Consider the following 72,089-nt stretch of genomic DNA (forward strand, 5'->3'; position numbering starts at 1 on the left):
GGCCGCAAGGTAAAAGAAACCTCACAGAAAGTCAGTGGGTACATCAACTCAACAAAAAGCCCCCTCCGGCAGTGAGTCTCAGAGCCTGGGTCAACTGACTTGAGCGTGTAGGGTTTGCACTGTGAGGCTGAAAATGGCCATGTAGATGTTCTAGCTTGGGCTTCCAGACCCTCCTTGGTCTTACCGGGTTTCAAAGCCCACGCTCCAGCCTGAGCCCCAATGTTTATACTGCTATATTTAACCCCACTGTGTTAGCCCTGGAGCTGGGTCAGTTGACTCGGGCTGTGAGACTCAATGCTGTGTAGCTGATCCTGTGACAGAGTGCACCTACACTCTGATCACTCTGGTGTTAATTAGTATCTCTTGAGAAAGCTGATGTGGTAAGTAGTTGACCAGGCTGGATAGGATAAAGGAGCCAATTAGGCCATCAGCCCAAGCTTGATAAAAAAGCAAGAAGGAAATGCCAAGGGGAGAGTGGGGACTACGGCTGGTTGAGCTCAGTTACATGGAAGCCTTGGGGGTGGGGAAGAGAGACATCAGGTTCTGGGCAGAGGGCCAAAAGACATGGTGGTACTGTAACTAGAGTAGTGTATGGGGAGAGTGATGGCAATGGTAAAGGAACTGAAGGGTTTGGTGAAGTACGATCACTGGTGCCTGTGCAGTTTCAACAGGAACAGGCCCACCAATTGGGGGTGAGGAAAGGGAGCAGTTGATTCAAAGGGACCTGGGGCTGCTGGCTGCCAACACTGCTATTGCAGCAGCCAGAGCCCAGGGACCTATACATGGCCACTAGAGCGCCGCACAATGCACTCTAGGCAGCTCTGAAGGCTGAGGGGTCAGCCCCACCACTTCTGCCTGATGCCCCCCGCCCCTTCTGGGAGGGTGGAGCTAGCCACCCCATCTTGCCCAGGGGCCCGCAGAGGCTGTCTGTGCCCATGTCCAGGAAAGAAGATGCTCCTGGCCCTAAGTTTTGCTCTCAGAGACTGTTACTTACTCTTGTTTAAAAAATAAATAAAAATTGAGAAATCTTCCAGCACAAATATGCACTAGGTAAAGAGCTTCCCTGCTGTTTGCAAGCCAGAAAAGTTTAACATGAGGTTTTAACTGTTTTTACTGCTTTCTAACCTATGTTTGCTACACAAATACTCAATACGGTGAGAGTCTAATGTCATTGCCAGATGTGCAGCTGCATAGTAAGTTACCAGGACAAGTCACACTAATGCAGAGTATTTACATTTGGGGCTTACACTGTGGTAACTATGTTGGTTTAGCTACACTGTGACAAACCTACCCAATCTAGACAAACTCTTGGCTATCTTCATACCTTACCCACAGTGGTTCTTAACCCTTCCAGACTATCGTACCACTTCCAGGATTTGTCTTGAGTATCCCCAAGATTAAAAACAGCTTGCTTACAAAAATCAGACGTAGAAATAGAGGGTCACAGTGCACTGTTATTGAAAAATTGCTTATTTTCTCATTTTTACCACAGAAATTAGAAATCGATTGGAATATAAACACTGTACTTCTCAGAGTTTTTTGCTTGTGAGCCTTGTCTGAAACCAGAACCCTTCTGCCCCTGGACTGAAGCATATAACTTAGCTTCCTGGGGGCCCCTTGTGGCATGAGGCCCCAGGGAATTGCCATGTTTGCTCTTCACTTGTGACCTCTCTATGCTGATCCTATGGCTCTCCTGGGACTCATGACTGCCAGGTAGAGAAATGCTGAGCTGGGTGAATTGATTTACCCCCTGGAATGCCTCTGCACATCCCCAGGTGAACGCATACCCCGGTCTAAGAACCTTGTAATTGGGGGAGCAGTGAAAAAGCAGAGAAGGAGGCTATAACCATTTGCTTATTTGCTGCCCAAGCGATCAGATAAGACTGCCAGATACTTTACAGCTAAGAATTCCTCACCACTGAAGTATATAGCAGCTTCCAGCATTTCAAAATGAGAGGTGCTGGTGGGGAAACAGTTTCTCATCAGGGGTAGTGATAGAAATGTAGCCATGTTAGTCTGGTGTAGCTGAAACAAAATCTTGTCTGGCTCACGAAAGCTCATCATCTAATAAGCCATCTTTTTAGTCTTTAAAGTGCTGCATAGTCCTGTATTTTGTTTCATCAGGGGTATTGTGTTTTCAATCTGACATACACTATCAACAGATTAAAATAAATCCCTCTGCATGTTAATTCGGACCAGCTTGGAGCCATTTGCTTTTTGTCTGATCATGGGGCGGGGCTGCCTAACAAGTGTCTAGCACCAGCTGTGGCAGTGACCAGCTGCAGGGTTATAAGTAATTTAATACAGAAAAAACAAGCAGAAATGTTGTTACAGGAACAGAAAGAGAGATGGGTGTGAGTCAGAACACTTCCTCCCTCTCTCTTTGCACATGGCATCCAAACCCATCTCAGCAAGAGGCACCCAGAGCACCACACCTCATTTAATAGCCCTCACCCTAATAACAGAGGGGCCTTTCAGTCTAAACCTAGATAAGAATTACACATTTTCTGTCCCTTTCTGTCTCACTGCAACTCCTAGGATCTTTATGAACAATCCTTCATCCTTTAAAAGATATCGGATCCGCTCAGCTTCATCCGTCTTTCTGTCCACAGATACAAATGATTCACTTATTAAAAGGCATCAGATCAAACTCACTGCTAGTAGAAATGGACACAGCTCCACAGGAGTGAATGGAGTTGAGCCTGTTTATACATGTGGGCTGTGTCTAGACTGGCCAGTTTTTCCAGAAAATCAACTGCTTTTCCGGAAAAACTTGCCAGCTGTCTACACTGGCCACTTGAATTTCCGCAAAAGCACTGACTTTATACTATAAGAAATCAGTGCTTTTTGTGGTAATACTATGTTGCTCCCGTTCGGGCAAAAGTCCCTTTTGCACAAAACTTTTGTGCAAAAGGGCCAGTGTAGACAGCTGAGATTTGTTTTCCGCAAAAAAGCCCCAATCATGAAAATGGCGATCAGGGCTTTTTTGCGCAAAAGCGCGTTTAGATTGGCCACAGATGCTTTTCCGCAAAAAGTGCTTTTGCGGAAAAGCTTCCGTGCCAATCTAGACCCGCTTTTCCGAAAATGCTTTTAATGGAAAACTTTTTCGTTAAAAGCATTTCCGGAAAATCATGCCAGTCTAGACATAGCCATGGTGAATTGGGCTTATTATGTTTAAAATAGTCTGTGCCAGAGAGCAGGTTTATGGACAACTGCCCCTCTTACACTGAGATTAGCAGCTGCACTTGTGGGACTAGCGCCAGAAGTCCAGCACTACTTGAAATAGGAACCCTTTGGTGTCTATTGACATAATCCCCTTAAAGTAGGGTTGGACTGAATAGCTGAAGTGACCGAAATAGCTCCCTAGAATGCCAAAAGCAAGGCACCACTGCCAATGGAAGTTGAGATAAGTACTGGTCCTTACGTCTGGACACTACTGGAATTGTAGCTGAGTATTTATCCCTGAATTTTAGGAGACATCCTGGCAATTCTGGCTCAACCAGGCCAGATTTTGACCAACTTCCAGGCCCTAAGGGTGCATCTACACAGCAAGACTTAACTCAAAATAAGCTATGTAAATTGAGCTTCGTCAGTTGCATAGCTTATTTTGAAATTGGGAGCATCTACACAGCACTTATTTTGAAACAGAGCACTCTTCCTCCGACTTCTCTCTAGACAACGGTTTCACTTTCAAAGTAGCATTTTTCGAAAAAACACCCGTGACGCGATTATACAAATGAAGCATGGGAAATTCAAATCCCGGCTTCATTTGCACTTTCAATATGTCTAATTTACATCCCTCTTTCGAAAGAGGGATGTAGTCTAGACATAGCAGGAAGAGCTTGAAACATTAGCAAGCAACTGGCCTGCTGCTGAATGTGTTGAATGCTTTTATAATGTACCAGCTGCTGTGTTCAAGGGCAAACACAGGCATACTTGCAAAAAGCAATGTGCCTGTGTGTGCCTGAAGAACTAGTTAATCTACTCACACAATAGGGTGTTTTAAATGACACGCACATGGGTTTGTTGGTCTGTGAGTAAATTCTTGTGTAAATCCTGTAAAGTTCTTCCTAGAGCAAATTTGGACAGAATGGGTCTGCTAGGCACCCTCTGTGATAATAAACCTGTTCTGTTCAAGATTTTTCCTAGTCCAAAATTAGTGTAAGTCATCCCTCTCAGCACACCAGATTTTAGTGGCAATAGAAGCACTTTCTAATTTGTAATACTCACTACACATTTTTTAAGTCACCATCACTGTCTGATTTCTTACTAGATAATTAAAAGCAGTCATTTGGTGGCATGTGCTATTAGGCTTTCCTGAAGCAAAGATTTTGGATCAGATTCTGGACAGTCCACTGATGGATATTCAGAGGGACAAAGAGAAAAACATAATTGGTGAGAATGTAATTAGAGGGCACTGGTTCTGCTCCCTACTAGAATCCCTGTAAGTAAACAGGGAGATGAAAGGTGAAGGTGGTGGGACCATGGTCTAGATCTTTCCACACCACCTACACACAGAGGCTACGTCTACACTGGCATGATTTTCCGAAAATGCTTTTAACGGAAAAGTTTTCCGTTAAAAGCATTTTCGGAAAAGCGCGTCTAGATTGGCAGGATGCTTTTCCGCAGAAGCACTTTTTGCGGAAAAGCGTCCGTGGCCAATCTAGACGCGTCTGTGGCCAATCTTCCTACTGTCTGAAATCAGTGCTTATTGTGGAAATACTATGCTGCTCCCGTTCGGGCAAAAGTCCTTTTGTGAAAAGCTTTTGCGCAAAAGGGCCAGTGTAGACAGCTCAGATTTCTTTTTGTGCAAAAAAGCCCCGATCGCGAAAATGGCAATTGGGGCTTTTTTGCAGAAAAGCACATCTAGATTGGCATGGACGCTTTTCCGCAAAAAGTGCTTTTGTGGAAAAGTGTCTGTGCCAATCTAGACGTTCTTTTCCGCAAATGCTTTTAACGGAAAAAACTTTTCCATTAAAAGCATTTCCAGAAAATCATGCCAGTCTAGACATAGCCCTGATGTTTATAATTCTGTCTTGAATTTCATTTTAACTAGAAAGAAGAGTGAATCCAGTTGCATCTTGCTGAGACATATCAGGTGGCCTGCCTAAAAACAAATACACGTGATTAGCTTACAAGGTAATTCAAATGTGCCCCACCTTTGTTTGAATTAATGACAGTCGCAGAACAATAGTCAAAAATCCATCCTTAGAAACAGGCTTTTTTTTTTCCTCTTTAGTTAAAAATCCAAAGTTAGTCAAAATCTGTAACTGGTATCAGTCACATGTCCAAGTCAGCAGGAGGTGCAGGGTCTGCTTTGGTTTATTTCACCGTATTTTGAGAGGGCAGTTCTGTTTCTCCTAGGGTTGCCAGATGGTTTCAACAAAAATGCCGGACATGCTTGACATTCCATCACAATCTACTTTACATCTTATTTAGAAAATACCGGACATTTATATTTTCTCATTTATATTTTCTCAATTTGTTTCCCGAACAGAACACTCAAATAATGGACGCTCTGGTTCAAAACAGGACATCTGGCAACCCTAGTTCCTCCTTGCAGACCTTTCATTTCAGTTTAGAAAGAGGCCAGGTGTCACAGTAATGGAGAAACAACACGACAATCAGATGTGCAAAGACCCTGCTCCTGCTCCCAATGAAGTCAATGGGCAGCAGGATTAACCTCCAGATCCAAGAGCCGAAGCCGCCCTCACATTTCCCCTGGCCCTCCATGAGGTTCAGAGTAATAACTGCGTCTTCTGAAGTAACCACAAACAGCTGATGAACTGTTTTGCTTGGAACAAATGTGCAAAGACTGTCAGAAAGAAAAGGACAAATAAAGGAAGCAAAGTTAGAAAAAAATGAAAGAGAAACAAGACAGCAGTTAATTAGCTGGCCTACTCAGGTCCATTGTGCAGAGTACACCTTTATTCAGGGCTTAACATATTCTGAAAAAAATGAGGGGGAGAGTCTTTTAGAATCTGCGAGCAGCAGCTGTGGTAAGACATGGCTTAAATTTTTGGTGAAGAGAGGTGGGGTCTGAGGGTGTGACCCATGCTGTAGACCCTATCCCATACTCCCTTTAAGTCAGAGTCAGGCAAAATACAGCCCAATGCAGCCTGCCAAACATTCAGATCTTGCTCATCATGATACTCAGGGACACCAATATCTTGTGGCCCAGGCCCCCTGCCTGCTGCAGCCCCTCACACTACTCAAATTGCCCTGCTGCTGGGGCCAGTGTGTGTCTCTCTGCACACCCTGGGGTGGGAGGGGGGAGGGGACGGGAGTCTCCATGCCTTGTCCCCAGACCCAGCACAATCTTCGCAGCCTCCCATAGGCTAGGAGCTGCTTGGGCTGTGCTTGAGGCCACATGCAGCATGTTGAGGAGACTCCCCACAAGGGTCGTGTTGCACAGAGATGCACACATTGGCCCCAGCAGGCAGTCGCTTTGAGCGTGTGCGGCTGCAGCAGGCAGGAAGCCCGACTCAGGGTACCACTGGGCTGCTGGCTAAAAGTCACCTACTACAAGCGCTTCCTGGTCAGAACCTGCACCTGGCATCCTAGTCCCTCCTCCATCCCAATTCTCTGTCCCAGCTTACAAACCAAACCCTCCACTCCCACTTGTGCATGCCTGCCCCTGGTCACAACTTCCTCCCAGATCCTGCATCCCCCCACATCCCTGCCCTAGGTCAGAATCCTCTCCTATACCCAAACTTTCTCCTAGACCTTGCACCCCAATCCCTGTTCAGGTCACACCCCATCCTCCACCCAAATGCCACACACTCTTCTGTACCCCAATCCCCTACCCAAAGTCTCCTCCTATATCCATCTTTCATCCCATCCCTGCACCCCATCCATTAGTATTGTAGAAAAGTGTGGCCTTTGATCACCTGCCAAATTCTTGGGGTGGCCCCCATCAAAAATTATTGCCCACCCTGACACAGACGTTAGACTTTGAAAATTGGCCCTACTTTTTTAATCTCTTATTTATTGACTTTGTAGTTTAAAAAGTTGGTTGTTAATGATCTTTTATGTGGTCCAGAGAGACACCCAGTGGTTCAATATCAGACTGCAGCTTACTTGGATCTACGTAGCAAAGAAAACTTCACGGCACAGTCTCAGAATATGTCTTGCTGCAGGGATTTTCAAAACTGGGTTGCAGGCTTGCCCAGGTAAGCTGCTGGTGGGCTGCAAGACACTTTGTTTATGTAAGTGTCCATAGCCATGGAGCCTCACAGTTCTCATTGGCTGCAGTTCAGCATTTCCAGCCAAGGGGAGCTGTGGGAAGAGGCAACCTTGCCCATAGCACTTCTCTGCAGAAATAGCTAGAAATGGAGAACTGCAGTCAATGGGAGCTGTGAGGCTCCGTGGCTATGGACATTTGAATAAAAAAAGTGTTGCAGGCCCACCAGTGGCTTACCCTTGACCCAACTTTGAAAACCCAGGTTTTACTCCATAAGACGCCTGTGTCAGGCGCTGGTGGGGGAAGTTCCCAGAGCCTGAGCTCCAGCCCAAGCCTGAATGTCTGAATTGTGAAGTTATAGCTGCACAGCCCAAGCCCCAGACAACTGATACACGCCATCTCCAGATGTTTTACTGCAGTGTAGACGTAACCTTAGAGCCTGCACCAATTGGCTCAGGCGTATGAGGCTTGGGCTGCGGGGTAAAAGTGTCCAGAGACATTCCTGGTTGGTCTGGTGACCAGGCTCCAAGTCCCTCTGCTCTCACAGTGTTTCAGACACAAAACTTCTGCTAGTTTTAGACCTGCAGCTCATGCCCTGTGAGCCTGAGTCAATTTACCAGGCGTTCTATCTGAGACATGGGAGTGTTTCTTTACAGTGGAGACATCAATCAGAAACAATATTTACCAGCATTCACCACCAGTGGTGAAAGTCACTTAACATTTCTAACAGGTACTATCCTATTGCAAGCTGGGTCCCTGTCAGCTCCTTCAATAGCTCCCTGCTAGCTTCTGCCACAGCTCAGCCAGCTCTTGCCAGAGCTGCACACCAGGGCTCACCTGCTTACTTTCACCTCTGCCACGTGACATGAGCCGTGACATGGAATTTGTCAGACCAGATTAGGTCAGTACTGGCCTTTCTGCTCCCAGTGGCCAGCCTCTGGAGTGCAGGGGCTCCACTTCTCTGTGGTGCCGGCCCCTGGGGCTCTCCTCCCAGCCACTGACAGTCATGGATCCAGGGCTCCATTCCCAGCCACTGGCCCTAGCGCTCTGTTCTTCCCTTGTCTGGAAATGCTCCTGGCCCCCATCCCTCCAGTTTTTCCCTGTAAGTGTTCCTGCCCCAAAGCACCTTTAGGGGGGTCGCTGAAAATGCTGAGCCAGAGGTGTTGCTGGACCAGAAAAGTCGAGATTACAGAGGTTCAATCTGTACTCTAGGGCCAAAAAAAAAAAAAAAACCCGCTAGAATTTGTCGAGCAAAAAGATCCACAAAGTAGACTCTGTCTCTTTAAGAGGGGATGGGGGAGTGCCGCGTTCTCACGGAACCCTTACTTTCACTTCACGGAACCCCGGGGTTCCATGGAGCACCAATTGGAAAACACTGCTCTAGGGCTATATCTAGACACCAGAAGTATCCCAAAATAGCTATTCTGCATTTTTAAATGTGTCCATTATTTTGAAATATGTTTTGAAATAACGGGTGCACTATTCCAGTGTCCCTGTAGCCCTCGTTCTACACAGGTTAAGGGGCTTGCTGGAATAGCGCTTTATTTCAAAATTAGATTGAAATAAGATACGCAATTTGCATAGTTCAAACTGTGTATCTTATTTTGATCTTCGGGTGCAGAGTAGATGCACCTTAGCAAATTAAAACAAAGTGATACACTGAGCCAGATCCTCCACTGGTGTAAATCGGCATAATTTAATTGAAGTCAAAGCTATGCAGGGAGTCAGTAACGATAAGAAAAGTGTGGTACACCTAACAAGCGACAAACCAATAAAGGGCAAAGAGAAAAGCTGGATTCTGCTCTTGGTTACCCATATGCCAACTGCTAAGTAAATGGTCCATATTAGACAACAGCGATGGGGCTACCCTTAAATCCTTATTACACACATAAAATCATTGCGACTGGAAAGCCAAGCACCCAAAAGCTAAATAATGCCAGAGTTATGGCTTCTTGTTTAACCTTATGATGCAGTCTTTAATTACATGATCATGTACACTTTTTCCCACAGGCCTTGTCTCAGATACAATACATCTTTATAGCTGAGCTGATTGGAAAACAGATTTTGTTTCCCACAGGAAATTCTGACACTTCAGAATTTTTTTTTGTCTCAAATTAGAAGGAAAGTTCAAAATCTTGAATTATTTTGCAGAACAAAACATTCCAAAATAACTTTCATTCAGAAACATTGATTTGTTTTGTATCACTAATGCTGAAGATTAAATAGATACAATATAAAAAACTCTAAATGAAACAGTAGTTCAAACTAAACAAAAAATCAGAAGGAAACACTTTATTTTGAATCACTTCAAAACTTTTCAGATTAAAATTGCATCCAAATCTAGACACTCCCCCACAAAACATATGATTCTGATATAACAGCATTTTCCAACAAAATTGGTTGTACCAACAATGTTTTGACGAGCCCTACTTTATAGGAACATACTTTTTAGTGATGCATCTAAGAGACCTAGCCACCCTATTAATCTAAAGCTATGTCTTTATATGCCTTGACATGTCTGAATCCACAAAGGACATTCTACTTTGCTAAAAATATCATTGTAACAAAGAATTTGTCATAATCTAATGTGAAAGATAGGATATTGGAATGTGGGATAAAAGCCCACATGTGAAGAACACCACTGTAGAAAAGATATCTTGTAATAATCTGGGGTTCTCTGGTAATTTTGTTTGCCATCCTGCATCCTTAATAAGAGTTGAGGAAGTACATTTTAGTTATAGAGTTAAAATAAATGTGTGAAATCCATTGTTTCTCCTGTTTATTTTTATGTGAGAAATTCTGGCTTTGTCTAGCATTATTCTTAGAAGGCATTATGGATGATTGAAAAACTAGCATATTTATGATATCAGGAAAACTTGAATAATAGAGATGGAAAGTAATTGTTTACTTTTAAAAATTCTTCGGTTTAACATTTATTCAAATTAAACAGCAGTTAAAAAATCAGCAATTTCAACCCTTTGATAGCGATTGAGAAAGGGCCCACTCATCTTCCCTGAATCATCCAAGAAGTCCTGTAGCAAAAATAGAGAAGGTGAAATATGACATTCCTATATCACTAAGACTAAAAAAATTCCAAAATCAGCAAAAAATTAGCTCCCAGTGTTTTTCATTTGTGGTCAGAAGATCACCTCTAGAATGAAATAAACAAGAGGCTGAAAAACTGAAGCTGTATTTTTTAAAATAAAAACATTAATTGCCGGTAGGGCCACCTTATTTCAGATATTCACTGTCTTGGAAGATGACTGGGTTGGCAAATCTAGACGTGTAATCAGCTTTGGTGCCCTCAAGCTGCAGTCTTTGCGGTTCATTTTCTTCTTTGTATATTGATTGCCCTCAAAAGGGGCTTTCTGCTAAACATCTCTAGCCTGAAGGCATGAGCCTTTGTGTTGTCAAGTTTTTGGCAGCCAGCTGCTGGATGCCCGTATTTTAAACACATTTGTCCTTTCTTCAACTCTACAGAATGCATTTTAATTATATATAGCTTTACATCAGCCGCAGGATATTGCCTACCAAAGTAGTGACAACTCTGTAAGCTCCTGTGTATCAAGACAAAGGCTGTTGTATTTTCAACGTGTGTATGTCTCTTACAGACCAGACCTCCTTTTCATTTCAGAGAAGAACTGTGCAGTGTTTAGGAAAATAAATACAATATTAGAAATAAGGTGAAAAATGTTAACAGTGAAGGTACTTAAGTGTTGGAACAATTTACCCAGGGTTGTTGTGGATTCTTTATCACTAGAACATTATTTAAATCAAGACTGGATGCTTTTTCCAAAATATATGATCTAGTTCAAACAGGAATTAATTCAGGGAAGGCCTATGAGGTGGTGTTTGAGAACTGAACCTGGGACATTCCCCTGTTCCCTAGATCCCAAAGGAGTTCATACAAAATCTCTGAAAAAACACAGATGAGCAACGGGGCTGACATGACTAGACAGCACCTGCTCTTCATCATATACTCTATTTCCTACACCTTCATGGAAAAGTTGTTCATGGCGCTGCTTCTGGTTCCTCCTATGAATTGTGGACCAATTCCAGGCTGAAAGAGGTTCTGAAATGGCAGCTGAGAGATCCAGGCTGTCTGGACCTTTCAGGCCCTATCAAGGGGCTGCAGGGATCTGTGGAAGTCAAGTAGTGTGGACACACAGGCCCATTGCCTCCAACAGGTCCCTTCCAATGGAAAATGAAGATTAAGGGACTGGATCCTGGCTTCTTCCATGGTGTGGAAAATCTTACCAGCTCCTGCAGGTAAAAAATGAGCAGGAAACTCATGTAAGATGAATCTGCTTATATGAGGTATATAGAACCCTTATTCCTATTTTATTTCCATTCAGTTTGTAAACTTCATGTTTTTTTCTTTTCCCATGAGAGACATTATTCTACACATGGGTAAATCAAACAAAAAGGAGCCTGATTCTCTTTCTGATAAAGACTGAGTTCTTATTGTAACTTATACTGACTAATCTAAAATGAGGCTAGCCACCAGAGCTGGTGTTGCACACTTGGGGGTGGGACAGACATCCGGAGAGGAGGGGGTTGAGGGTAGGGGAGGAGATGGGGATGTCTGCAGGAGCCAGCATTGATACTCAGCACACAGTTGCTTAGGGCACCACAACATTTGGTGCCCTATGCAACTGCATATTTTGCATATTGGTAAAGGACAGCCCTGCTTTTCTTCAGTTGCTTTTCAACTATAAGCCTACAGGGTATGTCTACACTACAGAGTTATTTCAAAATATCTTATTTTGAAACAGCATGTCTACACACAAAATGCATTTTGAAATAGTGTTTTTCTATTTCAAAATGAGTGGACGCTAAATTGCATTTAAGGCTGGCCGGAACCAGGTCCGGCAGGGCATCAGATCAGGAGTTACTTTGTGTGGCTGCTGCCTAAGGCTATCTGAGGCCTGTGCTTAAAGGGACCCCCCCTCCCCCCCGGACAGCCGGTTCTCAGCTTTCCCTGCTTGCTTGTCGACCTTGATGAGGGACAGCAAAGCATTTTGTCTCTGCGTGCTCTGATTGCCCTCACTTGGGACACCACAGCACTCTGCAACATGAAGCCAGAGCTGCCCCATGGCACTCTGGTGCTTCTCGTGGACGCGTTGCTGTGAGCCTGGCTGCACTTTCTGCAGGCTGCCATCTGGGAGGTCCATCAGGGGGCTGTCAGTATCCAGGAGGCCCTGCGGGAGAGCTTCCACCCTGAGGAACACTAACAGCCTCCCTGGTCTGCCCCACTGGGGGCATGTGCCTCATTCCAACCTCAGGTCCTTCCACTTACCCCTTCCTAACTCTCCTTCCTGATGTCAAATAAAATACATGTATTTTCATGATCACAAACTCTCTTTATTTAACAAAACTGCGGGGGATGGGGGAGGGGGAATGAAACTCTGGTGAGACTAGGGAAAGGAGGCGGGAGAGGGGAGAACAGACAGTGGGAGAGGGGAGGAGGGAACCTGGGAGGAGGGATCTGGAAGGGGGAAGCAAGGGGACAAAGGGGGAGGGGAAGCTCAGGGCTCAGGGTTGGGGGTCTTGCCGGACCTACTTGATTTTCATGCAAACCTGCTCCTGGGTTCGCATGTGGCCGTTGGTGGCCAGGCTGGCAGCTATCCTGCCATTGACGGCCACGTTCCTCCATCTAGTGCAGAGATCATGGACGTTGGAGGCATCCCCACCAAACCTGAATAAGGTCCATGATCTTCACCCTGCACCAGGAAGGCGCCTGCCTTCTCCGGGCCATGGCAGGCTCCTGGGAGCTGGCAGACTGCTCCTGGGGAGCAGTGGAGGGCTGGCTGCCAGTGGTTTGCTGGCTCATGTTTTGGGGCCACTGGGTCAGGGGCAGTGACTGCTGGCTCTGGGCTAGCAGGCTTGGAGCTGGCACAGGCACTGTGGCCAGAGTCTACCCCTTTAAGGGCTCCAGGGAGGGGGGAGAGAGAGGAGTGTTCTTGGTTGAGGCTGGAGTGGCCACCAGGGCACTCTGGGAAGGCTGGAGGCCCTCTATTTCGAAATAAGTGTCTACACAGCGCTTATTTCAAAATAGCTATTTCGAATTTGGCGTTATTCCTCATGGAATGATGTTTACCAAATTTGAAATAAGCGCTCCACTATTTCGAATTAATTTCGAAATAACGGTTTGGCTGAGTAGACGCTAGTAAAGTTATTTCGAAATAACGGCTGTTATTTTGAAATAACTTTGCTGTGTAGACATACCCTAAGTGAGTTTAAAAATCACTGCTCACCAGGATACACTCTCTTAATCTGTGGGTACAGTCTCTTAATCTATGTGTATTCCTCACATCCTTTGTTCCTAAATACATGGGCTTGCATTTGGCTGTATTCTTATTTGAATTTGAGGGGCCCATTTTATCAAAGGATCCAGATTGCTCAGTACAACTGCCCAGTCCTCACCATTCTTCACCATTCTCTCACTCGTTGTGTCATCCACAAATTTTATCAGAAGGGATTTTATATTTACTCCTAGATCTCTGATCTGATGAAAATATTGAGTAGTGTTGCACCTAGAGCCAATCTCTGCAGAGCCACATAAGAAACACCCCATTTGGTGATCATTCCCAACTGACAACTATTTTCTGAGACCTGTCAGTTAGCTTGTTCTTAATCCATTTAATTACCAAGTCTATACATGCTTTCATGGTGATGGGAAATTTCCTTCCATCTCGCCTGTATGGTTGGGCTAACATCTAGACACTGGGGAAGTGTCCTAGGGTGTATCTACACTACGCCCTGACCTTAAAATAAGGTACCCAATTTGCATTACATGAATGTCCTTTAACGCTTGTGGAACGAAGTTTACAGAGACGTTGGAATAGCGAACACGTTATATTTTGAAATAACAGGCTTGCTCAAAAGACATGGAATAGCTATTTCGGAATGCTTCTGGTATCCCAAAATAGTTCCACAGCGTACACGTAGACCTCCAGTCCTTATACATGGAATCTGACTGTGTGTGATGCTTTAAGTAAACAATCATCAGAATTCTACTTGCAGATTTCCTCTGTTTCCTTAGCTTCTGTATTAAGGTCCTGAACTATCAATGTGGATCGGATAATTTTTAATCTTCAGATTATATGTTGGGGGAATCATGTTGCATATATCAACTAGTAATTCCAGGTTTCCTTTATTGTCTTCTACTCTCAAATTGTCATTTAATGTTTTACCTGATCAGTCAAATATTCAGAGTGACACAGCTGCTGATTTAACTAACGTGAAGCTTTCGGACCTACTTGCCTCTGTTGTTTCATAATCCCCAGGTTCCATAATCCATGTTTGCTTTTCATAGCTAGTGAGATTTCTAAAAATCCATAAGGAAGGGCACAGCGCTGATACCAAATGTCCATGGATAAACAAAAAAAAAAATGTTATTCCTTTAGCTTTTGAACTTCACTTTTCCAGATAGCATCTGAGCACAACTGCAAGCATGTTCTTAAATCCAACTGACTTTAATAGGACATAAGCACATAGTTAATTATTTTGCTGAATAAATAGCCCAGACACACCTCAGGCTGATATACTAGTGCCAGTACAACTCTCAAATGATGGTAGTTTTGGATATAGACAGTTTTAGGCTAGGAAGTAGTCCTCTGTGTCATAAGATTATAGCACTATTGCCAATAGCAAGAGCTCAAAAGTCCACGTCAGGATGCCCCAAAAGTAATGAGAGTGGTCTAAAAAAATGTGTCTTTAAAGAGATAAAATAACATGTCTTAGTCTGTCTTCCAATTTTTAACCTAACAATGTCTGAGTGACAGGGCTGCCAAATCTCACCTATCGAAAGAAAGAAGATTCTGGTCCCTGTTGCAGGCACTCTCACAAAAACTCAAAGACCCCTTGCCTTGGCATAGTTTTGATCAGACACTTACAGGTCACATTCCTTCTCTCACCCTCCCAGGCCACGCAGCCACCAGTTCCGGAAACTACATCTAGACTTCAAGTTTTTTTCGGAAAAAGATAAGCAAACTGAGAACCTCAATTTGCGTATCTTTTTCCGGAAGAGGCTTTTCTGAAATTTGGCCCGTCTACACGGGGCCAAATATCAGAAAAACCTCCTCTTTCAGAACATCCCTTATTCTTCTCAGCAAGAGGAATACAGGGATGCTGAAAGAATGCACCCACTTTTTCGGAAACAGTCAGAAAAAGCGGACGTGTTCCTTGGACGTGGCAGAGGTTTTCGGGGATACCTCTGCAATCTAGACATGGCCAGAGAGGCCAAGGTTTGCACAGCTCCATGCATGACATTTCTCATCTGTGTGACAACGTCATGAATCTCTCCTATAGACTCCTGCAACTGCTAGGGAGAGTAGGAGATCATGTGAGGAACTTCATATGCCTCCCACCAAAAGTCAGTTGCTACCACCACTTCCTTCCCCATAAAACTCAGTTAAGTGCCTCTCACTTTTTTGAGGCTCTGCAGGAAGCCCTCAGGCCTGGGGGAAAGTCTTTTCTCAATTTCAGGGTGCTATCCCAACCCAGAGATGGGCTCCCCTGAGAGCTCCCCAGCCTGCCTCAGCTCTCAAATAATTTTGTTTTGGCTTTTTTTCTGTACTTTCTCCAGTTTTAACTGGACACAACACTCCAGTGCTGGTGACACCAATGCCCTACTGAGGTAAAATAACCTCCTGCTCCTCCCTGAATACATCCAATGACTGGATTAACTCTTTTGTGCCACAGCTTAGCACTGGGAGGTCTTAGCCGGAGCACTTGCATCTCTCCCATGGAGAGGGCAGCAGGGACAGAAGCTGTGGGAGCAGGACAACAGCCCCAAGAGGCAGGAGCAAAGTAGGGAGGGAAGTTCACCTGACAGCCTCAGGGGAGCAGGTGAGTGGTGGCAAGTGGTGCGAGCGTGAGCTGGAGGACTCAGGAGGAGCAAGGGATGATTGTGCAGCTGGCCACCCCATGTTCCTCTAGAGTCCTCTGGGCCTATGTTTGCAGCACCGCCTGATGAACTGCAGCTGGGCACAGCCTGCAGGGGGCTTCTCCAGTTCTCTCTGCCTTTAGAAAGTAGGAGCCAGCTGTTCTAGCCTGGCAGGTGGGAGAAGAGTCCCTCTGGATGATAGAGGCCCTGTTTCTCTTCTGAAGAAAAACGATAGGGGGGGAGGGGGGCTGAGGTGAGGTCAGTCCAGCCAGTTATCCACAGAAGTTTACAGGAGAAGAATTAAGACCATTATACCCACCCATGCAGACACCAAGGATGAGGGGGAACAGTTTGGGAGATGGGACAATAGGGAGTTTGTGGGATTTTACACAAAATATTGTTTAAAAACATCAAATACTCTTAACAAATGAATTAAAAAATAAAATATTGAAATATTTCCCATCCTAAACAAATATTTATGGGAAGCCTTAGCAAGGTGGAATATCCCTGCGGGGTGGCCTGATGTTGTGAAGGCCAAGATTATAACAGGGTTCAAGAAAGAAATAGGTAACTTCATGGAGGATGGGTCCATCAATGGCAGTTGGCCGGGATGGGTGGGAATGGTGTCCCTAGCCTCTGTCTGCCAGGAGCTGGGAAAGGGCGACAGGAGAGGGATCACATGATGACTGCCTGTTCTGTTCACTCCCTCTGGGGCATCTGGCATTGGCCACTGTCGGCAGACAGAATACTGGGCTAGATGGACCTTCGGTCTGACCCAATATGGCCGTTTTCATGGCTAACATTCAGCCCTTAGGCTTTCAGAGTTTGGGGAAGCAAAATGGCTGCAGAGGGCGAGGGGCTCGGGGTTCAGGGCAGCAGGTAGCTGCTGAGGAGCTCAGTGTGGGTAGGCAAGAAGCTGAGGAGCAGGTTCCTGCCAGGGCTGAGGAGAAGTGATGGCTGGGAAGGAAGAGGAGGACTTAGGAAAACAGAAGCTTTGGGAAGAGGGAGTAAATGGGGCTTGGGAAAAAAGAGGAAGGCAGAAGATGGGAAGATACTGACTGATAGCAATGAACCAGGAGAGATAAAGGCAGAAGGAGGGAAAGCAGGCTAGCTTGGGGCAAGGAACCATGTAGCAGGTACCCCCAGGATGCCCCATCACATTATTGGATTTTAAGGGGAGCAGCCAGATCACTGCTGTGCCCACGGGGAGGTGTTTGCCCCAAAGTCTGTACAAAGGGCACCATGTGAGGTGTCAAATGAAAGCTTATGTTCTACTGATTCCGTGTATGCTACTTATATACTTGTATGATGTCTGTATGTGGAGTTATGAATATGGACTCTGTGCTGATACTGGCCTGGACTGCCTGTTGTAAAGAACAATTGTTCAGTTGATGATTAAGCTAATTAACAGGGCCGCAAGGACAATGGCTCGCAGAGAGGCCAATACACACCTGAGGAATGTGTCTGGGGACATGCAAACCAGCCAGGGCAAAATGGAGATAGGTCACTTGACCATGTGGCCTGCTCTACTTGGGAGACATCAGGAATGGATATAAATTGCCATCTGGCAGTCTCCATCTTGTCTTCAATCTTGCTACTGATCCCAGACGCAGCCTTGCGAGGGATAGAGACCCGGGAAGGATCATGGACCCATCCTGACATAGGATGTACACTAGAGACTTTTAAGATAGCAGTTATAACATCTCTGCTGAAAGCCTGCATCAAGAACTTGGTGATTGGTGCATGTAATATATTCTTCTTAATAACCCTACTCTCAACTTTTTCTTTCTTTTATTAATAAACCTTTAGATTTTAGATTCTAAAGGACTGGCTGGCCCAGCGTTTGTGGGTAAGATCCAAAGTGTAAACTGACCAGGGATTTGTGGTTGGTTTCTTGGGACCAGAAGAACCCATTCAGGATAGGTGAGATTGGGTTATATAACCCCTCATCTGTGTGGAAGGCCCGGGGCTGATTGTGGCACAGGGAGAGCTGGAGTGTGTGAGGGGTTTTGCTCATGAGGCTCCCTTCTGGCCGGACTGGCAGCCGAAGCGGTCTGTGAGGCTGGTTTGTGGCCTGTTTGGGAAAGGTCTCCAGTCTGGGGCTGTAAGGAGCCCTGGTTTTGAGCAATTCACCCTGAGTGGACACCCTCAGCTGTGCCCAGACCCGGCCCAGTCCATCACAATAGGGCTTGGGAAAAAGGAGGAAGGCAGAAGATGGGAGAAGATGGGAAGATACTGACTGATAGCAATGAACCAGGAGAGATAAAGGCAGAAGGAGGGAAAGCAGGAGCTAGAGTAGGCTAGCCTGGGGCAAGGAACCATGTAGCAGGTACTCCCAGGATGCTACTAGAAATTTTTCACGTAGCACGGACACCTGAACAACTCTCATTATAGTCATTGCAGCATCTCTCAGGTATGGCCTGGCAGAGCTGCCAGACCAAGTTTCATTGAGTGGTGTTCAGTGTTCCCTCTAATTTTTCTATCTCATGTGCAGAATAATTTTTGTTATATGCACCAAGGCACGTGCAAATGTGCACCACCAGTAGAAACACAGACTGCTGGCAGGGAGCACTGTGGGTACTCAGCAGGGTGGCATTTGACTCTCTCCTGCATGGCCACACAGCTTACAGGGAACACTGGTGGTGCTGTGACCCTGTGCATGGGGTTGTGGTATTGGTCAGTTGGGGAGTCACTCTCAGATGAGGTGCCCAGGACAAACTGCTGTTTTTGCTCTATTCTCAGAGCATCCCTGCCTCTGCCAATTGTATGCACTGCATGTAATGTGGGTACAGCTGTAGAGGCCACTGAAGGTATCTCTTGGGGCCAGGGAGCAGTGAGAGCTGAGATGGGGAGGCAGATAAGCAGTGGCACTTTAGCCAATGAAACCCATATTCCGGGGCCCTAGTCAATTGTAGGGGGGTGGGGGGGCAACAGAAAAATGGATGCCTCCCTCCTCCCCCGCTCTGACTCACTCTGCCCACCTGCCACTCTCCTCTTCCCCAACAGAAGCACTGGATGCAGGACCACCCTTAGGTATACACAGCATATGCATTTGCATAGGGAACCTAAAATTTGAGGTATCTCTAGGTCTTAGTGTTAACCCGTCGGCCTCTTCATATCCCTGTTTTGACCCTTCCTGCAGGCTCTCACCACAGCTGGCTGCTGCAGCTCCTGAGACTTCCTCTGGAGAGGATTTAGTAACTTAAAAGTGAAAACCTGCCAGATCTATTAACACAACACTGAAACAGTTAAAGAGGCATTCAAGTGGTAAGGAAGCCATTTGACAAGCATTTGCCAAGTGTATATTGTCAGTTTCTGAATATATGACAAAAACTGTTGTGCATCACTGTAATATTTACTCAGAACATGTTAATCTGTAGGATCTTAGTTTAAAATCTGCTTTAAAATATGTCATTAGTTTGGTGCTGAAGATTGTAAAATCACCTCTCTCAAAATCCTTGCCTAGATTTTAGAGGCTCAATCTGAATATTCATCTTTAGCCCTAAATGTTTGGACCTTCAGACATAGAGTTTTGTATATAACTCCTTCAAACCTGCACCCTTATCTAAAATAAACATGCCTGTCCAGGCTGCCGTCAGGCATAGGGGCACCAGTTCAGTAATTCTGCATAGGGCTTTGTAAATCCTAACCCAGCCCCTGACCCCACTCCCGAGCAGGAATGCAGGGGAGCCTGCGGGCAGAAGGTGTGGAAAGGGGCCTTCAGTTGCTCTGGCCCAGTGCCACACTCAACAATAAACTGCCTCTGGGAACTGTCCTGCGGTGGGCAGAGGACAATGGAGTCAGGAAGGGAGGAAAGGGATCAAGAAAGCAGGCAGCTGCAGGGAACAGGAAGGTTTGAGAGTGCAGTCACCTGTTCCCAGACCACAGGAGAGCAGAAACTCTGTGTATCAGCTGGAATGCCTGAGGAAGAGGTCATATAACTGGCCATAAACCTGCAGGAGTTGTCAACACTGTTACTGCTTACAGGTTATAATCTTCTCGATAGCCGTGCAGGAAGAGTCAGCTAGGAAACCACTTAGAAGAAATCCATGTCTGTGTGTCTGCCACAGCCAGAGAGAGAAAACATGATTACTGCCAGGAAGAGATTCATTGAGAGGTTGGATCAAGCCATGGCTAATGCTGAAAAGAGGGCCCCAGCGGACCTGCTATGGTCCTATAAAGGGGTTTTGTACCCAGCTATCCATTGCAGTGTGGAAACTTTCCAAGCTCTTGAGTCCTTTGAAGCAAGGAGCGATGATGTGTTACTAGTGGGATACCCTAAAACCGGTGAATATTTTCTTTACTTCATTTGATATTTTGACTAGATTCCTTCTGTCGTGGACAAAGGAGCTGTGAGCAGGGCCCTGGGCAGGCTGAATGTGAGCTCACACTAAAGCTGCCGATTGTGTTTTAGAAGTGGGCATTTAAGCTTGTTCAGAGTTATCATTAGCCTTAAGAAAGCCATATATCTACCTCACCCGCATGATTGCTCTACACCAGTAAATTAAGTTGGCTTAACTATGCTGCAGTAGTATATCTGTGCATTGTACCATTTCAAGTGTAGAGGAGCCCTCAGATTTTATACTAAAGAATATCAGGATTTCATTATAAATCTGTTGCTCCTGGCACTTATCAGATGAAGGTTCAAGTGGGGGAAATGTAAGTTTCCTATCAATATTTTTTCTAATGTAGAAGTTTAATCTTGGCTGTTCTCATATACTAAGCTTTTAATTACAGCTTGCACTTAGTTTTTTTGGTGATTAATCATCAGAAAGGACATATGGAAAATCCAGTTATCCATTGGAGTTTGTTGTCTATGCAGTGCTTCACATGCTGAATGATGAATGGAAAAATAATTAGAAATGGAGTTTATTCTCAAACAATCAAATGGTGTGAACTAGCAGGCACCAGCATGAAACTTCTAACAATGAATGGAAAGCTAGCAAGAGAAGGAAATTAAAACTCATGTCTTATAAAATATTGCACATTGCACACTGCAGTCTGGAAAATATGGTTTAAAAATAAATGGCAAATGTTTGAAGTGTGATTCAAAAGCAAGTGTTTGGGCTCAAACCAGGAGTAACTGGGTGAAATTAGATCACTTAGATTAGGCCACCTATAACACAGATAACATTTCACCCAGTTACTCCTGTTTTGAGACCAATAACTTGCTTTTGAATCATGCCTCAAACATTTGCCACTTTTAAAGTATATTTTTCCAAACTGCAGTTTACAGTATGCAACATTTTATAAATAATTAAATATTCATTGGGCCAGAGAATGGTTCTGCAGTCTCATGGTTACAGCAATGTGGTTCCAGATTTCCTGCTGACACTCATGCTCTGACCTAACATATAAATAACTTTAAATATGACCCAAAATATCTTCCCAATTGTTATTATATTCAGGCACTCTTCCAAGAGGTGTAACTTCAACTTAGCCCATAGAGTTTTGGTGAGAATAGAGTTTTCTTTGCAAAGCAATAGCCACTGTACATGCAATTGAGCATTATCAATAGTAACAGTAAGATCAACCAAATGATTCTTATCCAAAATTAGAAGATACTGTTATTGAAAACAAAAAATGTTTTTTGAGAGAGTCAGGGAGAAGATTTTATTCTCTGACACTCCTGTACCAGAAGCAAAAGCACAAATTGTTTTTCTGAAATAGCTTCTTTTGAAACAGCATGTCTACACTACAGGGAAGCCTCAAAATTAGTCCAAGGCAGGCTTCCCTAATGTGAATGCGCTACCTCACATTAGAGCCCCAGGAGGAACTGGGAAGTAATTACTTTGAATGGCCCTGGGGAGGAGCTATTTCGAAATAGCAGCAGTGGAGTGTCCAATCTATGGAATAACTGTGCTATGTAGACTAAAGATCTTAAATATCATGTAAATCACTAATTGAGAGTCAATGCATTTTTGCATCAACTATTCGATTAGTTGATAGGGTGGCTCTGCCCCTTTGAAACACCACCACTGCAGCGTTTCAGAGAGGCAGCGTCACGCGGAGCCTGGGCTCCATGCGGCAGTTCCGCTTTCAAACGCTGCTGTTGTGTTTCAAAGGGGCAGCACCACACAGCTGATCCCAGGCTCCATGTGGCACTGCCCCTTTGAAACGCCACCACGGTGTTTCAGTCAGCAGCGCTGCATGGAGCCTGGGGGCAGCTAGGGAATCTGGAGTCCGAGGTCACCTCCATGTGGCACTGACACTTTTAGACGCTGTCCCGGCATTTCAACCAGCAGCGCCGCACGGAGCCTGGGGTCAGTTGTGCGGTGCTGCCCCTTTGAAATGCCATTGTGTGGCATTTTAAAGCAGCAGCACTGCACAGAGCCAGGGACTCTGGGCTCCGTGCCACGCTGCCACTTTGAAGTATCCTTCTTCCCCCCCTCCTCCGCCTTGCTGCATCTATCTGATAGAGACAGCAAGGGGGGGGAGTGAGTAGCAGTGAGTGAGAGTGGGGGAGGGAGAAAGGATGGAGTGAGCAGGGGTGGGGCCTTAGAGAAGGGGCATGAAGGAGGCGGGGTAAGGGTATTTGGGTTTGAGGTAGATCTTGGATTGCATTTAAATTCAAAAAGTGCATTTAAATAAAAAACCTCAGAACAAATGACATGTCATTAACTGTCATTAATTTGGGCAGCATCCAAAAGTGGAATGCAAGGCCTTGACAGCATAGGGGAATTTTACAAAATCTGGTTCAGCTGTTGGACATTTAACTAAATTAGTTACAAGAACTGTTTTGTTCACTAGAGCTGCGTCTATTTTGAGGCTCCAAAAAAGTTTACATATTTCTTGTACACCTTCCCACTGCAGACTGGGTCCTAATCACATTACTACTTACTTATTCATGTGAACAGCTCTGCTAAACCCATTGATGCTATGGGTATGTCTAGACTACATGCCTCGGCCGACAGAGGCATATAAATTAGACTACCCGACATAGTCAATGAAGTGGAGATTTAAATATCCTACGCGTCATTAAAAGAAAAATGGCCGCCGCATTATGCTGGCTCAGTGGATTGTTGACAACGCGTCAGTCAAGACACGGATCGGTTGACAGGGAAAGCCGTTGTCGACCGCTCCTTTAAACCCCGTTTCACAAGGCATAAGGGATCGGTCGACAACGGCTTTCCCTGTCAACTGATCCGTGTCTTGACTGATGCGTTGTGTCAACAATCAGCTGAGCCAGCACAATGCGGCGGCCATTTTTCTTTTAATGACGCGTAGGATATTTAAATCTCCACTTCATTGACTATGTCGGGTAGTCTAATTTATATGCCTCTGTCGGCAGAGGCATGTAGTCTAGACATACCCATAGCATCAATGGGTTTAGCAGAGCTGTTCACATGAATAAGTAAGTAGAAATGTGATTAGGACCCAGTCTGCAGTGGGAAGGTGTACAAGAAATATGTAAACTTTTTTGGAGCCTCAAAATAGACGCAGCTCTAGTGAACAAAACAGTTCTTGTAACTAATTTAGTTAAATGTCCAACAGCTGAACCAGATTTTGTAAAATTCCCCTATGCTGTCAAGGCCTTGCATTCCACTTTTGGATGCTGCCCAAATTAATGACAGTTAATGACATGTCATTTGTTCTGAGGTTTTTTATTTAAATGCACTTTTTGAATTTAAATGCAATCCAAGATCTACCTCAAACCCAAATACCCTTACCCCGCCTCCTTCATGCCCCTTCTCTGAGGCCCCACCCCTGCTCACTCCATCCTCTCTCCCTCCCCCACTCTCACTCACTGCTACTCACTCCCCCCCCCCTTGCTGTCTCTATCAGATAGATGCAGCAAGGCGGAGGAAGGGGAGAAGAAGGATACTTCAAAGTGGCAGCGTGGCACGGAGCCCAGAGTCCCTGGCTCTGTGCAGTGCTGCTGCTTTGAAATGCCACACAATGGCATTTCAAAGGGGCAGCACCGCACAACTGACCCCAGGCTCCGTGCGGCGCTGCTGGTTGAAATGCCGGGACAGCGTCTAAAAGTGTCAGTGCCACATGGAGGTGACCTCGGACTCCAGATTCCCTAGCTGCCCCCAGGCTCCATGCAGCGCTGCTGACTGAAACACCGTGGTGGCGTTTCAAAGGGGCAGTGCCACATGGAGCCTGGGATCAGCTGTGTGGTGCTGCCCCTTTGAAACACAACAGCAGCGTTTGAAAGCGGAACTGCCGCATGGAGCCCAGGCTCCGCGTGACGCTGCCTCTCTGAAACGCTGCAGTGGTGGTGTTTCAAAGGGGCAGAGCCACCCTATCAACTAATCGAATAGTTGATGCAAAAATGCATTGACTCTCAATTAGTGATTTACATGATATTTAAGATCCTGAGTCTACATAGCACAGTTATTCCATAGATTGGACACTCCACTACTGCTATTTCAAAATAGCTCCTCCCCAGGGCCATTCAAAGTAATTACTATGGCTGTGTCTACATTGGCAAGATTTTGCGCAAAAGCGGCCGTCAATTACGTAGCTGAAGTCAAAATAGCTTATATCAGCTTTTGGCACTGTCTACACAGCTGGAAGTCCAAGATTGCACATGACCATAATGTATCTTATGCAATGGATAATGTCCTCTGGTCCTAAATGAAAGTTTCCATCTCAGGTGGTCTGGGAGGAATTTCCCTATTGTTCTCATTTTGTTCATCTCTCCCTATTTGGTTGCCCAGCTCAAATGCACCTGTTTTCACAAAAACTGGCTCTCTTTATTAGCATGGATTCCTGCACAGTGTTACAATCTACTGAACATGGTCAAAAGGTCACTTATTATCGCCCATCTCAACTTGAAAAAAAAAGTCTTCCTTTGATTTCCCTTACTCCTCATAAAATGAAGGTTACAGGAGTCAGAGTAAGAAGTCCTTAAGCTCAACATCATTTTGACATTATGTCAAAATAACTGCTTGCTGAGGAGACGCAGACTCTGTTATTTTGGAATAATATCAGTTATTCTGAAATATCGCTGCTGTGTAGACATAGCCAAAGTGCTCATCAAAGTGAGTATGGGTTTCACAAACAAATCCTCAACATGTTCCATAATAATACTGGTCTCAATTAAAAGGCCGTATCCAGGGCTTAGAGTTGGCTTTGTCAACTAGATTTTCCGTGTCAGCTTTAATAAGTAAATAATGAAAGGAGCTTGAAGGTACGTCTGAGAAGGGGCTATGTGCAGATACAGCAGTCTTTGAATGGCTGATTCCAGCACTTACCATTCACATCACAAAACCAAATTAAATTAATGGAGTTGCTCCAAGATAATAGTGCAGAATTTGGTCTGTGGTATGTATATTGGACATCAGAAAAATCCTCTACGAGAGGTACAGAAGAAGGCTGAGTGCTCACAGAAGAACCCAAAAGGTAGACTCAAAAGGTAGAACTTGGTTAAGGCAGGAAATTCTCTCTAATCAAGTGACAATGTTTAAAAAAAAAAGCCACAGATTGACACAGCCTGGGTTCAGAAAGACAAGACTGATGCTCATCTAACCCACACTAGATGTTCCTTTTCCTTCAAGGATGCCCAGCAAGTCTCTCCCATTCACCAAGTTTTCAAACAATTTCTAAAGTTCTAGAGCTGTTAAAAACACCAGGATTTAATATTAATTTAATATTATTTTCTTTACTCCAAAGGCTGGAGGGGAGGTTAGGTCAGTCTGTGGTTTATAGGTTGATTTCACAGTCTCTCAGCAGATGTCACAGAGCTTGCTTTGACAACCTGGTTGGCAAAAGAAAGTTTTTGCTGTTAGAAGGCTAAGAGCTTTTTACCATGTAAGCAACAAAATCAAACACACAGGCATGTTAAAGAACAAGGTGCTAGATATTAACTTTCTCTTCTGTAAATGGCTTATAAATTCTATTTTGTTTACTGTAAGTTGAACCTGCATTGCTTCTTCTCTGTCAGAGATTTTACAAGCTGACATTCTTGAAGAGAAAGAGATGTTCATTTCATGAGAAAACGTGACAAACCTGTATAACATTTTCAGGCATGATGGTCTTTCCTCTGGAAATACACCATTGAGGGCACAACCAGCTAAGAGCTCAGTCCTGTAAACACTGAAGCTTGGTTTAAACATGTGAATTGTCTTAGGGTACATCTATACAGCAGCCTTATTTTGGAATAACTGAAGTTATTCCAAAATAACGTATTACATGTCTACACAGCAAGCCCATTATTTTAAAATAAATTCAAAATAATGGGCTTCTTACTCCGACTTCTGTAAACCTCATTGTATGAGGAGCAAGGGAAGTTGGAGGAAGAGTGTTCTATTTCAAAATAAGTGCTGTGTAGACGTGCCAAATTTCAAAATATACTATTTCAACTTAAGCCACACAATTAGCGTAGCTTACTTAGAGTTTAGCCCTGCTGAGTAGATGTACCCTTACTGACTCTACAGGAGCACTTGGATGTGAAGCATTATAGATATTTGAAAAGTTTTGCAGGGTCAGGAACCATTAATGATTAGAGAGCATTTTCTTCCTGTGCTTCTAATCTCTCCCAAACCTTTGCATTATTCTTCTTTCTCCACCACCCAAGTAAGTATCATTAGCTAACTTTATTTACTTTACACTGGTCCCACAATTGCCAGATAACCGCTTTTGCTGTTATATATGCCCTGGATTTTGTAATTTCCACTCCAGCTCATCTGATGAAATGGGTTTTTTTTTACCCACAAAAGCTCATGACCTAATATAAATTTGTTAGTTTCTAAGGTACCACAGGACTACTCATTGTTTTTATTTACCATTGTCACAGGACTTTTCTGTCATTACCCAGTGAACTGCACTGCTTGGCCACTTTGGTGGCCTCACAGTCCCACATCCCAGGTTGTTACTTATATAGCACCAGTTCATCATTTCCTTGCAAGTATAATGGTAGATTGCAGCTTACAGCAAGAAGAGACTTCCACTCACCACAGGCTCACTCCCTGGGTTTTTCCTTGCTTCCTGTTCCTTCCACTTATATCCTCCCAAATACATCATTAGCTCGGGGTATGTCTACACTACTCCGCTAGTTCGAACTAGCGGGGGTAATGTAGTCATCCGCAGTTGCAAATGAAGCCCGGGATTTGAATTTCCCGGGCTTCATTTGCATGAAGCTGGCCGGTGCCATTTTTAAATGCCGGCTAGTTCAGACCCCGTGGAACGAGGAGTACAGCTAGTTCGGATTAGGAAGCCTAATCCAAACTAGCTACTCCGTGCCGCGTGTAGCCGCGCAGCACGGGGTCCGAACTAGCTGGCATTTAAAAATGGCGCCGGCCGGCTTCATGCAAATGAAGCCCGGGAAATTCAAATCCCGGGCTTCATTTGCAAGTGCGGATGACTACATTACCCCCGCTAGTTCGAACTAGCGGGGTAGTGTAGACATACCCTCAGTGATTAACATTCAGCTGCTCATAAGCCTCCATCAGAAAGTGTTTAATTGCTCATAGATGAGCCTGCATCCCTTATGCCCTTGGTGCAACCCTAACCTCAGATTACTAATAGGAAAGCTAAATTAAGCCATACCTGACACCAGCTCCAGGGCTATCCCATAAAACACTTCTCCTAGAACTTATTACATTCAAATTTATAATTGTATGGGCATGTTTACACAGCAGGGCTAAACTCAAAATAAGTTATACAACCTGAATTACGCTAATTGCCTAGCTTAAGTCAAAATAGCTTATTTCAACTTTTGGCGCTGTCTACACAGCAGTTCTTTCCAGATAGAGCCCTCTTCCCCTGACTTCTCTTACACCTCATACAATGCGGGTTACTGGAGTCGGAGTAAGAAGTTCTCCAGCTCGACATTATTTTTACATTATGTTGAAATAACTGCTTGTGTATAGATGAAGACTATTTTATTCTGAAATAACACTGCTGTGTAGACACAGTCTATATGATCCTATAGTCAGTTTCTTCTATTGATAGTGTTTATACCTAAGCCAATTCTAATTAATTTTGAAAATAAGATTCCAGGAGATACATTTTAAATTGGTTTCTAAAATCAGATATTACAGTGACAGCATTCCCTTATCTACTAAGGCTCTGGCACTGCCAACAGTTACACACTTAACTGAATAGTTCCACTGGAATCAATGGACCTACACACATGTTTGAAGGCAACTACATGAGCAAATGTTGCAACTCTACACAAAAAAATAGGGGAATTTAACTGGCAAGATTTGTTTCTTATAAAAAAAATGTTGCTACTAATGAAAAATGCTACAAAAGAGAAAAGAATTACTATAATATTTGTATTTATGATTTTGTTCTTAGTATTTACTTTTTTGTTTGGGATTGAAATTAGGCTTCCTGGATGGTAATTGCCAAGATCATTTTTATTTCTTTAGTTTTTGTTACAGTTTTGAATTTGTTTTTTTTTTTTAATATTCTTTTCATACTTTCCAATTCTCTGGAATTCATTTATGATCAAATTTGTCAGGTATTTTTCATTTGGAGACTATTTACCATTTGACATGAGCTGTTCTCAGCTCCTTAATATTTTTTAAAACATTTGTTTCAGGTACTAATTGGCTTATCCACATCTTGAGGGACTTGGTTACAAGAAGTACAAAGAAAAATGAAGAAATGAGTAACAGCATGAAACAGGATGAAGAAATTGCTGAATTTACATATCTTGAATTTGGAGATCCAGGGAAGTTTCAGGTTGGAATGAAATAGCTAATAGAAATTGTTAAAAATCTGCCATTTGATATATATAACAGTTAAAATATAATGTGTGTGGAGTACTCCGTTGGCAGGAAACAACTGAGGATAATTGCAATAAATGTTCTCTGGCTAGAATGAATTGAACCTGAACATTTTGCTACTAAATATTAGGTGGCAAAAATGCCTGAGGAATGAGCGAATTAAAAATTCTGAAGAAAGTATAAAGCAATTACATAAAGTACTTAAAAAAAGAAATGAAAAAATTACTGTGTGTGATGCCAGAGACAAAGGTTTCATACGTAGTTTACAGTAATTACTTGTTTAACACATAAGAACATAAGCACATAAGAATGGCCGTACTGGGTCAGACCAAAGGTCCATCTAGCCCAGTATCCTGTCTACCAACAGTGACCAGCACCAGGTGCCCCAGAGAGGGTGGACCGAAGACAATGATCAAGCGATTTGTCTCCTGCCATCCCTCTCCAGCCTCTGACAGACAGAGGCCAAGGATACCATTTTATCCCCTGGCTAAAATTTTCGCAATAGCACAATTTTATTTTTAGGGAACATTTTTTGAGTAACACTACAGTCCCCGAAATAACACGAAAATAATCAAGAGGCGGACTACTTCACGCAGCGGTATAAGTTGGTGAAAACAGTGGTAATTCACAAGAGCGGATGAATGCATGTGGTCACAGCGGTCCTCCGCTCACTCACGTGTTTATCTTTGTGTTTTAAGAAACCGCAGAGACTTGTGTTGCTAGTTATCTTGTGTTGCTAGATATCTAATGCTGACATTGACGACCCAGCACCAACAAAAAATGGACTTTGCCATCACCACTTGAAACGCAACCCCCACCTTTTCCATTATTTTTAATGGGGAAATTGATCCCGCATAGCACGTTTTCGCTTAGCATGAACATTTTCAGAAACGCATCTATAGTGTTAAATGAGGAATTACTGTATATTCTATTTCAGGGGTCAGCAACTTTTTCAAATCAAAGAGCCAAATTACATCAAAATTCAGAACAAGTGGTCAAATGAGGAGCCAGGATAAGAATGCCTAGTTGCATGACTGAAACTATACAACTTAATATTATTGATAATTGACATGATGATTACTAATAGTATAAATGAAATGTACTCACAGACTTCTGCTGCTGCTGGGGGGCAGTAGTCAGGGTTGGGGTGGATGAGGGGCTCAGGGCAGGGAGCTGGGATATGTGAGAGGTGCCGGAGTCAGGGCAGGGTGCTAAGGTGGGAAGCAAAGTATGTGAGGGAGCCCTGGGACTGGATTACATTACCTGGCATGGGCTGGGCTGGGCTGCTGCACCCGGGCAGCAGTGACTGGACGAGGGGCCAGGCTGGGCTTGCCGCAGCCAAATCGTGTCCTCCCCTCCTACTCATGTTGCAGCGGGAGGGGGGCGGGGGGCACCATCAGCTCTTCCTGTGGCCAGATAAGGGTGAGACTGTGGGGTCTGTCCCAGGTTTGGGGCTGGAGACAGGAGGCTGTGGCCAGATGGGTGCTGGGCCCCAATTATCTTACCCATTACAAAGATAGCTTCCCCAATTATCACCTCTAATATCATTATCTCATAGACATTTACCTCCCCCCTTCATGCCCCCTCTGTTCTAAAATCTGATTTGTCTATTTTATATGTGTTCACTTTTTTTGATTGTATCCCTTTGGTATATATGGTCATGTCAATTTTCTTCCACAATTTGATCTGAGGAAGTGGGTCTGGCCCACGAAAGCTCATCACCTAATAAATCGTCTTGTTAGTTTTTAAGTGCTGCATAGTCCTGTCTTTTGTTTCAGTATTCAGTAGGATGGTGTTTTCTGTCACCAGTTCTAAAGGCAGTCAGGTAGCTCTGTGTGAGGACTCTTGGGCCTGGTCTACACTAAAGGGGAAAGTCGACTCAAGATATGTAACTCCAGCTACGTTAATTACATAGCTGGAGTCAAAGTATCTTAAATCACATTTTGGAGCGGTCCACACAGCAAGAGATCTTTCTCCTCATGAGGAGCAGGACTACTGGCACCGATGGGAGCATCCCCTCAGTCTGACTTAGTGGGTCTTTACTTGACCTGCCAATTTGAACCCTGGAAGATCTACTGTGACAGCGCTGATCTTCTCAGTAGTGTAGACAAGCCCTTGATGTGCTAAAGCACTGTTGGATTTAAAGACCACATATCATTTCTTCATTCTGATAAAATCTAGTGCACCAAAACAGTAGCAGAATAGAAATCTCTGGAGGCAGTGACAGATCTATAGAAAGGATCTTTAACACCAATAGAAGACTGACTGGATGTGACTGCTTAGAAGCCAAGGGCCTGCTGCTATTCCCACTAGAATCATTACAAAACTCATATTGACTTCCATGGGTTAGATGTTCATTTGACAAAATCCACCTTCATCATCACAGCTGTAACAAGGGTGGGGCAAGTGGGGCACTCGCCCCAGGCGCAGTACATTTAGGGTCGCAAAATTAAAAATTAGAAAGTTAAAATATTAGTTCATTTATATCTTTACTATCATCTATTTGCAATCTCAATTAACATGTGCAATTAATACAATTAATATAAAAAATTAAGAATTTTATCATTTTGGGAGGCGGGGGTGGGAGGGGACGGGTGCAGTAGCTTGCCCCAGGTTCAGAAAACCTTCATTTCGGTTCTGTCCATCATCACTATAGATTCACTACGGAAAGTCTGTAGAGAGGGCAAGGACGGAAATATAATACTTTCTCATCAACAGAGGTGTCCCAAAGAATGCAGGTTTGTGCCCTGTTGGTGGGGCCATGGGAAAAGATACGCTGTTTCTATATGTCGTACTCTTGTTGAGTACATGGAAACCTTTAAACTCCTTGCCTGTTATCCTGGCTCTGTTCAGAACTAAAATTCCCTACACAAATATTTTAAAGATAATGTCACTGAATCCATTATTTCCCATTTTCTTTCCTTTTTTCTTTAATTAAAGAGGATAAAGAAATTACCTTCCAGAAGAGTTTTAGCAACACATGTTTTTCCTCATATGCTACCAACATCTATTTTCAAGAATAATGTCAAGGTGAGTGTTCATTTTAAATTGTAGGGTCACCATTACAGGTATTTGTGTGAAACAAAATGTTTAACAAATGTGGCTACTCTTTGCTTGCTAGTTATTTATGAACAGGCTCAACTGAATTTACTTTTTACAATTTTTTTGTTATTTGAAATATTTAGTAAATGCTTTCCACCTCTGAATAATTAAACTATCTGTTAAAATGTAGGAAAATGTTTTTCTCCCCTAGATATTGGTGCTGATTCGAAATCCAGAGGATATATTATGTTTACAATTTATGAAGAACTGAAAGAGATGAGATTAATGTTATGTAAGGAGTGCTGTATCTATCTCTTGTGTTTCAAGTAGTGTTTGTTACTAAAAGATTCAGACATTATCAGTCTTATCTGGATTAACTTTAAGGTGCCAAAGAAATGTACCAGTGAACAAAACAACTTTAGAATATCTCAGACTTAGATGGAGAATGTTCAAAGGCACAAGCACTTTGACTGTCAAACTGTTTTTTCTGCCTTTGAAAATCTCCCCTTGGATCTAGTAATTCCCCAAGAACTTTTTATAGACTTGGTCTGTATTTTCAAATCTAAATATGCATTTAACAGGCTCAAGTGTTACATTTAAAATATATGCTCTAGTTCAGCCATGAGTTATTCGGCAAGAAATTACTGGGGAAAATTCCATGGCCTGTGCTTATGAAGGGAGTCAGACTATGTGATCACAATGGTCACCTTCTGGGCTTAAAATCGCTGAACAGTGAGTGTACAGAAAATAATTATTATTGGGAGTACAGCAGTTCTGAGGGCTTTTTTTTCCCCACTACAAGAACCCTGTTTCAGTAACTTTGACACTAACTGGCAAAACTCAGAATATGATCTATCTACAATTTAAGACCTTGATCCCACAAATACTCAGATGTGCGAGTTACTTTATAGACGTGGGAAGTCCTGGCTTAGAACACCTTGCTCATGAAGTGACTTGTGCGGTGAGGCTCCCCTTATGGGGAGTTAACTCCCACTCATTGCAGTGGTGTGGAGGCTTCTTCTATAGCCCTTGGGGGGAGGGCAGGATTCACCCAGAAACCACTCCAACACCAGTATAAGTAACAAAACACTTTCATCAAAGAGCCCCAATGCTTGTCAGCATCAGTTCTTCAGTCACTGCTCTGGGTGTTGTGTTAGGCTCTGGCTGGTGGTACAACACGGGGAAAGCTCACAAGTAGCCACACAGCCACACTGCTGCTGAGACCTGTCCTACAGCCTGGAGCTTAAGCTTTGGCTACATCTAGACTACAAAGAAAAGTTGGAAAAAGATATGCAAATTACGAACCGCAATTTGTGTATCTTTTCCCGCTTTTCTTTCAAAAGAGGCTTTTCTGAAAGTTGGCACGTCTACACGGCACCACATTTTGGAAAAACCTGCTCTTTCGAGCTATTCCTTCTTCCTCGTAAAACGAGGCTTACAGGGATGGTGAAGGAATGCATCTGCTTTTTCAGAAATGTTTCTGAAAAAAGCGGATGCATCCCTTAGATGCAGCATTGCTTTTCCAGGATACCTTCAGTATCCACATATTCACTCTGCTGACACCATTATTGGGCCTAACCAAGTGAGTTATAAGATCAAGAACACATATTCCTGCGCCTCCAGAAATATAATCTATGCTATCATGTGCCGAAAGTGTCCGTCTGCTATGTACATTGGACAAACGTCTCAGACACTTCGCCAAAGAATCAATGCCCACAAAACAGACATTAGACAGGATCACAAAGAAAAAACAGTTGCTTGTCATTTCAACCAGAAAGGACACTGTCTCAATGACCTACTCACCTGCATCCTACTTCAGAAGACATTCAAATCTGCACTTGAAAGAGAATCCTCTGAACTGGCATTCATGCTAAAATTCGACACTCTCCGCGGGGGCATGAACAAAGACTCCAGCTATCTTACCCATTACAAAGATAGCTTCCCTAATTATCACCTCTAACACTATTAACTCACAGACATCTACCATTCCCCACCTCTAATATCATTAACTCACAGGCATTCACCTTCCTTTCCCGCCCCCCCTGCATCCCCCTTCTGTTCTGAAATGTGATTTGTCCTTTTCATATGTGTTCACTTTTTTAAATTGTATCCTTTGGTATATATGGCTGTGACTATTTTCTTCCACTATTTGATCTGAGGAAGTGGGTCTGGCCCACGAAAGCTCATCATCTAATAAACCATCTTGTTAGTCTTTAAAGTGCTGCATAGTCCTGTATTTTGTTCCAGAAAAGCACTGCAGTCTAGATGTAGCCTTTGATTATACTGGCAGTTGAGCGGCATAGCTTTTGTCATCCACAGATGCTTACACCCCTCTCATCCAAAGATAAAAACTTTGCCACCACAAGAACTAGGTTAACATTTTTTTGTGGGTCCCAGTGCTCTCCTGCTGACAAAGCTAATGCTGCTTATAGGGGGGGTGTAGATTTTTTGTCAGCAAAAGTGTTGACTATCTCTACTTACACTGTCTGACTTTTAGCAACAGAGCCTTTTGCTAAAAGCTGTGTAGGGTACACAAAGCCTTGTTCTTCCGCCTGCTGTATACTCAGGAGCCCTTTCTCCCATATGAGTAGAACTGTCATCAGGAATTGAGGGTTGGATTTCCTTCCAAATATCGAGAGCTCTGTGAGGGTGGAGAGGCCAGCTTCTCCTGTTTGCTTATTTGCCCACACATTAGGGCTCTGGGGACGAGGCCCAGGTTCCCTGTAAGCTGTGAACCTGCATGGGCATGCAGAGGTTCAGAGGACCCCAAGCATTCAGGGAGTTCAGCTGATCGGCTGGAATGGGGGGAGGGGCACTCACCCTCTCAGAGGAGCAGAAGCAGCAGCAACTGCTGCTACTGCCACCTGCTATAAATGGAGACGCTAGCTCCAGCCTCTACTCCAGGTCTGGGCAAAAGATGATCTGTGGGATGAATCCCACCCTGCCCCACACCTGTTTGGCATTCAGGAAAGCTGGGTGCAGGGCTACGTGTGTGTTTGTGAACACTGAGAGCCTGGAGGGAGGGGGCGAGAGGCTTCTCATGCTACCCCTGATCCCAGGAGCTCCCATTGGCCGGTTTCAAACAATTGCAGCTGCCTGTTTGCAGGACAGGCAGCATGTGAAGTGCCCCTCCCCCCATATGCCCCAGGATCACACCATTCAGTTCAGAACAATAAACATGGTTCCTGCACCTCTCCAGAGCCTGCTCAGGGGCTGGAAGGAAGAGACCCTGGCTAAGGAACCTGCTAGGCTGCTGGTTGGGAGCCAGATAAGATCTCCCAGCCAGAGTCTCTCTCTGGCACCTCAGCTCCTCCCTCCCCCAGCCCCTACCTCATGTAACCCAATCCTTCTGTACCCCTGTTCCAGCCCCCATACATCTTCCCTGACACTGCATCCCCTCCTATACTTCTCCTCAGGTCACAACCCCCTCTCAGACCTTGCACACCAATCTGCTATCCCTGGTCAAAGCCAAAATCCCTACACCCCCTCTGGCACTCCTACCCCAGGTCACAACTCCTTCCAGGCCCTGCACGCTCTTCTTACTCCAGTCCGTTGCCCCAGGTCACAATCCACTACTTCACCCAAACACCCTCCCAGATCCACTATAGCTGTTGGCCCCACTGACTTCAGGGTAGATAGTTACTTCAGCAACAGGAGGTGTTTCCCCATTGCTGTAAGTTAATTCACCTCCCTGACAGGTAGTCGCTATGTTGACAGAGGAATGCTTCTGTCAATCTAGCACTGTCTACACTGGAGCTTCGGTCAGTTTAACTACATGATTTGGTTGTGAATTTTTTTTTTTTTTACACACCTGAATGTTGTAGCTGGGTTGAATTAACATTCTAGTGTAAACCAGCCCTAAGGCTTTACATGTTTCTAACAAACAAGGGCTAAAACTTTAAGTGATAAAGACAGTCCTTAGCATCTGTAAGTATCAGAGACATATAGCGTTTGATATTCACAATACTGTTGTCCATTTATAGACACGTATTAAAAGCAGCATGTGCACAGCAAATGAACTGTTAGAAAGTCACGTAAGTACATGTAAGGTACACTGAAATCATCACAGGTTTATCTCTTTTCAAAAATGTTTGTTTCCTTGCTTTTTGCCCCCCTTTCCCATGGGTTTAAACACTAACACCTGTATTGTAGCCAGGCTACAGAAAAAGAAATAGGCATCTGTTAAAAAATAAAAGCACAGAAGCTAAGTATTGAACTAGCACAGCGCTCCAACTCTGCTTTTTCTCCTAGAAGTGGTGCACTGTGAGTATGTATTCCACATAGGATAGGTTCTGCCTTCCCACAACAGTGCACTGTGTGAAAAACACACTCACAGTGCACTGTTGTGGGAACAAAATGCAGGACAATGTAGCACTTTAAAGACTAACAAGATGGTTTATTAGATGATGAGCTTTCGTGGGCCAGACCCACTTCCTCAGATCAAATAGTGGAAGAAAGTAGTCACAACCATATATACCAAAGGATACAATTAAAAAAAATGAACAAATATGAAAAGGACAAATCACATTGCAGAACAGGAGGAGGATGCAGGGCGGGGGGGGGGGGGGGTGGGAGGGAAGGAAGGAAGGTAGGTAAGTGTCTGTGAATTGATGATATTAGAGGTAGGGAGAGTGGGATGTTTGTGAGTTAATGGTATTAGAGGTGATAATTGGGGAAACTGTCTTGGTAATGGGTGAGATAGTTCAAATGTTTAAGTCCTTTTTGTAAAGTGTCGAATTTTAACATGAATGACATGTTGTGGGAAGGCAGAACTGATCCTAACACATCTTGGGATTCCCCCAGAGTTCTCCCACAGCCTCCTCAACTGCTGAATGGGCATCAAGAGTAGCTCTGTGAGCTCTCGGTGCTGAGGAATGCCAAATCAGCGCAGCAGCCTGTCCCACTACCCCTTCAGCAACAGTCTGCCTGCTTCTGTATTCCTAGTGCAGGGCAAAACAGGAGCAGTCCAAATGGAGCCAAAGTATCTGACACTCAGCAGTCAGATACTTGGAGAGCTTTGATAGAGGAGAGGTGCATGCCTGCATAGCAGAAGAGATCACAAAACACTGAGCAGAGCCACAAGGACAGGCATTGTGGGATAGTGGCAGAAGCTAGTTCTGTTGACAAAACAAACAGCAGTGTCTTCACTTGATCTTTGTTGACAATAAAGGAGGGGGGGAAGGAGTATGGGGAGAGTGAGTGATGGGGGCAGCAACACTCCGCCCCCAGAATGCCCACATTAAGCATGCTAGGGTGGTCAGGGCCAGGCTGGCGGTTTGGGAAGGCAATGCCTTCCCCTGCCTAGCATATTGGCCACCCATATCCAGACTTATGAATTAGTGTGAAATCATCAGATGTAAAGCTTTATATAAAGCATTACTGTGGGTAAACAAAGCTTTCTGTCTCCAGTGTCAGTCTGGCACAATAACAATGAAAAAATGTGTTTTTGATTAACAACTTGCACTGTTTGAACTTCTTTCTCTTTTCAGAACCTGATTTTGGGAGTGAAAAAAAATAGCTACATTCTTTGGGTTCTCCATGACTGATGAAGAGATTCAAACTGTTGCTGAGAGGAGTAGTTTCCAGACTATGAAAGAGAATGCCCACGAAACCCATGGTGCATTTGGAAATATTCTCTTCCTCAAAGGTGAATTCCCAGTACAACTGACAATTCCTTGTTGGCTGATCATTCTTAAATGTCTTTTTGCAGACACTGTATTAAAAAGTTACTGGAGTAAATGTAGGTCATTGATGCAGTATTCAAAATACTAATTTAATTTCATCTTAAGAACAGTAGAAAGATATTTCAGGTCAGCTCCTCTTAGAACCATAAAATGTTAGGGTTGGAAGAGACCTCAGGAGGTCATTGAGTCCAACCCCCTGCCCAAAGTAGGACCAACCCCATCTAAATCATCCCAGCCAGGGGTTTGTAAAGCTGGGACTTAAAAACCACTGGGGATAGCGATTCTACCACCTCCCTAGGTAACCCATTCCAGTGCTTCACCACCCTCCTAGTAAAATAGTTTTTCCTAATATCCAACTGTCACGTTACCGAATTTGAGGGAAGCAGCCAGATCACTGCTACACCCATAGGTGGGGGTGTTGGTCCCAAAAATGATATAAAAGGGAGCCATGTGAGGTGTTGAATAGAAGCTTACTGTCTGCTAATCCTATGTACGCTTTTCATGTGATTATATAATGTCTGTGTGTTAAGTTATAAGCATGTACTGTGTATGGATACTAAGTATTTCTCTGCATGTGGTTGAGCATTAGGCAGAGCCTGGCCTATGGACATGCTAATTAGCGAGGCTATGTGGGACAGTAGCACTCAAAGGGCCAAGGACACACCTCGGGAATGAGGACTGACACCTAAGGGCTGCCAGCAGGGAACACAGGGATAGGCCGCTGGCCAGGTGACCTGCTGCAGCCAAGAAGAGACCAGGAAGGAGGTATAAATATGCCATGTGGCTGACTCCATCTTGGTACTCAGCTCAGCACTTCATCCCAGAGGCAGCAGTGCAGGGATCAAAGAGCCAGAAAGAATTGTGGACCCATCCTGACCTAGGATGCGCAACAAGGACTTTTAAGCCAGCAGCTGTAACATCTCTGCTAGAGCCTGCATCAAGAACTGGGAGATTCGATGCATATAATGTATGATACTTTAGCAACCTTACTCTCATGCTTTTAACCTTTAGATGGTAGATTCTAAAGGATTGGCTTGGCGTGATTCGTGGGTAAGATCCAGAGTGTAAATTGACCGGGGATCTGTGGCTGGTTTCTTGGAACCAGACAGAACTTGTTCGGGATAGGTGGGATTGGGTTCTAAGACCCCACCCCCCCCCACCGGTGTATGAGGCCCGGGGCCATCTGGAGCACGGATATTGCTGGGGTTTCAGAGGGGTTTTGCTTGTGAGGCTTCAGGCAGACTACTGAAGCGTTCTGTGGGACTGGTTTGTGGCCTGTTTGGAAAGGTCACCAGTCTGGGGGCTGTAAAAAGCCTCAAATTTGAGCAATTCACCCTGAGCGGATGCCCTCAGCTGTGCCCAGACTCGGCCCGGTCCGTCACACCAACCTCGACCTCCCCCATTATAACTTGAGACTATTGCTCCTCATCCTGCCATGTGTCACAACTGAGAACAAATAGCCTCTCTCCATACTCTTTGGAACCCCCTTTAGGTAGTTAAAGGCTGCTATCAAATCCCTCCTCACTCTTCTCTTCTGTAGACTAAATAAGCCCAAATCCCTTATCCTCTCCTCATAAGTCATGTGCTCTAGCCCCCAATCATGTTTGTTGGTCTCCTTTGGATCCTCTCCAATGCATAGACATCTTTTCTGTAACAAGGGGCCAAGAATTGGACGCAATACTCCAGATGTGGACTCACCAGTGCCGAATAAAGGGGAATAATCACTTCTCTAGATCTCCTGGCAATGCTCCTCCTAATGCACCCTAATATGCCATAAGCCTTCTTGTCTACAAGGACACACTATTGATTCACATCCAGCTTCTCATCCACTGTAATCCCCAGGTCTTTTTCTGCCAAACTGCTACTTAGCCAGTCGGTCCCCAGCCTGTAACACCACTTAGGATTCTTCTGTCCTTGTTGAATCTCATCAGATTTCTTTTGCCTGAATTCTCCAATTTGTCTAGGTCAATCCAGACCCTGTCCCAGCCCTCCAACAAATCTACCTCTCCCCCTAGCTTACTGTCATCTGCAAACTTGCTGAGGTGCAATCCATCCCCTCATCCAAGTCATTCATAAAGATATTGAACAAAACTGGCCCTAGAACCGACTGTTGGGCAGTCTGCTTGATACCAACTGCCAACTCTGCATAGTGGATTAGTCACACTACCCGTTGAGCCTGACAATATAGCCAGCTTTCTATCCACCTTACAGCCCATTTATCCAATACACATTTCCTTAACTTGCTGGCAAGAATACTGTGGGAAACTGTATCCTTGTTCCTCTCTTCAAAGCAAAACCTCTAAGTTTCCCAAACCTGACAGTCTTCAATTTGGGGGAGGAGCCACTTATTACATTTCCGTGTTCTTCCCAACAGATACTAGAGTCAGCTTTGATGTCACCTGTATTCAGCCATGTTCACAATCTACAGCTTCTAAGGATTTGGCCCAGAGTACTTCCAAGATAGTTGATAGTTCTGTTTCTGCTCTGCTTTCTCATATCTTTTCTGTTACTGGAACATCCAGCCCTTCTGAATGGTCAGAATACGCAAGGAATCCCCAAATAACTTTGGATTAGTCTCACAGTGATGCTATTTCCCTTTTATCCTTTCATGCCAGATCATTAAAAGCAGGTAACTGGTTCACAGGTATGTTTCACATACTCTTAATTATCTGATTTCCTTAAGCAGAAGTGCGTGCACTTTCTATGGACTCTAGTCTGCCATTCCTACTCACGCTGCATAGTGCCTTAAAAAGTAGCAGCATTAATTTAAATGAGATTAATCAGGGAGAAAGACACTTCTTATAATGGTGTGACACTGGGGACTTTTATTTACTGCACACTATATTTAAAGAAACAACATGATGGCCACACCGAAAAGAAAATATTTTGTAGCTCATTAGCTTCCACATTTACTTTATTTAAAATGACAGTGGTTAAAGAAAAAATTATCTGCAAGAAGATAAATGTTCTTTTGAAGAACCTAGTCCAATGGCAGAACTAAAAGGAGGGCAAGGGGACAATTGGCCTTTAGGTGTATGTGTGGCATAGATGCTAACTCCATGGGTGCTCTGGGGCTGGAGCACCCATGGTAAATAAATAGTGGGTGCAAAGCACCCACCAGCCACCAATATTTGGAGAAGCCATCGATCAGTTGTTTGGTGGCTGGGGGATGACAGAGAGCAGCAAGTGGCAGAGCCTCAGGGGAGGGGCTGGAACAGGGTGGGAAGAGGTGGAGTGAAGGTACAGGAGGAGATACAGAGTGGGGACAGGAAGAGATGGAGAAAGGGCAGAGCAGAGCTTTGGAGCAGAGTGGGGATGGAGCACCCCCAGGGAAAAATATCTCAGTGGCTGGCCTGCCCAAGCATATTATGCAATTGACAAATTTTCACACAGGGCTAGAGAGGAAGCCAGCCCCTCACTCATCTGGCAGCAGTGGCTCCAGCACCACAGGGCTGGGCCTGGCTTGCTGCTCCAGGCATCGTAGCATGGCATAGAAGGTGATGTGAGGCTGCAACCACGTCCCACTGCCACTCACTGACATTTGGCCCTGCCATGGATGTTTGGGAGAAACTTGAATGCACTGTGGCTGTGGGTGACATATCAGTGGCCTGAGTGGAGAGCCACTCTCAGCTCCATGCTGTCATGTGATTGCCACGGGCTTGCTCTGCTGCGTATCATGAAAGAGCCATCACTCCATTTCACTGCAAAATGTGACTTCACCACGAGTCTGATCCAAGCCTCATTAAAGTCAGTGGAAAGGTTAGTACAGTCATCACAGCGCTTTCAATGAGGCTCTTAGTGGTTAACAATGTACACTCTAGCTAGTATAAACCATGGCTGAAAAGAAATGATTTTGAACAAAAGTTGAAACATTACAATCTTTGCTACCAGGCAGTGATCTAGACACTACAATTATATACATATGTTTGCTTGCAGGCAAGATTGGTGACTGGAAAAACCTTTTTACTGAAGCTCAGGACCAAGAAATGGACAAAAAATTTGAAGAGCGGTTAGCAGGAACTAAACTGGGAACAACGATCAAGTATGAGGTATACTGCAAAGCATGAAAATGGAAGCTAGTTTAACGAAGCACAACATGATCAGCTTACAGGCATTTTTTGTAGCCTGAAGGAAAAGCCCATTTATTCCCTCTAGCCTTTTTGTACAAATTTGTAAACAATTACATTCTAACTCTCCTTAGAAACTGATATTCTGTCAACCTTGAATTTTACAGCAAGCATGTTTACTGTACAGCTTACTGTCTTACTTTAACTAATGATATTGTAATGATCACATCTAATATAATGCAACAAAACTGCTGAAGTGTATTATCTGAAATTAAAAAGCAAGTTTTATCATCTTGCACTTTTAGGTTTTAATAGTGCCACTAATTTTGGGTATAGTAGAAAGAAAGAAAGCCTGGAACATGGGGACTTGTACAAGGCCTGAGGCTTGAACTAAAGGTAGCAAAAATCATGCTATGAGAAAGAGTCAGGAGCTATTACAAAGCAAATGCCTACTTATAATTCAGTTGGCTGGTACCTAAACTTGGCAAGAATATGGCTGGCACTGCTAAAACACAGGCATTCCTAAGTAGTTCTAGGAACTAGGTATTCATGTAAACACATTCTAGAAGAACTGTACAAGAACACAACAATACAAAGTTATGGTTTAAACACACTCTGTGAAGATGATACTGGCTCAAAGGGATGGAGAGAAGTGTTTTGAACAAGCCAGTGTCAGAAGGGTAACAGGTAACTTGTTTATATATTAGTGCATATAAGAGGAGTCACAGAAGGAATGTTTTTTTTTTCCAGCCTAGGGGGCAGTGGCAAGTCCCATCACTAAGTAAGTTAAGTCCATCGTCACAGACATACTTATGTGCTAGTGCAGTGGTTGCCAACCTTTGTTATACCGTGGACCGGCAAACCCATTCGCAAACTTTTGGTAGACCAGTAACGTGTCATTTGCATATTTGCATATTCATTATGGTAATTAATGTCAAAAAGTCACATATTATTATTCATTACATCTGTACACACACAATACATGTCATAATGGATCAGAGTTTGCAGCTATCTACAGCGCTAAAAAAAAATTCATAGAAAGAATTCCCCTCTGGCTACTGGGAGGGACAGCCTCTCTCCCAGGGGTGCCTGCAGAGGGAGGGGCGCAGGGAGGGAGAATGTGGGGCACCCTATTTAGCAACTGAAATTTTGTCAGGGGCATAGGATCCAGAGCCTCAAGTGCTACCACCAGGCACCTCTGCCCTCCCCTCCTCCTGCCCCATTTTAACACACTTAAAAATGGCAAAGCCACCTGTGCTCATGCTTTACAAAACAGTTCACCCCCGGCCACAGATCAGGGCTGGAATATTTCAGCCCGATGGGTGCCTATTTTGGAAAGTTATGAGAAATTGAAAATATGAAATTAGAATGGAACCACAATAGCTTCCTTAGCTATAGTGAGCTCTACACACTTTCGGTTTAATCAGATGAAATCATATCCACAGCACCTAAAATATATACGCTCAGGTGGAGAATTACATCTTAATTCCCAGCTAAGAAAAGAGAGCACGGAAATAAAAGCAGGAGCCTAATACTCCACCACTTGCAATCTGAGAAAGAGTTTAATTGTAGAGCTTAAACAAACATTACATTCTATGGCTACATGACTGTATTCCAGGTGTTGTTTAGTTCAAGTATTTTATTTGCTTACTGTAAAAAAGGTATTGAGCCTGAACTGTATTTCCTGACCAAAGGTCTCTGAGGGTACATCTACACTACAGAGGAAGATTGAAGCTGCCGCTGTCAATCTTCCAGGGTTCGAATTAGAGGGTCTAGTAAAGACCCACTAATTTGAAATGAGAGGGGCACTCCGGTAGATGCTGGTAACCCTGCATTCACGAGGAGTAAGGGAAGTTAAAGAAAGAGTGTCCTTCCTTCGACTTCCTGCAGTGTAGACAGTACCAAAAGCTGAGTTAAGCTACGTTGACTTCAGCTACACAATTAATGTAGCTCATGTTGCGTATCTTAATTTGACTTTGTCCTGTACTGTAGACATGCCCTGACTGAGGTCATGTTTAAAAAAATAAACTTTTGTCTCAGTAGGGATGGTCACTATCCACTGATTCCTGTGATTATACTTACATTTAATATGAGAGCTCTTTGCCTAAGTAAGATTTTTATATTATTTTAATAACAGCATTTCAGGCAAACCAAATTAACCTAACACCAAAATTTATTTATGGAAAATTTATTGCAAAATTTGCCCAGTGTAACTTCCAGAAGTTCTTGCTTGAAAATTCCATTACTATCTGCTGGACATTTCTAAATTACCTGGTTGTCATTTCCATAGAAAATATCAATGGTTATCTACAGTCATCTAAAAATATGAGACAGTGGGCTTTTGAATTAATTCACTCTTTCTAGACTGCACACTAGCTTATTTTGAAAGGTGTTATCGAATACAGCAGTAGATTCATAGAGCCAAATTCTCTGCTAGTGTCAATTGACAGTATTAATTTAGGCTTCTAGCCGTCATCTCTGTTTGGTCAGGGAGCCATTTCTATTTCCCTCTAGACTGGAAATTTATGCTGCAGTAGTCCTGCGATTCACTGTGATTATTTTTTAGGGACACCTGACCAGACAGCCTTCACTAAGCAAAATACATTTATTTTAGGACAAAAGGATTGCAGAAAAAAAATATCATAAAACAAGGAAAGATCTAACTATACTAATCTTACGAGAGACCTCCCCTCCCCACCATACCATCTTTCTTAAGGATATGTTGGTAGATTCCAGTCCTTTAGTTGCTTCAACAGATTTGTCCTCTTGGTTAAAAGTTTATGTTAATTTGTTAGATCAAACAAGTCCCTCAATCTTCTTAAACTGACATTTTATACCATTTTGGGGCCTTTAAATAAATGGAGATGCCTATCTGCTAGAACTGGAAGGGACCTTGAAAGGTCATTGAGTCCAGTCCCCTGCCTTCACAGCAGGACCAAGTACCATCCCTGACAGATTTTGCTCCAGATCCCTAAATGGCCTCCTCAAAGATTGAACTCACAACTTGGGGTTTTGCAGGCCAATGCTCAAACCACTGAGCTATCCCTCCTCTCCCCCCACTTCCCTGAAACAGGCAAAATCAGTCAAAGCCCTTTTCCCTAGGTTGTAAAGCTTCCAAGGCAGGATATCTGCTTAAAGAGGATAGGGAGTAGGGATGGTAAAATTAGATTAATCAACTAATCGAATAGTTGATGGAATTTCTATCGACTATTTGATTAGTAGATAAGGGCATGTCCACTTTGAAATGTAGCAAGAGCTCGCCTGGCTTTTGCTACATTTCAAAGGAGGAAGTGCCACGTGGCTTCTGCCTTTGAAATGCACAAAAGCCCTAGTAGGGGCTCTTGTGTATTTCAAAGACTGAAATTCTGCATGGAGCCTGGAGCCAGTGGGGGACTCAGAGTCCCCCGCTGGTCCCGGGCTCCATGGCGCTTCTACTTTGAAATGTACAAGAGCTCCACAGGAACTCTTGTGCATTTCAAAGACTGAAACACTGCATGGATCCTGAGGCCAGCAGGGGACTCTGAGTCCCCCGCTGGTCCCAGGCTCCTTGCGGCGCTTCTGCTTTGAAATGTACAAGATCCCCAGTGGGGACTCTTGTACAAAGGTAGAACACTGCTGCTGTGCCCCTGCTCCCTCCCACAGAGTTGGAGCTGGGGGGGACTGGCTTTTAAGCCATCTCCCCCAGCACCTCTTCCTCTTCCTCCCGCACTTGCTGCCTCTTTCTGATAGAGGCAGGAAGGGGGGGAAGCAAGTAGTCGACTAGTGCTTATCGGATAGTCTACTAGTCAGTTAATCACTTACATCCCTAATAGGGAGTTTGCATAAATCACCCCATAGTGATTCCAGGTTCCATGGAAAATCCACTCAGCATCTCAGGAACACACACATATCTAATGCTAGTAGGTGAGGCCTGTCATTAATCAGGCAAAGTCATTTTCCGTAGATTACATTTATAGGAAAGTTCAAGAAATTAAATAGATGTAATAAAAATTTCTATTAATGTGCTAGAAAAAGGGAAGTAAATGAAGTAATCCTACTAAGTAAACCTTCTAAGTTGTAAATAAGTAGGATTTCAACTTTAAACTTTCTTCATTTTATTGAATAATTACCATATGTGGTAAATTTGAATGAGAAACTCATAAAGCTTCCATTACTTTTTCATAACTAATCTGAATTATTTTGTGATTTGTAAGAGTAAAAATTTTCTTTGCACTAAAATGACAGTCCAATAAGCAACTTGATTTTAATTTTGTTAGCAATTTTTTTAATGAATTTTAATCATAATAGTCATGACTTTTTTCTAATGAAAAACAAAAATAATATTTAAACCTTTCACCCAGTATATTCTGGTGTAAAAAGTAGTGCATTCAGCTAATTTAAGCAACAGGATTGTGTATGCAAAATTTGGTATCTGTAGGTAATCCTGAAGTATGATTTTATGTTGCGTAAACAAATCCACAAAGAAACAAACTCTTCAAAATATATAATAGATGTATTGATGGAAAGGTTTATGAATAGTCTACATGCCCATAGCATCTGGCTCATCTCAATACAATAGTCTTTGAAGCTTTCACATTACCAGAATCTGGCTCTACAAAAATGCAGATCGCATTTACAAAGTTGATACAATAGTTTCAATGCTAAGCCAGTGTTCATCTTCTGTCTCAATGGCAGCTTCATTGCAGCCAAATGACCTGCACTGGGAGAGAATTTGGCTGATACTGTTTAGCTATTTTAGGATTGCCACAAACTCTGAAACCTTTATGAGACTTCTAGAACATTATTACTCACTTATTTCCATGGCCCAATGCTGCTCTTAATGCTGTACATTTTCCTGTTCTCTCATGGGCCCTCAGAATTTTGACTTACTCTGTACAGGATGAATCCTAGCCCCAGTGAAGACAATGACAAAGCTCCCATTGACTTCAGTTCTTCTAGGATTTCACTCACAATTTTCATGATTTTAGCTTATGGAAGTTAGTCCCTCCTGAATTGGGCCCATTATTAATTATATTTTAATAATTAATTATTACTGATGTTATAATAGTGACGAGATTGGGCCTTTATTCTTTTAAGAGCTATACAGACAAACAATAAAAGCCACTCTCTGTTCCAAAGAGTTGCACTTTAGAGATATAGCTACACTTTAAAGGCTGTGGATAGGCTAGTATGCCCAAGAGTGCTTGAATCCAGCTAATAGGAATAACAGTAGAAGCGAAAAGAAGCACAGCGTGCAAGCTTCAGAAAAGGATCATGAGTTGAACACATTCCCAGGGTCCATGCTGGGCTTGAACTACATACACTGAAGCCTGCTCTTCAGTGTTTTTAATTGTTCTTACTTGGGCCAGCTGGATTCAAGCTAGCTCAAGTAGGCTAGCCCATGAACACTTTCCTCTGTGCAGATATTTCACTAGGAGGGTGAAGAAACACTGGAATGGGTTACCTAGGGAGGTGGTGGAATCTCCATCCCTAGAGGTTTTTAAGTCCAGGCTTGACAAAGCCCTGGCTGGGATGCTTTAGTTAGGGTTGGTCCTGCTTTGAGCAGGTGGTTGGACTCTATGACCTCCTGAGGTCTCTTCCAGCCCTAGAGTTCTATGATTCTATGATTTTGTATATCCTTAATTTAAGACCAGATGGAACTGATGATTGAAAAAAAAGAAGAGTAGGATTGTGGAGGGGGGGGGGGGGGACAATACCATGTAGTTGTGTTAGTCTGTATCGGCAGAAACAATGACGAGTCCTGTGGCACCATAAAGACAAACAGATTTATTTGGTTGTAAGCTTTTGTGAGTAAAAACCATTTTGTCAGATGCACCTGATGAAGTGGCTTTTACCCACAACCGAATATCATGACAATAATTTTAACTTATTTTTTTCTTAGACTAGCTGTGTGCACAATTTGTAGGTAGGTATTGAGGATATAGTTGGGAGGCAGGTTGTTTGTTTGTTGTTAACAGAGACAAATACAGAGATCAGAAGCAGTAGTCAGTTCACTGTTAGCCTAGCTATTATCAGTTGTCAGTGTGCTATAGGTATCATGGCTGAAGCCCACTAACTTACCCTGCAAAGATCCATTTTCAGGGAGCAGCCCAGATAAGGCATTGTTCTCCTAGGCCTTTTGGAGGTAGAGTGATGGATTTCATTACACTGGATATTGCCAAGTGCGCTAAACTTTGTAATTCTCCACTTTTTGTAAACACCTTTTTATAAGCTTAAACAAGATTATAGTCCGCTGCCAACCTCCCCTGTTGACATTTGGTACATTCAGAAAGCCCTGTGAATCTGCACATTTATATAATCTATATAACTTATTGTGCTCTCTCCCAATCTCTCAGCAAAGGTTTAATAGTGGAATGCTGTACTGAGCGCTCATATTACTGAGACTTTATCAAGCCTTTTGTCAATACCCCGAATTCTCCTTCAAATCTCTTTTTGTAGCTGGCTTTCTACCACTAATCTCCATTCTGGCATGACCTACTCATATTGTTGTGACTGATCATAGAAATCCATCCATAAGAAAATGTCCAAAGGCTCCCTTCTGCAGACATACCTTCAGGAGTGAAATCCTTTAAGATTTCCCTCATAGATCCCACAGGGTAGAGTTTGAAATGAAACGGGCTGTGATTCCAACACTAAAGCCCACACCTTAATATGTTCTCAGTTCTTTTTTGAAGAATTTAAGGAAGCCCTGTGCAGACAGGAGAAGAGTTTAAGGAGGGAGTCAGAAGTCTTTAAATAAGGGAGTGCGATTGTGGGAATGGGATTTAGTGAATGAGAAGAGTGGGATTTATTGCTGAGGGGAATACAATATGAGAAAGGCTGAGACCATAAATATTCCCAAGGGCAGAGATTTTAGCCTCATCGGAGTCAATGGGAGTTTTGCCTTTGAGTTCATTGAAGCCAGGATTTCATCCCTTGCCACACACACTAAAAGGTTTATATGAATACAAACATGACAATTAATAAATCATTATGCATTAATTAAAGAAAAAATCACCCAACCACCAGACAAGACTTGAGAAAATGTTTGTACAAGAGTCCCCACTGGGGATTTGTACCCTGAAGGCCACCAAATGGAGGTTCTGGTGACTCACCCTAGCAGGAGAATTCTGCAGCCTTACCCAGGCTATATCTAGACTGCAGGCTTCTTTTGGAAGAAGCTTTTCCAGAAGAGGTCTTCTGGAAAAATTTATTCCAAAAGAGAGCACGCACACAGAAAAAGTGCACCGAAAAAGCGATCTGCTTTTTCGAAAGATTGTGTCCAGATTTATTGAACACTATCTTGCATTTAAGTTGTGATTACTACAAACAGAGTGGCCACCAGGGCACCTGTGCTTTTTCCTGGAGGCCTCTTCTTTCGAAAGAACTCCCTCTTCCCCATTCACACATGCCTTTTTCTGAAAGAGCTCTTTCGAAAAAATGCTTCTTCCTCATAGAAAGAGGTTTAGTGCTGTCAGAAAAACTCCTGCGTTCTTTCAACTTTCTGTCGAAAGAACGCAATTTTGCAGTGTGGACATAAGGGTATTTTTTCCAGAAAAAATGGTGTTTTTCTGGAAAAAATCTGCAGCGTAGACATCCCTGCAGAGACCACTTCTCTTTCCCATTCTCAGCAACTCAGCTCTCAAGGCTCAAGAATGATGTGACTGTGAAATGGAAAACCCCATTGTAACAAATATATAAAAGGGCAGGGTCACCATGGGAACCCTGGTATTGGGCACTGTACAATCTAAACAGGAAGCTGGCAGCTCTGTAATTTTCTGCATGGCATGAATGTATTACATACACGTGCGCTATGCACTCATTCTACACCAGTTTTTTACGTGTGATGTTTTGAAATTATATAAGAGTTTGGCATAAGAAGCAATTTAATTCCCTTGTTTCCCTCTTTTGGCCTGTCCAACTCCTATTGATGTCAATGACAGGACTGTAAAGGACTCCAATAGGATCTAGATCAGGCTTTTTGTCTGGGGCTGTATTTCCCTGAACAGGGAGGAGTGAAGCATTGTTCACTTGATCCATAAAAGGTAGTCTGTGCCCATCTCTGTCTGCATCAAGCTTTACATCAAGAGAGAGAAGAATGTCGAACCATAGGAAAAAATTCATTGAACTGGTGGATAAGGCAATGGCTGCTGGTGATACAATGAACGAGGAGGATCTGCTTTTTTCTTACAAGGGGATTCTCTATCCCACCACTGTGTGCAGTCCTGAAATATTCAAGGCTCTTGAATCCTTTGAAGCCAGGCAGGAGGATGTGATCCTAACAGGATATCCTAAATCAGGTGAATATATTTTGTTTGCTAAGGAAATATAAGGTGTAATATGAATATATTATAAATAATCAGACTGTAGTTAAAACAGTGAGAGAATTGTTTCCATTTATAAATAACAACTTTGGTTATGATGATATGGCAATGAGAACAATTCATATGAACAAGAGAAGAAAAATTACTTACCTCATATTCCTTTCCAAAGGAATGCCATTGCTAGTGGCTTTTTCAATATTATGGTAAATGCACAGGTCAGGAAAATCAAACTGATGTTTTTCACAGTAAACATAACTCACTTTTGTGGTGCCTATAGAGTGAACTTGTTAGATTTGCAACATTTACAAATAAGTATTTTTGCATAAATTTTAACATTTGGTTTCCTCATCTGCAATATTCTTTAGGGTTTTTTCTTGCACCTTCCTATTTACAAAATTGCAGTCTCCTGAAGCTTCTTGAAAAATTGAAATGTTAGGATTGTGAAATCATGCAAAGTGAATAATTCTCCATGAATTCTAGTAATTTTTTCCGTACATTGATTTCATTCACTTCTAGTCGGGTGATAAAACTGAAAATTATTTTCTATGAAAATTTAAAGGCAGGATTTATTGCCAGAAGAAGTCACTGATGTGAAAAGCTTATGAAGATTTAAAAAGGATAGTACATTTACATGGAAGACAAGAATATGTGGTTATCATAAGTATGATAATATTTTTGGAAAGTATTTTCAATTTAATGATTCATGGCTTAAGCCAATCTCTAAGGGTGTGTGTACATAGCAACATTATTTCAAAATAACTAGCCTTATTTCAAAATAATGTATTCTGTGTCTACACAGGAGGCAATTATTTTAAAATAATGTCAAAATACTGTCAAGCTGGAGTACTTCTTACTCCGACTCCTATAACCCTCATTGTACAAGGAATAAGGGAAGTTGGATGAAGAGTGCTCTATTTCGAAATAAGTGATGTGTAGATGCTCCGAATTTCAAAATAAGCTATGTAACTGACATAGCTCAATTTGCATAGCTTATTCCGCGTTAAGCCCTGCCTGTAGACGGACACTAAGTATTAGATGAGAATAGCACTCATAGACATCAATTCCATGGGTGCTTCAGGGTTGGAGCACCCATGAAGAAAAATTATTAAGTACTCAGCACCCATCAGCAGCCCCCCCACCATCAGCTCCCCTCTTCCCTCAATGCTTCTTGCCCACCAGTGGGCCCCAGAGATCAGCGTCTTCCTCTCCTTCCCCATGCCTCCTCCCCACCATGATCAGCTATTTTGTGGCATTCAGGAGGTTGAGGGGGAGACACATGAGGACGCAGTGTGCTCAAGTGAGGGGGCAGAACTGGGTGGGAAGGGGCAGGGTTAGGGAGGGATCTTAAGGAAAAGGGTTAAGTGGGGGTGGGGCCTTGGGGAGAGCTGGGGGTTGGGCAGCCTTCCCCCCCAGCACTTTTGAAAGTCTTTTAAGGGAGTTGTGTGACTATGAGAGAATGTACTAAAACTGCTCCCTGTTGACTTTCCAACCCACCATCTGAAGGCTTGTATATACTTAAAAACTAACACCACAGATATTAGCTACTCTGATGGGAGGGGATTCTCCCACTGTAGATAATCCACATCCCCAAGAGGAGGCAGCTAGACTGACAGAAAAATTTGCCAATTGACCTAGCACGGGCTAAATGGGGAGTTACACTGATTTAATTAAACTGCTTAGGGGTATGGATTTTTCACTCCTCTGGTCAATTTAGATAATCCAGCCTAAATTTCTACTGTAGATCAGGTCTCAGAAATTTTATATTTAGACCATATTTTGTGGTGCAGGTCAATATCAGTGAGTATACCCATGTTCATCACAGTAAGAAAAAAGAAACATTTCCTTTATTAGAAAAGATTTTAATTTATTTAGCTATTTCAACCTCATTGATTTTTTCTTATCTATTAGTTAATAAACTGTACAAATCTCTCCAGTTGCTGTATATGTATTCAAACCAAGAAACTATTTTTAAAATTCAATTCTGTGTATTTTAAGGTACCAATTGGGTTGGCCAGATCTTAACTGATTTGGTAAGAACATCTGCAGAGAATAACAAAGATGAAACAAATAGCCTGAAAGATGAGGAACTAGAAGAATTTCCTTACCTTGAAGTTGGAGATATAGAGAAATATCAGGTGAGGAGTGAGGACCTGATTCTCAAAGGTATTTAGGTGTCTAACTCCCATTGAAATTAATAGGTGTTATGCACCAATATACCTTTGAGACTCTGGGCCAGAATATTTTCTGAAATTGCTCAGATGTACTTTTTCACGTATCATTGTTGACATCATGGTATGTGAAATACCTATCCAAATAAAGACCTCTGGACAACTATGGCAAATGCTGTGACTAGGATAAATCCTGCACGTGCCATCCAATTCAGGGGGAAAGGCTGGTAAATGGGCATCCCGAAAGAGCTGAGGAGAACACATATTAATAACAATTACATGAGACATTTACAAAAACTCAATCATATTATTCCAAATGGAGTATAAGAAAGAGTTCCATGCAACATCAATTACAAAGACCATGGAATAGAATGCAGGACCTGGGGTGAGCCCCACAAAGATTCTTAGGTGCAATCCACAAAACTGCATGGCTGCCACCTAATCCTGTAGGTGCCCAAACTCAAACATCCCCTAAGTTTTTGCAGTAACAGTTCACTAGGCATTCAGTCATGTGCACGGCTGCTTCCCTAGGCATCCAAATGTCGTCTTCCCCACTAAGCTCTTGTGCGGTCCACAAACTGGAGAAGATACCTAGCGGGTGTGCTGAGTCCAAGCTGGAAGGTGTTCTCAAGAAGCCACCTTGATCTGCCCAAAATGAGTGGAGAAGGAGAGACCTGCCTCCCTTATATTCCTTAGTCCTGCAGAATGTGGAAGACCAATGGTTCAAGTCCACCCACTACCTGATGAGGAGAAAGGATCTGAACAGAAATTGGCCACCTTTCGGGTGACTGCTCTGATCACTGGACTATGGGCTTTTCTTATGTGGGCCTCCTTTAATCTCTCAGGGTACGTCTACGCTACCCCCCTAGTTCAAACTAGGGAGACTAATGAGGGCGACCGAAATTGCAAATGAAGTGCAGGATTTAAATATCCCGCCCTTCATTAGCATGTTCCCGGGCGGTCGCCATTTTGGAAACTGACTAGCCTGGAATAACTGCCTGTGTCTACACGTGGCAGTGAAATGGGAGTTCGAAGTAAACCCCTAACTCGAATTAGCTGTTACTCCTCGTGGAATGAGTTTTAACAGCTAATTCGAGTTAAGGGGTTTACTTCGAACTCCCGTTTCACTGCCGCGTGTAGACACGGACAGTTATTCCGGACTAGTCAGTTTCCAAAATGGCGACCGCCCGGGAACATGCTAATGAAGCACGGGATATTTAAATCCTGTGCTTCATTTGCAATTTCAGTCGCCCTCATTAGTCTCCCTAGTTTGAACTAGGGGACTAGTGTAGACATACCCTCATAGAAGTTGTTCCACTTTAATTAAATAATTTCACTACTTAAGTATTAAGTAGGTGAGAAAAAGGAAGTCATTCTACAGTCCACTGATTAGCACACTCATATGAACGGAGGGTGATCCTTGTTCAAACCCAAAGGCACCATTTCAGGAGGGCAGTGGGGCCGGAGGGGAGGGGAGCAGCTGCGTGTACTGGGACACTGCTTGATTTTCTTCCCATTCCCCTGATTATCAGGGAACAAGGAGAAAATACATGGATTCTATGAATTATTCCTCTACTCCCTCCCTTCACCAGCCAGGAGTGAGAGACATGCACAGAAGCCATATACTTTCCCTTCACTTCCTGATAGTCAGGGGAATGGGAAGAAAAGCAAGCAGCATCCTGGTACACATGGATGTTGCCTCCCCACCTTTTTAAAAGGACACCCTTGTTCGCTTCGTCAGCCACAGGAGAGAGTTGAACTGGGAGGTCTCATATATCCTCAGTGAGTACCCTCATCACGGGACTAAAGACTGAAAGGGAGGCGTTCCTTCTCCTCCTTGTTTCAATCTTGACACCCTTCTACACCGCAGTTGTTTTAATGTACATCTAGGCAGTTTCTGGTCACACCTACCAGATCAAGCCCAGCATACTGTCAAACTGTCTGGAACATCACAAGAGCATGAGTCCCAACCTCTGGACAAATTAAGACTGAAGGCACAAAATCCCAGTCTGGCTGTAAACTCTATACTTAGAGTGTGTCCAGACTGCACCGTTTTTCTGGAATAACGGCATGGATTTGTCAAAAACAAATTGTGTCAAATCAACCTAATAGTTTTCTTTGATAAGGTAACAAGTCTTGTGAATGGTAGAAGCAGTAGATGTGATATATCTTTGACGTTAGTAGGGCTGTTGATACTATCTTGCACGATCTTTTCATTAAAAAACACTAGGGAAATACAACCTAGAATGAGCAATTATAAGGCAACCATTCCCAAGGAGTTGTTATCTGGTTCATAGTCAATGCATATGATGAAGTAGGTCTTTGCCCATGAAAACTTATGCTCTAATAAATCTATTAGTCTATAAGGTGCCATGGGACTTCTAGTTGTTTATGCAGATTAATTCTAACACAGCTACCCCTCTGATACTTGCATTCAGGGGTGTCTATAGATTAGACACTGGTCCCAGAACAATCACAGAACTCCTAAAACACGAAAACTTTCCAGAGCCCTGGAGTATTTTGGCATAGAGTTACTGAAAATGTAATGTAACATTAATTAAATTGTCTGCTTTCCTTCTTCTTTCAATTTGTATTAAAGCGGATGGAGAAATTACCTTCTAGAAGAGTTATATTTACTCATCTCCTTCCTCACAATCTACCTGAGTCCATCTTCAAGAATAAAGCCAAGGTGAGAGCTCATTCAAATGTCTGGTAGGCATACACCCATCAATAGAATTTTCAGGCCCCTTTAGACTTCCATTGTCATTTTCAAAGTCTACTTACTAGGTATGGAGATTTGGCCATGTTTGGGGCCTGGTCCTCTGTTACAGAATAGCCACTTCACACCACACCACAGTGAAATCCAACAGTAAAGATGGCATCTCCAGAACTATGAGGATCACTCAGTGGAAGAGGGATCCTCCAGTGATAGAAAAGAATTGCTACCGTCGACTGTGGATGGCATTTCATTGGGTGTCACTAGTGAGTGGGACTTCAATGTGGACGGGGATTGAGTGTCATTTATTTATTTTTCCAATAAGACCTCTGAATTTGCCCCTTTAACTTTTAATCAAGTTTTCTTTAAGAAGGTTCACTAACCCAAAGGGATGAAGGAGTCTTGTTTCAGACAGAGCACATGTAAATTGTGTATAATTTGGGGAGATCAGGAGAAACACATATAGGATCACATCGTTAATTCTGTATCTAATTCCTAAGAGCCAGGAAATTGATACTGCAGTTTTGCTATGTCTACCTCCAGAAATCTACATGCATATAATATATATATATATATTAATTTTCTAGATACTGGTGCTTGTTCGAAATCCCAAAGATGTAGCTACATCTTTTTACCACTTTACCAATGGCCTGTCTCCACTTCCCTCTTATGAGACCTGGGATGAATTCTTCACAGATTTCATGACTGGAAAAAGTACTGTTCCTTTATCTATCTATGCCTATTATTTAGTGTGTAGAAGAAATATGAAAATATGGAATCAGTTAACCAGATTCGTTATGTTTTTTAAATTGTATTTTATCACAAAAATGACAGAGGCTAAGAGAAGGATTTTTTAAAATCCAGACAAATTTCTTTAAGAAGTGGCTTGTGGTGGGAACATGTCCCATTTTTATAAAAATCACTGAGGACAGGGAGGAAACAATGTCATAGGAACAAAGTAGAGTTTATAGAGAAGTCCACACTGATGAGACTGCATCAAGGCTAAAGTTCTGTGAATAGGGTGGGTTAGAACTCCCCTGACCCTTCACTTGTAGGAAATGATTTTGAGGAAGATACCTCCAGAATGCGTTTGGTGATACATTTATGTTGCCGTCTAAATGAGTGGAAGGGAATTGACAAAAAATCTTCATCACACACACATACACACTGTCAGCAGGGAAACCCTTCCCCACCCCCGGTTTGAAAAGTCCACAGACATGACTTTTAGTTTAGCCTTCCACATATCAGCCTATTGTTGGCAAATGCACAAATAGCAAATGATTTTTTTTAAAGCACAGTAAATAACTGAAAACATTAAAACCCAGGCAAACCAACCTACCTGTATCTCTCCCCCTATTTCATAGTTAAGAGATAACAATTAATTTCTAATACAAAGTATTTGGGGAATTAAAGGAACACTAAGTAAAACTCCTAAAATTCTGGTACCTAGAACCGGACTAAATCTTACTATGTATTTGCTGGGATAATAAATATCATATTCTAACAATCTTCTTCAAGTATCCTGAGATTATGCTGCCTGGCAGAGGGGTCAGTCTGAAATTCTAACCATCAGTCAAGACTTTAATAAATAAACTCAGTCTTCAGCCACTATTCATGTTAATAATTATTAACATATATGATTCCTTGGTGTCCTCCAGTGCCTTGGGGCTCATACTTTGACTATATTTGTGAATGGAGCAAGCATGTTGACAGTGAAAATGTTATGACAATAACCTATGAAGAACTGAAAGAGGTGAGATTAACACTTTTATACTCCAGGCAACATTTGTTACTGAAGAAGTAAATTACACAGATTATTTTTTGAGTGAACTCTAAAGCACCAATCACATGACATAGAGTAGCCAAAATATTAATCTATTGATTTTGGATAACATTTTCTCTGAAATGTCAATGAGATTTTCCCTTGATTTCCCTTTCCCCCCCATTTTCTGATCAGCTCTAGTATGTGGCACTAAAACCTTTTTAAAGCTTAGTTCCCAGATAACTGATATGCATACAACTGTATGGGCGTGATAGACAGCTAAGAGAACTACTCATTTATATTGTGCTCTCAGCTAAGTAGAGACTACCGTTTTCCTCACACTGGGTGCAATTCTCATCTATACAGAGGGCCAGCAGAAGAGCTATATATTACTTCAGTCATACTGAAGCTATCTAAGCAGACTACATGAAAATATGGAGCTAGCTATAGTAAGTAGAAATGGCACAGAAATGAAACAATGCATACAGGCAGTCCCCGGGTTACATGGATCTGACTTACATCGGATCCCTACTTACAAACGGGTGAGGCAACCCCACACTAGCTGCTTCCCCCCAGCAGACCAGGGAGACGCGAAGCTAGCGCCCCCCCCCCAGCAGACCAGGGAGACGCGAAGCTAGCGCCCCCCCTCCCACAGCAGACCAGGGAGACGCGGAGCGGCTTTTCTCAGCAGACACCTCAGCTTGAGAATAAAGGACTGAGGGAAGTGAGGTGTGGGAGAATAAAACTGAGCTCTGGAGAAATGTTTGGCTAGAGTTTCCCCTACAATATGTACCAGTTCCGACTTACATACAAATTCAACTTAAGAACAAACCTACAGTCCCTATCTTGTACGTAACCCGGGGACTGCCTGTATTGTTTGAATAACATTCAATGTGCAACCTTCCTCTTTCCAGAACAGGGAGTTGGGAGTGAAAAAGATAGCCGAATTCTTCGGGTTATCCCTGACTGAGGAACAGCTTCAAGTGGTTGCAGATCAGAGCAGTTTCCAAGCTATGAAAGAGAATGCCCACAAAACCCATGGTGCATTGGGCAACGTTCTCTTCCGCAAAGGTGAATTCCTAAGAAGTTCCAAAGATGCAACAACTACCTCCTAGGAGTTTTGGCAAATCATCTCCTACTTCTTTTTGCACACACAACGAGTACATCTACACAGCAACATTATTTTGAAATAAGTAGTGTTATTTCGAAATAACTTGGTCTGCATCTACACAGCAGGCAGTTATTTCGAAATAATGTCAAAATACGGTCAAGCTGGAGGACTGCTTATTCGGCCTCCTGTAACCCTCGTTATACGAGAAGTAAGGGGAGTCGGAGGAAGAGTGCTCTTTTCAAAATAAGGGCTGTGTAAACACTCCCAATTTCAAAATAAGCTATTTTGAAAAAAGAGGTCTAACATGGGGAATACCAGTTAAAATGAGGTAAAATCTGAATAAGGACAAGTTGGAAATTACTTGGACAAGTTAGATGTTTTTACATCACCAGGGCCTGACGAAATGCATCCTAGAATACTCAAAGAGCTGACTAAGGCGACATCTAAGTCATTAGTGATAATCTTAAAAAATCATGGGTGATGGAAGAGATTCCAGAGGACAGGAAAAGGGCAAAAATATAAAGAGGAAAATATGGACAACCTGTCAATTACAGACCAGTCAGCTTAACTTCAGTATCTGGAAATAATCAGTTGCACACATACAAAATGGGAAATAACTGCCTAGGAAGGAGAACTGCAGAAAAGGATTCGGGGGTCATAGTGGACCACAAGTTAAATATGAGGCAACAGTATAACACTGTTGCAAAAAAATTATCATTCTGGGAAGTATTAGCAGTAATGTTGTAAGCAAGACACAAGAGGTAATTCTTCCACTCTATTCACACTGAAAAGGCCTCAGCTGCAGTACTGTGTCCAGTTCTGGGTTCCATATTTCAGGAAACGTGGTGACATCAGCAGAAACACACTGAAGTAAAACTGAATCAGGAATACACTCCAGTTATCAAAACGTGATAAAAAAAACCCTCATCTTTTTTTTAAAAGAAAAAATAAAAATGCTAAATTCCTCATTTTTCAAGGGTTCTGTAGCTGTGTTCTATATAAACAATGATAATGTTTCTTTGTAGGTGGTGTTAGTGACTGGAAGAACCTTTTTAATGAAGATCAGAACCGAGAAATGGACAAAATGTTTGAGGAACGCCTAGCAAGAACTAAACTGGGAGGAAAGATGAAGTATGAGGTGTACTGTAAAGCCTGAGGACTATAATGACATTGCTAAAGCAAGAGTTCCCCACAATTCTATCAGATCCGTTGCATTACATGCACTAGAAAAATAGATAAAGTGATCCACATTTCTCTGACTATTTATAAATGATCATAACACCCAGCTCTTTTTACAGTCAAGCACATTCCTACTTTAAACTTCAGACCTTAGACTGCGTCCATTATCCAATGATACTGTAATTAATCATATCCATACTATTACTACATCTCTGGCACTATCACCTGGCAGACCCCCCCATTCCTGCACTACCCTCTTTCCCTTTACTGTTGCCTCATCTCATCCACCTCCATTACTCTTGCTAAAATATTTAACAACTAATGGGGTGTGGTAATATTTTTAAAAAAATGTTTTAAATGAGGCATCTTTTTCACTAAGAGATTTCTACCAAACAGAGGGACAGATTCAACTCTAGTTCAAGTCAATGCAAATCTTTCTATAAGAAGACCCATAATGAGCATTGATCAAGAGTTATTAAAATAAAAGGAACTCAATGTTTTCTGAAGGTTTTTCATTTCTCTGACAATAGTCTTAATGTAGGCCGGGAAATTTGCCTGCAGATTTCTGGTCATATTCCCCGCTGGTGTAAATGGGGAGAATGCATTTGGATTTGGAGGAATTATGCCCATTTACACCCACAAAAAATTTGGTTGTTAGTATCCCAAAACATATCAGCTTGATTCTCCTCCTCTTGTTTATATAGGTGCCAATCAGCAGCATCTCCACTAAAATCAGTGAAGTTACACAAGTACAACATTGGCAGGAGTCAGAGCAGAGTCAGGCCCTACACACATTTTCTTTGTGTTTCGTTCTTAACCCTTGCTTTTGTTGTTGCTATAATACAATTAAAACAATAGTCTACTAATGTCTTATATGATTCTCACTGGTTTCTCACACCTACACAGCACCGAAGTCAAACCTTGGTCACCTTAATCATGTGATTAGGCCACCTCATTGACTTCAATGAATGACTCAAGCAAGCAAGAGGACCTTTGAAAGTTGTCTATTTGTCTTGTAAAACCACTTAGTGTCAGACTGTTACATTTTGTATTAATAATCGATGTCCCATGCAGTTTTAAAATGGCTCCTCTGTTGGTCTCTCAGGGTATGTCAACATTGCATTCCTTCTTCAAAAGAGGAATGCAAATGCAGACAAAAAAAATTGCAAATGAAGCACGGATTTGAATTTCCTGTGCTTCATTTGCATAATCACGGCCGGCTGCTTTTCCGAAATACCGTATTTTGGGAAAAAACAGGGTTATTAAGAAAAGAAACCCTTCCTTCAAAATAACCTTACTCCTTAAAAAATGAGGTTTAGGGGTTATTTCGAAGGAAGGGTTTCTTTTCGAAATAACCCTGTGTGGACCGTGGTTTTTTTTCTTGAAATACGGTATTTTATGGTAGACATACCCTCAGGCATAGAACCTGGCTTGAGGTTGTGGGGTAGGCCATTCTGATGCTCAGGGTCACTAGTGGATTAGTAGCTTTTCAAAAAATGTTTCTGAATTTTTCCTTATAGCATACTCAGTGGATATGGTAAAAATTGAGTAAATAGGGAAACTGAAATATCCTGCACCCTTGCCTTTCCACGCAGTAGGCAGGGAAATGCAAATTGGCAGAGAAGAGTAAGTACATTGGTGCTCCTGTGGCCCACAGTGTACTCACTATATGGGTTAAGAGAAGACTTCAGCCTCTACTGCTGTAAATAGCATCTTTCCTAAACTCCAAAAGTCAACAGAAAATTGGATAACCAGAACAAAATTCCAGGCATGCTGATTTGATGCTAAGGTAAGACAGTCTTTAAATACTGGAGCCACAAACACCAGGAAGCGTAAAGAGATGCTACAGAGGGCCAGAGAGAAATTATAAAAATGGCCAAAGTACAATAAAAAAGTGATGAACTTACATAAATGCCTATTGTTCCCCTAGGGCAAAATAATCTCACATATATATATATATATTCAGTGGGAATATATAGGAAACTGCAATGCTGAAAGGGATTTAGGGTTGAAAGTGGACAGCACACTACATTTCAAGTTGTAATACCATATAGCTGCTATGAAATGGTCAGTACAAGTTTAGGGTGCAAAGGGGATATTTTAACTCCATGAAACAAAGTGGTGAAATTTTCCCTGTATATGACTGTACTTGACTGTGCCTGAAATACTGTGTTCAGTTTGGTGAACTTCTTCACTAAAAGGATATTGACAAACTAGGTGAGTTCAGATAAGATCAACAAAGATTATCATCAGGGTGGAGGGATTGATTTATAAAGAAAATTCATAGAGGGCACATCTACACAGCAGGGCAAAATTTGAATTAAGCTATGCAACTTGAGCTTCATCAACTGCATCACTGACGTCAAAATAGCTTAATTCAGCATTTGGCACGGTCTACACAGCAGGAAGTTGAAGGAAGAATAATCTTCCCTTAATTTCCCATACTCCTTGTGAAATGAGGGCTACTGGAGTCAGAGTAAGAAGTTCTCCAGCTCAGCATTATTTTGAAATAATGGCTTGCTGTGTAGACACGCTCTTTGTTATTCGGAATAATGTCAGCTACTCCGAAATAATGCTGCTGTGAAATAATGCTCCCGGTTACACCAGTTTAAGTCTGGATTGATTTTGCCAAAATATATGACATTTCCCTGCATTTTCAAGGGTGTAACCCCCTGGAGAAGGTCACCCAAAATGTATAGACTGGCTAAGCAGCAGTGAAGTAGGGAAAAGAGAGCAGCTGACATCTATTTGACAGAAGGCAGAGGAATACATCGAAGAGGGAGAGTCTCAGAGGGGTAGCTGTGTTAGTCTAACTGTAAAAAAAGAGTAGTTCTGTAGCAAGTTGGGTACATCTACACAACGGCGCTATTTTGGGATAACGTGTGATATTCCAAAATAGTTTTCTGCGCATCTTAACAGCAATCCCATTATTTCAAAGGACAGTTGAAATAACAGGCTTGTTATTCTGACATCCCATAAACCTTGTTGCATGAGGATTAAGGGACTCATTGGAATAGTGCTCTATTTTGAAATTAGCACTGTTTAGACAGAGCCAAATTTAGAAATAGGCTCTCTCAAAATAAGCTCTATAATTTGTGTAGCTCAAATTGCATAGCTTATTTCAAGCTACATGCTACTGTGTAGATGTACCCTCGGAGACTAACAAAAATATATATAGTATCATGAGCTTTCATGGGAAAAACCTGCTTTCTCAGATGAGCAGAGAGGGTTTTGCCCATGAAAGCTCATGATACTATATAGATATTTTTGTTAGTCTTGAAGGTGCTACAGGACTACTTGTTTTTTAAATTATTTAAGACTACAGGCATGTCTCGGGAAAAGGAAGAGTTTAAACTGAATGGGAAAAAATCTTGACAGAGAAGTGTATTAAGTTGTGTAACTTATAGTGAAACCTCATTATCTGGTGACTCTCAACTCTAGATAAGACATAGCACCAGAAGATATATTGCAGGGAAGCCTCCAGAACTGGCTGGATGAGCTAGTAGGATTTCTTCTACATGTGATTCTCTGAGCAGGAAAAAATGCAGCCATTTCACTATGGGTTGTGACCTCCCCAGTTTCTCAGAAGCTAAACAGAGACAGGTCTGGTGAGAATTTGCATGGGAGATTCCAGAAGAAACACCTAATGTAATTACTGAAACTCTGCAGCTTGAGGGTGGAGTTCAGTTCCAACGGATCAAGTACCTCCAACTTACAGAACAGAAGCCAAGGATGCAAATCAATAACATAAAATATATGGTGCTCCACTCTGGGACCAAAATGATGATAATGCATACAAAATACCTGTTTTATAGACATATCAGATAAAGGAAAAAGACAGCAAATAATCAACCCTGGTGAATTTTGTTTAGGTTAGTAAAGCTAACGCTATGATGTGTGCCCTTTAGATTTGGGTAGTCATTTTTTAAAATATGGGACTATGAACTCAATTATTCTTGCAGCCAGAAACTCACTGTTAATGAAAAGCTAGCTATTGCTTCAGGTCTTTTGGATAGGGCGCTAACATAGAGTCAATTGACCTGTTTCTACTGCCAGCTTAACCACGAGCCTATTTTGTGAGGTTCCGCTTTACCAGCCATCCTTTGCTTGTCTTGTCTATTTACATTGTAAATTCTTCAGTGCAAGGACTCAACCGTCTCTTCCTTTGTTTATAGAACATCTAGTAAAAAGGGGACTTGATTTAAGTGGAGGCCTACAGGCACTACTGTAATATAAATAATATACTATTTAAGAAATGTAGTTTTTCCTTTATTTTTAAACTAGAAGATTTACCTGGCATTTCTCAAGCCCCTAACTTTTTTGTTCTTCTTAATTTAAATCATGCTCTGGGGTGGGGATGAGGGGCTCAGTAGGCAGGGTGCCCAGGGGAGAGAGGATATCCCTAGCTTTCTCTCACAGCAGCAACTTTGTGAGAAACACCTCTTCATGATTGCTGCAGCTCCAGCAGGCACAGTTGGGAGGAATACATGTCTCCTGGCTGGGGCAGATCCAGGTTCATCTGTCTCCTGTGGTCCCCACCAGATTGAAGTATGGACCAAACTGTGCTCTTTCCCCTTGCTCTCTAAGGGTATGTCTACACTACCACCCTAGTTCGAACTAGGGTGGTAATGTAGGCAACCGGAGTTGCAAATGAAGCCCGGGATTTGAATTTCCCGGGCTTCATTTGCATAAAGCCGGGCGCCGCCATTTTTAAATGTCCGCTAGTGCAGACTCCGTGCCGCACAGCTACACGCGGCACGGACTAGGTAGTTCGGACTAGGCTTCCCGGGCTTCATTTGCAACTCCGGTTGCCTACATTACCACCCTAGTTCAAACTAGCGTGGTAGTGTAGACATACCCTAATGCAGAGGAAGAGCCAGCAATTTTTCTGCATGAATGGGGGAGGAGGGAACTGCAGCCCCCACCATCCTCCCTAAAAGACACCTGGGGGTAGGAGGCTCGTGACTTGGGCAGTTCTGGACGGGAGCGCTCCCAGAAAGCCCCTTTCACCTATTGATGATTCTGTCTCATTTTTGTAAGGTCTTATGCATCCCTGTACACTTAGGGGAGAGGAGCTTCAGCCCCCTCCTTCCTTCCCACACAACCACATCCATGCCTTGCATTAAGTTATGATAAGAGGAAGCCATATATTGAATTTGGTGGTCTTAGCTCTTACAGGGTCCAGAAGCAGGTATGGGTGCAGGAGAGTATTCTGACCTGGAGGAGGTTGTGTGGGAGTGCAGATTCTGGAAAGGGATTGTGGCCTGAGGCAGGGGTGCAGCATGGGGTTCAGAATTTGTGTGGTGACCTAGGGTAGGAGGGTGTTGTGACCTGTGGCAGGGTATTGGTGTGCAGTGCCTGCTTGGAGGTAGGTGTGCAGAAGCGGAGGTGCAAAAAGTTGCGGGGAAGGAGGAGGGAAAGTGCCAGTGTAGGCTCTGGCTGAGAGACATTTATTTTAGGCAGCTTCTGGCCAGCAGCTCAGTGGGACCCTCAGGCAGGCTCCCTGCCTGCTGAGCCCCCACATACCACTTAAAATGGCCGGCTGTGGGGAATATGTGCTTCTCGATGCACAGTGAAGGAGGGCCCTCCATGCACCGCCTGTGCTGCAAGCATAAATCAGGCAGCTCCCACTGGCTAGTTTTCGGCCAATGAACGCTGTGAGAGTGTGTTGGGGGCGGGATCAGTATGTGAAGCCCCACTCCACCCGGGGTGTGCAGCACTCAGAGAAGCACATAGGTCCCACAGCTGCCTACTTTGAGCAGTATGTAATGGGAGTGGAAGGCAGAGAGCCTGCCCAAGGTTCTTGGTGGGCCTGGAGGGCAGTGGCTGGTCAGATATGGTGGTTTGGAAGGCTGAATGAGGCCTGCAGGCTGTATTTTGCCCACCCCTATATGGGTATGTCTACACTACCACCCTAGTTTGAACAAGCGTGGTGCTGTAGTCAACTGGAGTTGCAAATGAAGCCCGGGATTTGAATTTTCCAGGCTTCATTTGCATGTTGCCGGGCACCGCCATTTTTAAATGTCCGCTAGTTCGGATTCCGTGCCCCGTGGCTACACGCAGCACGAACTAGGTAGTTCGGACTAGGCTTCCTATTCCGAACTACCGTTACTCCTCGTCCGAAGGAAGCCTAGTCCGAACTACCTAGTTCGTGCCGCGTGTACCGCGGGGCACGGAGTCCGAACTAGAGGACATTTAAAAATGGCGGCACCCGGCAACATGCAAATGAAGCCCAGGAAATTCAAATCCCAGGCTTCATTTGCAACTCCGGTTGACTACAGTACCACCCTAGTTCGAACTAGGGTGGTAGTGTAGACATACCCTAACAAACTATACTTGCACTAACAACTGATATACCATGCCAGGTCTAAGTTATAGATACTGGAGTGAGATTTGGGGGCATGCCGCACGTGAAGGCATGGTTGTAGCACAGGTAGGCATGTCCTTTCTAGTTTTAATTTAGCTACCCCAGCTAACAGTCATAGTATAAAAGTGATGGCACAGGTGTCAGTATGGGCTAGCAACCAGAGTACATATCCAGGATTCGTAGTGGGCGTGTATTTTATGCTGGTTACTAGTATGTTCTGAAGCCCATGACACCATATTTCCCCAGCTGTTTCCAGCACTAGCCCGCATAAGAGCAAGCATGAATATGCTTACTTGTGCTGCAGCCATGCTTTGACTTGCTGTAGACAGACATGCCAGAGAACAGCAAATTGCACCTCATTTTGTTTTGCAAAATGGCTGATGCAAAAAGCCAATGCGATTTTAGACTGCATGGAGAAAAGGGCTTACTTCATGAAGTAAGTAGCACAACTACAATACACTGAGCAAGCTTGTGTGCTTTTCAATGGATGCCTAAAAGTCCGTTTTAAACCCATACTGCAGCTATTTAAATATATGGCCTGATTTTCAAAATTGTTGAATATCTGCAAATTTCTCTTGATTCACATGGGAACTGCTGAACACAAAGTGCAATGTGTTTTCCTCTGAGATGCTTATAGTTACAGACATTTAGAAAGCTCAGTACAGATGGACACATTTCCTTTCAATCTCAAACACTCCAAATTAATCAGTAACAAAAGCCTTCAAGCCTGAGGGAACATATTGCAACATGACCACAATTGTTTTGCTAGAAGGCAGCCTGTGTCCCAGTCTCTCTGAAATGAGAATTGTACAAACATGGATAAGCGCAGGAAGTCAGCAGTTGAATATCTGTACAAGGCACTGGTTGATAGTGAAAAGGCAGCCCCTGAAGACTTGCCAGTGCCCTGCTGCTTTTTGCAATCCTGAAACTTTGAAAGTTCTTGATTCTTTTGAAGCCGGGAGTGACAATATGATCTTGGCAGGACACCCTAAAAATGGTGACTATTGCTAGCTTGTTACAAAAATTAAATACGAGCTGTTATAGGTATGAAAGTTTAGGCAGCCTTTAGTGCATATTCAGTAGTTCTATGTCTAGTGTTTAGCCGTTTAGAATGTGAACTTGTACTTTGCAGGAAACAAATCTCGGGTGGAAAGATTGGATCCTATTTTGCTCTCCGTTGTACTGCTGTAAATTTGCAGACACTCAACTCAAGCCAAATGAATGATTCCACATTTACCCAGCTGAAATATGAGAATAACATATTTTGACTCACAGAAATGAGATTTTCAAGATTTCACATAACTGTGATCACGAGTGTTTCTGTTTCCCCAAAACTGATTTTTTTCCCTTTTAGATGCCACTGTTATTATATATTGCTTTTGGTCAAGCTAATACTAATAGTTTACCATGAATTGGCAAGTAGGAGCATAGTCATTGATGATGGTGGTGCCTATAACTGTGTGTCCTACATATATCTATGACTTGAACTCACCTTAAGAACATGGTTTTTAATTTAGAGATTTATAACTATATATTGTTAGTTGCAAAAGAGTATGTGTTCCACAAACAGGTCTGTTCCTGTTTCTTGACAGATTATTTGTCCCAATGGGTCACTCATAACTTGTGCCCTAAACAATAGAAAAATTCCTGCATCAAAATAAGATATCAGTTTAGTTAGCTACTATACTTGAACATTAATGTTTTCTCTTGAATAGTAATTGATACCATACATAGCCCTGGTATACATAGGGAGTTATTTTGAAATAAATCCATTTAAAAAAAAAAAAAGTGGAGCGTCCACACTCCCAAGCCCTTTATTTTGAAATAAGGGGCTAGTTATTTTGAAATAACTCCTGCTTTCCATTTCAAAATAGTCGTAGTGTGGACACGCCTCTGCTGCTATTTCAAAATAACTACTCCCCAGAGTCATTCAAAGTAATTACTCCCCAGTGCTTCCTGAGGCTCTAAGTCGAGGTAGTGCGTCCACATTAAGGGAGCCCACCTTAGACTAATTTCAAGGCTTCCCTGTAGAGTGGACATACTATTTCAAAACAGTTATTTCGGGAGTTATTATTTCAAAATAAGTTGTTTAGAAATAATTTCCCATGGGTATTTGCAACTAAGCACAACCAACTCTTGTGACAATTTTCACTTCAGAAGTCTTTCAACCACTTTCTATCTTGTTTCAGGTACTAACTGGCTTGAACAAGTCATAAATGACCTGGAAATTACAGCTGCAAAATATACAGAGGAGGAAATTAATGAGAGAATTAATATTAGAAATGAATTCTCAGTATTTCCATGTCCAGAATCTGGGGATCCAGAGAAATTTAAGGTCAGCATGGGGTCATATTACAAATGTTAACATGCACTGTTCAACATACATAAGAATTGATAAAATGTAATGGCTGAATTTTACAGATTGTGGCGGACTCTTACCTTCCCCCTAAGGTGTGACCAGGTCAGCACATTCAGGGTGCAGTGTATTTGCTTAGCCACTCCATAACTGGAAATCATGGAGGTTCAGAAAAGGGATGGAAAATGCATGCAGAGGACTTTCCTACCACTAGAGTTCTTTAGATCCTGGTCTTTCACTCGCTTGCTCTTTCCTTTGCATTACTATGGTCCCCATAGAGCTGACTACATGGAGAGGATGGATTTGAGAGTCCCCACCCCAGAAGAATCCATTAGGAATGGGACGGGGCATTGAGGCAAGTTTCTGTTACCCCTTTCCCTTTCATTTTCAAATCGAGTCTCCCATTCTGGTTGCTAATAACTCCTTTTGTAGCTCCCAGTTATCTCCAGGGTTGATTTGCTGCTTCGCAGTTTTTCAGTCCCCTTCCTTTCATTTTATGAGAAACAATCACATTTCAGGCACATAGAATCATAGAACCACAGAGCTGGAAAAGACCTCAGAAGGTCATCAAGTCTACCCTCCTGCTCTAGGCAGGACCAATCCCAACTAAGGACCACATCCCATTGTCCTGGTACAACCCAATCTTTACCTTGCTTTAAGTTATGATAAAAGGCAATATTGTGGTCCTTTTATCAGTTAGGAGTTCTTGAACAGACTCAGAGAGATGGGTGACCAACACATAAACTCTCTCAAATACATAGTAGATTTTTCCATCAGGAAAAATCAAAACTATTCAGTGAGACTGAAATTTTCAGAAAACTGCATTTTCTGCCAAAAGACACTTGGTCAGAAAATTCCAAAGCCCTTTAAAATCTAGATATAGATGTAGACACAGGCCAAGATTGTCAGAATTGACTAGTGGTTTTCAGTGCACAGCATGAGATTCCATAAAAGAGCCTGCTTCTCAGAGGACTGATGCTCAGCACTTTCTAAAAGTCAGAATGAGTTAAGGAGTTTCAAACCAGCCACCCCCAAAACTGAAACCTCTTGTTGCTTGTGAAAACTTGGGCCAATCATGTATGTGTGTGTGCATATTATTCAATCCAAACAGTGTTGATTTCTCAAATAGTACTTAATATAAAAACAATAATACTGATGCATATATGAACCAACAGCAACAAACCTAGTTTATTATAATCCTATTTTTAGCTCAAGTCTGTCACAGACATTATTTTCTTCATTTCAAAATTACATGTAGACTTGGTGGCTCTAGACAGCTTTCTAGCAAATGTAACTCGGCTCCAATCCTAGGCATGGTTCTGAAGAGAATTGTGACAACCTGGGAAACAGAGGTTTTGGGTGGCCTGGGATGTTAGAGTTGGTGAGAGACTAATGAACTGACAAAAGAGTACTTGTGGCCTAATGGCATGAAAAATAACATGTTCATTGGCTGGTATAACATAGCATAATTGGTTGGGTTTTCTGTGGAAACTAAAGGTATAGGAACCAGCAGCTCTCTTCCCCCACAATCTCATTGCATTTTGAAAATGGACTTCCCAGGGAAGCTTTTACAGACAAAAAGGATCCTCTTCCTAATTTTTTGAGGGACTACACAGTATGCATATTATAAGCACAATCCTGCAGCTGCTCCTTCTTTGACACTTGCTGTGGACAATGGGAAGTTCCTCACACAAAGTGCTTGAGCTAGCGAGCTAAATCCAACAGTGTTGAGCTTGCAGCTGGGAGGATGACTCGGACAGAGTTGGCGACAGACTTCACTGGACCCTGGCCAATGTGGGGGACCTAGCTCCAGGACCCCTGGAAGGGGTGTGGTCTTGGGCAGGAGGGGCAGGTCTAGAGGCAACCAGCCCTCATTGCTGACCTGACTGCACTGCGCCTCTCGAAGTCAGACCTGAGCACTCCTTCAACCATGCTGCACGGGGCTAAAGTACCAATTTAAAGAGCCCAGGGCTCCAGCCGCTGCTGCTGCAGTGGTGGTGGTGGTGGCAGCCTTGAGCCTTGGGCCCTCTTAAACTGCCGGGCCCTAGGGCAGCTGCCTCTTTGTCTCCTTCATTGGTGGCTCTGGACTCATCTGACCGACTCCAAGCCTGCCTGATCCAAAGCTACATTAGTAACCTCAGGCTATTGCTCATGCCACAACATCCTCCCAGCTATTTTAGCATGCTAGATCATGTAGAGCTAGTCTGTGTGTGTCTAGCCACATTGGAAGAGACAAAAAGAGAGAGGTAATATCTTTTGTTGGGCAACTTTCATTGGTCACGCTGTCTCTCTAATTTCCTGGGACTAACACAGCCACAACAACCCGGATCAGGCGACACCTTTCCCAGCTGAAGCGTAGACACATCCGAATAGTTTTTCATGGGGCCATTCAGCTGGATTCTACTCTCACTCACAATCAACCAAAATCATGAAATGTGGAAGCTAAGGGTGTCATGTGAGTGAGGAACAATCAGGCTCAGCGTGTCAATAATAGAGCTGCAAGTTTGTGTGTGCTGTCATGAACAAAATGCAGGGATAAGCTATCACAGCTCTACCCTCCTGAATAGGTAAATGGATTCTGCAAGTTTCCTTTGTTGTCTTATGAAGAGGAATTGCTGCCTTGTTTTGGCTGGTTAGTACGTTTAAAAGTGCCAGGTGCATTTTTTTTTGAACTAGGGAAGGAGATAAACTTTTTTTGTGGCGTTAAAGAACACAGTGAAATGGAAAGGCCTTCTTGCAACCAGTGGGCCCAATTCAGATCTCATACCACTGTAATGCCATACACCTCAAAGGAGCAATTCCAGAATTAAACCAATGTAAGACAGTGCAGAATCAGGCCCAGTAGTTTGATAACTTTGGCTACTTTGAGCTATCAGGTTCCTCTTCATGAAAGGACCAGCAAATAACATATTTTGCAACTAAAATCATTGCAATCTACATAGAGTTGCTGTGAATCTCAGACAGAACAGACACACTCCTCTTTGGTACTGCAATAGCAGTAGTAACCGCTATAAGAAGGGATGCTTGCACAAAAACACACACATGGGCTATATCCACCCTGACTGAATTGTGTTCATTAGCACTGGTCCTCCATTTGACAACTCCCTTCTTTTCACATGGTAGTATATTTATGCCTGCCTTTGATGTAGTGAGTCTTTGTGCACAAAAGCTTATGCCCAAATAAATCTGTTTAAGTCAAAGTACCACAGGACTTCTCATTGTTTTTGTGGATACAGACTAACATGGCTACCCCCTGATTTTTGCATTAGATGTTACACCGCCCATCATCAACACCTTCTGGAAAACTCTATCTGAAGCCCGTTAGTATATTTACTAATGCAAGTGCAATTTAAGGTGCCACAGTTAGTTTGGGGAGTTTTCCCCTTTGGAGAAATCTAATCTTTATGAACTCTAAAAGTATTTAGCAGAACACCCCCAAATCTCTGTACGAGGAGGACTGAGCACAGCCTATGTACTGTACATTCTAAGGAACAATACCTGTCCTTTTCCTGAGATGGAGAATCTCCTGAACACTATGGAAGTAGAACACTTCCACTGTGCAGGGTGGGAAGGTAAGGATTTGGGTAGCCCATCTCTTGGTGAGATTTGAGCTCCTTGTGTCATAGCAAGTGGAGTACAGGGTTGAGGGTGAATCTGTTAATAACCAAAAGCGTTGCTGGTGGTCTCTGTTCATACACCAGGGGTATGCTGAGGCATTAGGGTATGTCTACACAGCAACAAGACACCTGGAAGGCCTGCAAAGCTGTTTATTGTAGACTTTCAGGCTCAGGCACAGGCTGGAGTGAAGGTGGGAAGGTCCCCTATCTTGGGCTTAGCTGTTCTGTCTTATTTCCACTGATGTGCATGATAAAGCTCCCATTAATTTTGTTCAGGTTGGGCTCCACTCCTAGGTGTGGAAGAGTGTCTTATTGCTCAGATTCTAGAAACAGCTTCATCACAACTCACTTTTGGCAAAAGAGTGGGAGTGCCACAGCCCTGGCCCTTTCCCCGACAAGGAATTGGTCTATGATCCTTGCCCCAACTACCACTGCACAAATGAGGCAGAATATGATTTCCCCTTCAACTCGCACTCAGACAGTAATACAGGATGGATCATGATGACAGCTCTCTCCCCGCGACCAGATGGCGTACAACCCACACATGCGTGAGTAGGAGGAAATAGTCATCCACAGCTGCTTTATTTGCATCCAGAGCTGCTTCTCTGTCCCCATTCCATGCACCAGAAAGAGCAAGGTAATATATTTTCAACCTAGTTTTTTAAATACTTTATAAAAGTAAATAATAATAATTATTTGTAATACTAGTAAAATGTTCAGTGTTTAGGCTCATGCTTCATCATAGCCATTATTGACATCCTTGTGTTCACAATTCATTGTTCACCAGTGTGCCCCAAACAGTCACCAGAGGGCAAACACTCTCAATTAATTTGCAGAGTTGGGAAAAAAAGGACAAGGCCAGGCCAGATTCCATGTGCCTTACCCAGGTGTGAGCCCTGGACCAGGTGTTTTGAATCACACAAACAGAATTCTGGGGATAGTTTGGGTATACATGCTTTCT

At 43.0% G+C, this 72,089-nt stretch overlaps 2 protein-coding genes and 1 long non-coding RNA gene across 9 annotated transcripts in view; all 3 read left to right on the plus strand.

Moving 5' to 3' along the window:
• Positions 1-19,788: 19,788 nt before the first annotated feature.
• On the plus strand, positions 19,789-41,695 carry LOC106731946 (sulfotransferase 6B1-like). The gene is made up of 7 exons (XM_075923184.1): positions 19,789-20,360; positions 28,570-28,712; positions 31,697-31,786; positions 35,782-35,832; positions 37,313-37,538; positions 39,857-39,931; positions 41,338-41,695. Exons 1-7 carry the CDS (start codon positions 20,123-20,125, stop codon positions 41,547-41,549), a joined length of 1,035 nt encoding a protein of 344 aa, XP_075779299.1. The 5' UTR covers positions 19,789-20,122; the 3' UTR covers positions 41,550-41,695.
• A 7,931-nt stretch (positions 41,696-49,626) lies between these two features.
• LOC102458608 (sulfotransferase 6B1-like) lies at positions 49,627-59,566 on the plus strand. Its single transcript, XM_006121967.4, has 7 exons — positions 49,627-49,828; positions 51,848-51,987; positions 54,620-54,709; positions 55,324-55,450; positions 56,395-56,489; positions 57,413-57,569; positions 58,635-59,566. Exons 1-7 carry the CDS (start codon positions 49,627-49,629, stop codon positions 58,763-58,765), a joined length of 942 nt encoding a protein of 313 aa, XP_006122029.2. The 3' UTR covers positions 58,766-59,566.
• A 6,347-nt stretch (positions 59,567-65,913) lies between these two features.
• The window catches only part of LOC112545596 (uncharacterized), an 8,697-nt gene continuing 2,521 nt past the window's right edge, over positions 65,914-72,089 (plus strand). For 6 of the 7 annotated variants that reach the window (XR_012902769.1, XR_012902770.1, XR_012902771.1 and 3 more), the window contains exons 1-3: positions 65,914-66,152; positions 67,345-67,490; positions 71,655-71,765. This is a non-coding gene — a long non-coding RNA (uncharacterized LOC112545596). Of the gene's footprint in view, positions 66,153-67,344; positions 67,491-71,606; positions 71,766-72,089 lie in introns of all 7 variants that reach the window. The other variant, XR_012902773.1, reaches the window with a different exon arrangement.

The sequence above is a fragment of the Pelodiscus sinensis genome, chromosome 3, assembly GCF_049634645.1.
Source record: "Pelodiscus sinensis isolate JC-2024 chromosome 3, ASM4963464v1, whole genome shotgun sequence".
Lineage (NCBI taxonomy): Eukaryota > Metazoa > Chordata > Testudines > Trionychidae > Pelodiscus > Pelodiscus sinensis.

Coding starts and splice junctions, on each gene's coding strand:
- LOC106731946 (XM_075923184.1), top strand. CDS start 20,123: ATGTCTGTGTGTCTGCCACAGCCAGAGAGAGAAAACATGATTACTGCC. Junction 31,787..35,781: donor TTTTCAAGAATAATGTCAAG/GTGAGTGTTCAT, acceptor GTCCATTTATAG/ACACGTATTAAAAGCAGCAT. Junction 37,539..39,856: donor AAAAAGTTACTGGAGTAAAT/GTAGGTCATTGA, acceptor TCTTCCCAACAG/ATACTAGAGTCAGCTTTGAT.
- LOC102458608 (XM_006121967.4), top strand. CDS start 49,627: ATGTCGAACCATAGGAAAAAATTCATTGAACTGGTGGATAAGGCAATG. Junction 51,988..54,619: donor GAGATATAGAGAAATATCAG/GTGAGGAGTGAG, acceptor TTTGTATTAAAG/CGGATGGAGAAATTACCTTC. Junction 55,451..56,394: donor AGATTTCATGACTGGAAAAA/GTACTGTTCCTT, acceptor GGTGTCCTCCAG/TGCCTTGGGGCTCATACTTT.